The following is a 72,089-nucleotide window of genomic DNA, read 5'->3' as shown; positions in this document are numbered from 1 at the left end:
GATCGCCAGGCATTCCTTTTCGGTGACGGTGTAATTGGTCTCGGCTTTAGTAAGCGTACGACTTGCATATGCCACGACATATTCAGGGAACCCTGGTTTGCGCTGCGCAAGGACAGCGCCAAGGCCAACACCGCTAGCGTCTGTGTGTACCTCTGTAGGAGCCGTAGGGTCGTAGTGGCGTAGTATGGGAGGCGACGTCAACAAACGGCGGAGCTTTTCGAAAGCGTCGTCGCACTCGGACGACCATGAATGGAGGGGCCCGTTACTTCCGAGGAGCTTCGTCAGAGGCGATATGATAGTCGCGAAATTTCGAATGAAGCGCCGAAAGTAGGAACACAGTCCTACGAAACTGCGCAGTTCTTTGACGGACGTAGGTTTCGGGAACTCGGTCACGGCGCGAAGTTTGCCTGGATCGGGGAGAATTCCGTCCTTGGACACGACGTAGCCGAGGATTGTCAGCTGCCGTGCTGCAAATCGGCACTTCTTTAGATTCAGTTGCAGACCGGCGTCGCTCAAACGCGTCAAAACATGCCGTAGGCGTTGAAGATGGGTGGAAAAGTCCGGAGCAAAAACGACGACGTCGTCGAGGTAGCACAAGCACGTGTGCCATTTCAGGTTGCGCAGAACGGTATCCATCATGCGCTCAAAGGTGGCGGGCGCATTACACAGCCCAAACGGCATGACGTTGAATTTGTACAGGCCGTCGGGCGTGACAAAGGCGGTCTTCGGTCGAGCGTCGTCAGCCATAGGTACTTGCCAGTACCCTGAGCGCAAATCGAGGGATGAAAAGAATTCGGCGCCTTGCAGGCTGTCAATCGCATCGTCTATTCGCGGCAGTGGATACACGTCCTTACGAGTGATCTTGTTGAGTCGTCTGTAGTCGACACAGAAACGCACAGAACCGTCCTTCTTCGCAACAAGAACGACAGGAGACGCCCAGGGGCTGTTAGAAGGTCGAATAACATCGCGGCGAAGCATCTCGTCGACTTGCTCGGTGATTACACGGCGTTCTGTGGGAGATACGCGATATGGACGTTGCCGCAGTGGCAGGTGGGCGCCAGTATCGATGCCGTGCGTAACGGCCGACGTGCGACCGAGAGCCGTTTGAGCGACATCGAAAGAAGAGCGAAATTTTTCCAACAGGTCCAGAAGTTGGGAACGCTGGACCTGCGTAAGGTTGTCAGCTATGGTGGAACCAAACACGTCAGCGGGTGATGAACCAGACATCGAAACAGCACTGAGCGTACTGGAACTGCGGCCGTGCGTGTCATCGGGTTCGTCCATAACTTGTGCGTCTTCGAGGGGTTCCACGCTGCCGAGACATTCCCCTCGCACCAACGTAACACTGTACGGGGAGGGGTTGATTACAAAAATAGAGGTGCTTCCCTGAGTGATTTGAACGGTCGCGAAAGGCACCAGCAAGCCTTTCCTCGTGCAAATACGGTCATATGGCGAGAGGAGTGCAACGCTGTCGGATAGACTGGCGCAGTAGACGGACACCGCCGTGGACGAGTTTGCAGGCAATTTGATGTCTTCTTTAACGAGTACCTTGCTCGCAGCCAATGGACTGTCTTCCGGCGTCAAATTACAGAATGGTGACAGCTCTATTTCGGCTGGTGCGCAATGAATGACGGCGTCGTGGCGGGAGAGAAAATCCCATCCGAGAATGACGTCGTGAGAGCAGGCAGGAATTATGATCAGTTCGATGGCGTACATAGCGTCCTTAATCATGAAGCGGGCTGTGCACACCGCTGTAGGGTGAATACGTTGGGCGCTGGCTGTACGGAGGGAGAGCCCGGAAAGTGGCGTCGTCACTTTGCGCAGTATTCGGCTAAGCTTTGCGTCCATAACGGATACAGCGGCTCCAGTGTCGATAAGGGCAGATGCACGAACACCGTCTACAAACACGTCTATCACGTTCGATGGGCTTCGCTGAGGGCTTTCGCAGTTCGATCGCGTCGCAGCCCTTGCCTCGTGGACTGCGACGACTAGTTTTCCTGGTCGCGTGGGACCAGACGTGGCCGCATCGGGGACAGTGAGCGGCGTCGTGGTGACGGTGAACGGCGGGTAGAGGGCGCTGGGCGAGACGGCGGTGACATAGGCTGCGGTGAATCGTAATACGGGCGGCTCGACTGGCTTGGCATGGTTGAGGCGACTGGGGGCGACTGCACGCGATTGCAATAGCGGGCGACGTGACCGGCGCAACCGCACGCAAAGCAGATGGGGCGGTTGTCGGAAGTGCGCCATCGGGTCGCCGGGGTGGGTCCCATCCATGGCCCAAGACGCGGTGGACGGGGCGGCGGCTGATAGGACTGCATGGTGGGCTGCAGTCGTGGCCTAGGAATGACGTCGGCGTACGCAGCCGGCACACTCGCCTGGAAGGCCTGTGGTCTGGTGACGACTTCGGCGTAAGGATGTGGGGCAGACACAGGGATCGCTGGGGGTGGCCTGGCCACAACTTGCGCGTAACTGAGTGGCGCAAGCGCCGGAGGTGGCTGGTGGTATTCCGGCATGACCTCCGCGATTTCCTGTTGAATAGCGCGGCGTAAGGGAGGCAGCAGTGTGGTGGACGGCTGTTCAACATGCTGCGACTGAGGCAAGGTCAGTAGAGAAAACTGGCGGGCAATTTCCTCGCGCACAAATGACTTGACCTCGGCGAGCAAGCCCGAGTGATCAGAAATGGCCGACAAGCCAGCGAGGTCGGCGTCGCGTGATCGAGGTCGACGGGTCAGCAACCGCTGCCGGCGCAGCTCCTCGTAGCTTTGGCAGAGGGTGATCACCTCTGTCACGGTACGAGGGTTCTTGGCGAGCAGCATGGTGAAGGCATCGTCGTCGATGCCTTTCATAACGTGTCGGATCTTGTCAGACTCAGACATGGTTACGTCGGCCTTCTTGCACAAGTCGAGGACGTCTTCGATGTAGCTGGTAAACGACTCACCGGTCTGCTGAGCTCGTTCACGTAAACGCTGTTCGGCTTGCAGTTTACGTACGGCAGGTCGGCCAAACACGTTGATGATGGCGGTCTTGAAATCGGACCACGTGAGGAAATCGGTTGCGTGGTTGTTGTACCATAGGCTTGCCACACCCGCGAGGTAGAAAACCAGGTTGCTCAGCTTTCCTGCCTCGTCCCATTTGTTGGGTGCGCTCACGCGCTCGTATATCGCGAGCCAGTCCTCCACGTCAGTGCCATCCGCGCCGGTGAATATAGGAGGGTCGCGGATGCGGGGGGAACCGGAGCATGGTGTCGGTACAGGGGGAAGCGTTTGCTGGGCGGCGTCTTGAGGCATGGTAGAGGGCACGGTACGGGATCGAAGCGCCAGGGGCATCGAACGGACCGATGCTGGTTGGACGGCGCAGCACTCTCCACCAAATTATAAAGGCGTTTATTGACAGCACTAGTCGACGAAGCACAACGGCGACAGTCAAGACAGAGCGCGGGCTCTGAGCGCGAGGAGCGGAGCCGAAGGGGACGACCCACTAGAAAGCGCTCGAGAGGGCGACCCATTACAGACTAACAACGCTTCGCTACATTACTAATTTCCATTCTCGCCGTTCCTTGGTAGATATAAGCTGTCAATCACCTGTGGCGCATACCCGTACACCACGGCCCGTGGTAAACGGGTATGTGCCACACGTGTCCGCAGGAAAGGGTTTGACGACGTACGCGACAGGATTTTCACGTTATTCATGTCATGACCACACAGTCATATTCGTCAAGTCCTCTTAACCTCCCATGCTAATTTTGGTCTGCACTAAGTTAAGGAGGCGTTCATGAGAGCACTCAGACGTAGGCGGCTAGATAGATAGATAGATAGATACGTAGATAGAAACGCTCAAAGTGCGAGAGGTTCACTAAGAAATGCTTCGCATTTAATATTTGCAGTGGCTTAGCTCGGCTATACCAGGAAATATGTAGCGTTAGCAAAGGTTCAGCTGATTATTCTTGGCTTTACAGATTGTCTAGGATTATTAGCCTTCTTCTGTTAATTCTTCGTACGCTGAACCACTAATTGCCAAGCAACTACTTTGGGATCCGATGAGATAAGCTTCTCGGCTCTTCTGCGCCGTCGAGCAGCATTTGCGCTCTCCTTCTCCATGGCGCTACCCACCGGCCAACGCCAGTCAGAGGCGCTATCAAGCGGCTCCACCGCAGTGTCAGGCGGCGACTGCACAGCGAAGGCGAACAGCTGCGCGCGCGCCGGCGCCAGTGTGTCTGCCATGGCTACGACGTCACTCCTCTCGAATGCGCAGACCAGCAGCGGCGAGTCGCACGCGGCGATGGCGCAATCTGCGCGCGCGCCGGCGCCAGTGTGTCTGCCGCGGCTACGACGCCACTCCTTCCGAACGCGCAGACAGCCGCGGTGAGTCGCGCTCGGCGGCGGCGGAGAGCGCGTGAGATGCCGGCTCCGGTGAGCCAGCTGTGTGACATCACTGATCCTCGCGCGTGCGCAGCACGGCTCATGAGGATCCACGCGAGATCGGCTCCGGCTAGGCAAGTGTAGCTAACGCTACAAAAAGAATACGAACCTTAGTTCAGGTTCACTAATAGAAGCAAAGCCTAGTCATCAGATTCTTAGTAGATATTAGCGCAAAAAAAGGGAACATAGAAGTAATCACAGGAACACAGCGCAGAATATCAACTGAGGTTTATTGAAAAACACACCCATATATACTCGTGCAAAGATTCACGTGGTCAAAATCTAACCAGGAACAAACAAGATTTGATTGAGTGGCTGGCGCTCAAAACATCTAATTCGGTGGAATGCAACAAGATAGATGGCCTCGCTACGCATGTCTCGCCAGATTTGTAAATGAAAAATGCTTCTTCAATTTCTCGTGCAACTTTCCCTTTTAATTTTTCTCTTTCTCTAAAGTGTACTAAGATGCTGAACAAACTCGCCCAACAAGCCACTCTTCTGTAGTCATCAGAGAGTCCTCGAAGTGCCAGGTGTTGGAGTAGTGCCTTCAAGATGCCTGGGGAGAAGTCTCCGAGCCACACCTCCAGGGTCAGCAATCTTTGTTTAGTAAGTATGTGGCAGGGCCTCCCGCCCACGTGGCACGGCCACCCATACAATCCCAGGAAACGTGGGCGTTATCCTGGAAGTGACCGAACGCCACGCAGGTGGGTGACCCGTCCTTTTTAGATGTGAAGCATCTTATAGCGAAGTTCAATCCGGTGGTGGTGGTGGTGGTGTGCGGCGTGACCACCCTTACTGCGCATGCGCAAACCTTCTCCACTTCCCCTCTCCACTCCATCTCTCCCCTTTCCCTCTCCACATCACATCTCCCCTTCCCTTTCCCCCTTCCCTTTCCCATCTCATTCCCCTTTCCCACCCCCTCTCCACTTCCCCTCTCCACTCCTCCTCTCCTCTACCCTCTCCCCCTCTCCCTCCCCCTCTCCTCCCACTTTCCCCTTCTCCCCTCTCCCTCGCCACATCACCTCTGCCCTTCCCCTCCCCTTTCCCTTCCCCTCCCCCTCTCCATTCCCCTCTCCACTTCCCCTCTCCCCTTTCCCCCTCACCACTCCACCTCTGAAACGCGGGCTCTACATGCCGAAACACTGCTTCGCATCGCCTCATGGTCCCCTTTAGCGGGAGATGGTGTGATTTTCTAGGATGTAATGCTGAAAGTGGGGAGTCAGTAAAGAGTGGGTTTCGGCACGCCTCTCAAGGGCTGCCTCACGTTTCGTCATGGAGTGGGGTGTATCAGGATTGCGGTTGTAGCGCATCTCGCCTAATCTCACGCTATAATGCAGCGGTGCGAAACGCACTGCGTTAAAAGATGACAGAAAATAATGCTAAACTAAACGGGTATGCGAGTTGGTTCCCGCGTCAAATCTCAGCGTTTCTTTGAGAATCCACGGCACGTGGAGTGGTACGATTCTCCGCTTCGTTAGACGGTTGAGTACATTTTTTTGTGTGTTCATTTTTTTGTATGTGAGTACATTTTTTGTACGGTGTATGCTCTGAGACAGAGCATACACCAGCAGCGTCCCTGAATGCTAGCGCCTCATACCAAATGTTTCTGGCGGAATCAGTTTCAGTTGAATAGAATACAGAGCGAAGCAGTCGCTACAAAAAGCGCGAAATGGTGTGCGTAGCCTTTCTTCAGATAAATTAAACAATATCATTGCAATGCAATCATACGTCCAATAATCGAACAACTTAATTACAAAGCAACGGAAATAACTTCATCAAATGTACTGCGTGACCTTTATAGCGCCCGCACCACGCTTTCTGTGCGGTCAAGCTTACACTACACATTCGCCTCGGTGCAGTTTCTGAATTCTGCCCAGAGAAGCCGACTTCTTGGTCTGCCAAAAATATGTTAATAACAAAAATAAACTGTACATACAGAAATAGGGGGCACTGCAGCAGTGACGAAGTCGACAAGCTATGATAAAAGTTGGAGCTATGGTCAGAACACACGGCCTACCCGTCGTCTAGCCACTTCAGAAGCGAAACTTTAGAGAAGCTTCAGGCACCTAAAGAACTTGTCTAACACCTCCGCCTCGCGGCACGCGAAGCAATCCGCCGGCTTACATTTTGCTGGTAGTTTGCTGGGGGAGGCACCACTACTTCCGGGATCTACATTAGTTGAGGCGATCCACATGGGAAACAGGATGGACGTATGGGATTATGTGTAAAGTGCGCCTTCTACTGTTGAGTCCAAAACCAAGAAAAATAGAAAAAATGTCGATTATTTGTTGGGAAGACAATGAGCATAGAATACACAACTCAGTCGAGACGTAAGCCGAAAATCGCCAAAAATTCGCCATGTCGCCATGCACAATTTTAGGTCGCCACGGGCGTCTCAAATTCGCCAATTTGGCGAAAAGTAACCACTAGGGGCAGGCCTGGTAAATACACTAGTAAATAGTCGCGCCTCGTGTCATTTTAGGTAAGAATATGTAACCGTTGCGTACATGGTTCACGCATATGGAATCATAGAGTTCTAAACAATGCGAAACCCTCATGTATTGCTTAATTTGTCAATTCGTAATGATGTTTCTTTTATGACGCGTTTTGGAATCTCGACACCGAGAATGCTTAGAAAGAAAGTTTTGCAAAGTGCAGCTCTTCGGCGCCCGTTCCCGCTTTGAGCGGCGTCGACGTAATCGGCGTAACCGATAGAGCGAACACGGAGCGCAGCGAGCCGCTGTGTTAGCGTCTACAATGCCTCGTGCCTCCTCGCTCGTGTGCCTCTCACTCACGGGCACGAGAAAGTTCGTTGACCTGCGAGGCGTGAGAGTAGAAGACGTGCACTGTTCGAAGGGACACTTTGTGCGTGGAACGCTCTAGCGCACTTTTGGATTTTGCTTCTTGTTTTCCGGGCACATGTTCGCCCACAATAAACAAGTTTTTGAGCGCAACTGTTAAACTCCCCTTCCTGCGTTGAGTGGCGTCGGTGTCGTCGTAACCACCAGAGTGTACGAGGACGAAAGAGAGGGAACGCTGGGCGCAGCGGATGATGAAAGACGGCTATAGCGAAAAGAGCGCCAGGAACAGGGAATGACAGTGGCGAGACGACAGGTTCCTCGGCGGCCATCCGCGGCGCCACAGTACTGCGCACCGACGTGCGGTCGCTGATGCCGTCATCACTAAGGTATGCGGCGAGGGCGTCCACCGGTACCACATATGGAAATGAAGCGCTTCATGAACGGAGGCCTGCCTGCGGCGGTTGTTGTGGAACGCGCCCACGCGCTGCTTTCCGCGGTCTCCCGGTTAGAGGGGCTGTCGCGCCTCAACTTATCGCAAGATCAAAACACCCAAACAGGTGCACTGAGAATTTGCATTAGGCAGTGTCATAATCGTTGGTGCATTTTACCAGCCGAGCTGTTTAGGCTCGGAGTAAGGCCGGTACGCTATGGCAAGACAAAAATTTATTCTGTACGAAGCGGTCGATCACACCGATGAGGGCCACAACCACATCGGAACAGCAAGACCGAGACTCTTTCCCACTTCACGGGCCCTCCGGATAGCCTAAAGATGATCATCTTTTGATGAGATTCGTAGCATCGGTGGCACCTTTCTTCAGTATTTCCCTCATCGCTCATCAGCTCAGAGTACCGCCAGGGCATGTCTTCAAGGTCTGTTTTGCCATTGTAGGCCTGACAGCTTGACAACAGACTACATTCAGGGTTAATTTGCTAATAGTCACCAGATTTGGGTACGTTTTGGTCTGAAGAAATGTCAGGGTCTGGACTCTATTTAATTTTGGATATGGCGGGGGCTTAAACCTTACGCCCGAGGTATAAGTCTTGTCGTAGACAGAATACTCGGGATATGCTCCACAAAAAGCACGTGTGTTTCAAGCAGCTACTAGCATAGAATAACCATGCATAGTTAAGCAAGGGGTTGGGAAAGGAAAGTTATGGTGAGGAGAAGTAACGTGAGGGTGAAGAAGAAGGAAAGGAGAATGGAAGAGGGTAAAGCATGTCATACCACGTGTCTGCGAAAAATTACGGTATCTGTCTTGAATAAGGAAGCAAGCACCGTAGTCGGTTAAATAATGGCTATTTGTTAGTGCGCACTATCGGCAGTTAACGACCCCACGACGTGGCGGTGAGGCTGGGCCTATCTGTGCTGACGTGGGAGTGGCCCGCTACTGCTAGTTCACGCCTCCATAGACCGGAATAAAGCTTTTTTAACACGACAGTGTTTTATGCCGGGGTCCACCGAGACTTTCATGACGTATTTCCGTCACGGAAATACGTAAGCAAAATGAAGGCCATCAGATGGCAAAAAAATTATAAGACGAAGTTTCGTTGACGGGAGTCGAACCCATGTCTTCTCGGTCCGTGGCGGTGGCTGGCGGGCATTCAGCCCACTGAGCTACCGCCAAAGACATTACGGAGACTACATGAACACGCCTTTTATGTTTCACACTTTCCTATCCGAGTGCTATTGGATGGATGGATGGATGGATGGATGGATGGATGGAGGGATGGATGGATGGATGGATGGATGCTATGAGCGTCCCCTTTATAACGGAGTGGTGACATGTGTGCCACCTGGCTCGGGGGAAGAAACGCGCCATTGCTACGACCGTCCTATTGGCGTGTTTCCAATGGAAGTGTAATTCTGTCAAAGCTTTAAAGGGACACTAAAGAGCAAAACGATTTTTCTCGCATTAGTAAAGTAGTCTTCCACGATACCAAAAACACCACGCTTGCTGCGAGAAGACGCTTAATAGGCGAGAAAACGCGCAAGAAGAAAATACAGGTGGCGACGCCACATATTTTTGACGGCGCCTGCTTGGGCCTACATAGTTCCTAATCAGTTAAATCGAAGTACATTGACCTATGAAGGGGCCAGAGACTTGATATAACGAGTTTGTGGAACTTTCTTCGAGCCAGTGGCGCTAAAATACGTTAAATGCTCTTTGAAATCTTTACGTCACGAATTACAAAGTTCGGTGCGAAATTTAAAAATGAAACTTTGAACTTGGTTTCCTCCTCTAATAATAAACCTATGGTGGTGAGATAAACTACACAAGAGTTCTCCGAGCACACTTTATTAATCTAAACCAATTCATTGTTTCTCTTTAGTGTCCCTTTACACCGCGAGGTGGTGGCTTTAGCCGAAACCTCGCTCATAGCATCCATCCATAGCGAAAAATAGCTCTCCGACGCTCGCCTGGCTGTCGCGCCGCGTTCCCCGCTCACCCTGTGGGAATTAAAGGGGCCCTGCAACACTTTTCGACCATGCTCAAAAAGCACTGCCGATCGGTAGTCGAGGCTCCCGAGAACACGCGAGCCAAATATTATAGCGATGCGCACGGCCTGGAATTTACAATAAATTCTCAAAGTCAGCTGAAAATCGCTCCCTCTTCTCTCGACAAATGATGTATTAGTCCGCAAAATATGACGCGATTGTCGGCAGTTCCACCATTGGCTGATGTTATAATCACGATAACACCCTCATTATTACTTTCGTTGTTAATTTTGAGTTCAATAAGTAGATAATATGTATGTTTATATTCTGTTATCGCGTTAAAAACACCGAACAGACATTAATATTAGCACTTCCGGTCTCACCGACAGCTCGTCTGCTCGTAGTTGCGTGGTTCCGTTTTCTTCGCCATGCGCAGTGCCGAAAACGTGAATATTTCTGTGCTTTTGACCATCGCCGGTTGCCGTTGAGAGTGGCAGCCGTTCGAGTGTTGCCTCGTCAGCTGAGAACTGCATCGTCGGCACGTTCTCACGACCGACCGAGGCAGGGGTGCAGCGTGTCTCCGATAACAATGCTGGCGTCCGGTAATGGCGGCGCTTCGGGGTCGTCTGCCAGCATGTCTGCCAGTGCCGTCTTACGAGGCGGTGTATCGGAGTATGGGCCGAAACCGATCTCAGCTGTCATTTGTTCCAAACGAGCGCGCAGGTTTGCTTCCATGGTTGGCAGAGCGATGAAAACACTACGGCCACTACGGCGTTCGAGGTGCACACCCAACATTACCAAACCGACGCGCAGTTTTCAAGCACGCGCGATACACAGTGCGATCGGCTCCGCTCGACGAGAACGACGCAAGCCGACCGGAAGTGGCGGCACAGACCACGTGGTTGCGCCCAGACGTCAGAGAGAAAAAAAAATGAAGAAAAAAACTCCGCCGGCGCTCTTGGGCGGAGCCTCGCTCCTCTGCGCTCCCTCCCTTCACGCCTTGCGCAGCTTTCCGCGCGCTCGCGGCGTTGAGTTGAGGGAGAAAGCTGCGGAACGTGATCTCTATAAATTGGTAACACCACTTAGACTTGACGGATTCGAAAAATTTTGGCGGCATATGACTCGTGAAGAGTCATACGTCAATAATGAGACTATTCCAATATAACTAAGAAAGGTGTTGCAGGGCCCCTTTAACGGCCAGGCTAGAAGGAAGACACGACGCGCGTAGCGTTACTCCTGGCGTTCCGCGATGCTTTGAAAGAATGCACATCGAATATCAGTGTTTATTATGTGCTTGTTGATGCCATATTTGCTCGGTATTCACCATATGCGGTGTCCACGTATATGTTAACAACTTCAGCTACCGCAAGGGCTAAATCATGATTATGGGTGTTAGTCGTCGGTATACGGAGATCTTCCACTAGGTGTCAACGTAGTTGCGTCCACTTCAAGCGGTGCTATGTCTGCCAAACAGCAATAGACATTGCACAAGCTCTCATATACCAATGCACTATAAAGAATCAACTACTTCTGTGACGACACGTTTCATTTTCGTGTTATACCGATTCCTATGACGGAGGGATCAGCCGTCTTTTTTTTTTTCATTCCATTCCAGCTCTTAGGCGCCCCTCCTGCGTTGAGCGGCGTCGCCCTCACCGTCGGTGGCGCAACCGATGGACAAGAAAAAATAAAATGAGAAAAAAACCAGCATCGAGTGGTATTTGAACCCGCGCCGTCTGCGTGGCAGTCCAGTATTCGACCACAGAGCCACGCCGGTACTGATATAATGTTTGCAAAAAGCCCCTATACAGGTATCATGTCGGGCAAGGAATCGTGTTAACCTATGTATTATAGCGGTGCAGAATAGTAAAATAACAACCAGTCATCACAAAATGCTAAATGTGCAACGAGTGTGTGGTTTATTGCTTCCCACCCATTGCGAAGTGCTCAGCCATAACTTTTCATCGTCATCAGCGAGATGCAGCATTAACAAAGTGCACATAATACCTAAGAGATACGCAGAAAGATGAAAAATGGCGTAGTGGGTGCTGCCCTCCTTGACAGAAATTATGCTTTATGGTGAAGTCGATACCTTGCATACGTACTTGTATTAGTTGCCCGAAGAGAGTTCACCACGGGCTCTTGAAAGGCCGCTGTTCCAGCTTTCGATTGGACTGTGCTGCGCGTTCCGCGCAGGCCTGTAGTTTTAGAGCGCAGCTCTTAGGCGCCCGTTCCTGCGTTGAGCGGCGTCGTCATCAGCGTCGGCGTAATCGACAGAGTGAACGAGGATGAAAGAGAGCAAACGCATAATCCTTGATCGCGGACAGTTTCTGTGGCAATATGTAACGAATGTTACATTGCTACGGCAGCGGAAAGCCAAAACTTCAAGCACTGTAGGCGGTGCCCCAAAAGGAAGCTGCGCTCAGAATTCGCATTAGGCAGTATCGTAATCGTGGGTGATTTTGTTTTATAGACGGCTTTGTTTCTTTAAAAAAAGAAGCACTCATCGCCGGAAGCCGACTGGTTCCTGCCGACGTCTAAGGAGGCGGTGTTGGGGGTAGACGGTGAAAGGGGGAGCTGCGTGTCACCCCGATCAGCTATACTCTGTGACGAGGGCAAATAAAGTGCCTTCTCTCACTCTATCTCGTATTAGAGTGCTCCCACGAAGTAGTTGAACGTCGCAAATATTTGGTGCACCCAAGCTAGTATTCAAGGTTACTTTAGAGTGATTGTGGCTGCTTTACCTACACCGCGCATGTTGTCTGCAGCAAGAAATAAAGAATCTAATATAAAATGAACGCTCGCAGAAAAAGTGTTGAAACTTGCCCGAACTCGCGCAAGGCTTGAAGCAGCGAAGCTGGACGATTCTGAAGTGTAATCTGGTTGCTTCTCGGTTGTTGCTAGCCTTTAGCTAGGTGATGCCAGGTTGTTTCTAGTGGTTGCTTCAAGGTTGTTCCTAGACTTTAGCTAGGTGATGCTAGGTTGTTGCTATTTAGCTTTTGAGATGTGCGGTTTAAACCGCAGACAGTCATATACACGACACGGATGCCGAAGCTCCAGAGACAGAAACTCGCGCTGAAGCCGAGCGTTCACATCTGCCATGGATCTACGGGCACTGCGTCGTTCGCGTAGGGCTTCCATCCCTTCGTGTCTTTTCACAGCCGCAGTTGCTTTTCCCGTTCCCTGATATTCTCTGGTAGGACGCCGTGCAGACGCTTCAGCAAAGCTGAAACGCGCGGCCACGGTGTTTATCTCTGGGTTATCAAACCCCGACGGTTTATCAATTTTTTCTCAATTACTGGTTACGTCTGTCTAGAAATATTGATTGGTGTTTGCCGCCCACCTGTTGACTTCTTCAATATTAGTGCACCAGTGATGAGTAATGGGATGTGTCCAATTTCTGTGGCGCATAACCTTTCATGATGACGATAGTTTTTAAAGACGATAGTCTTTCTTGGGGAACTTAAACGCAGAAATTTTGGTCTGTCTTTCTGTCTGTCTGTCTTTCTGTTTGTCGGCACGTCCCTCGATTCAGCCACTCGGCCAAAGTTGAACCACTTGCCCAAGGGCCAGCCGTCTTGAACTGGTACGGCTGTTCATACTTGTGAACGTTGTCGATCAAAAAGTAAATATCATGCATATCTGAAGTGCAACATCACTAGCTAAGTATTAGGTGGCGTGTTCCTTTAATAGAAAATGCATACATACGTAATTTTAAGGACCCTAGTTTCTTAAGCTGCGCTGAAAATGCATAAGAATAGAAGCTTGAGCGAGTTGGTATGCGTTCATCTTTGTTGAAACAGCGCTCACTAGACGACGACGAAGTAAAAGAAGGCACAGGACAGGCGCTGCCTGTCCTGTGCCTTCTTTTACTTCGTCGTCGTCTAGTGAGCGCTGTTTCAACAAAGCTGAGAATGCGACTGCACTGAAATTTGCCTTCCTCCGTGCCCTTCGCACGAGCTCATTGTTGTGTTTCAAGTTCGGTTCTGTATTGCACTGTACGAATGCCATGGGTTGGTGTTGAAAAACTTTAGTTTTGAGAAGGCCAAGAAGGTGAAAAAAATATTTAAAAAATGAAAAAGCAGCGTTGTGGGCGGCCTTCAGGCTGCCGGTTGTGGGCGCCGCTCTGGCGTTCCTGTTTTACCCAGGCGACGTGTAAATAAAAGAGTGTGTGGAGAGTACTCGTTGAGTGCGGACGTTTCTCTGCTTCAGCGCTTCGCGCCAAACCGCGTTTTCGGGCTGGCTGGCGTCCCCGCCGGTCGCGTTGGTCACCGCCGGTCTTCGCCTGCTGCTGCGCCGGGACTACCAGCACGCAACAGAGCACTCATGTTTCCCGACGTATTGCCAGATGGCGTCCATATCTCACACAGCGCCTCTTCTATCGTCTTTACACGACATTTGCAGCGAACCACGCAGATACGCGGCCAATTTTTGTACACGCTTTCTCGTATGCAACAATGTTTTTACGGCCGGCTTAAGCAACTTCGCAGTTAAAACCACTCAAAGCCTGTTTCAGACATTACATGGTGCTATGTCATCTCAGAGCGGAATCGTTCTGCGAGGCCACTGAATAATTGTTTCTGTTTGATTACATGAGCTTTGTTCAATGTGAAAAAGTTAAGCGATCTTCATGAGTGTATCACACTATGTCCGCAAGGGAAAGACGTCGCACTTCATTGATCTGTTTAAACTTTCCTATATTATCGTACCAACGTGTTCTCTGACCAATTTTTCTAGCACAGTAAAAATATCGAAATTCGGAGCGGGGTTTCTGGTGTTTTAATTCCGACGTCAAAGTGGCCCCACTACATGACGTCACATGATGAAGTGACCACTTGACATCGTGGATCGGTCAACTAGACATTGTGGATCGAACACCAATCCCGGAAGCAGCTCAGCACCACGTGAAGGGAAGGAAGCCTCCGTGGAGCCATACTCTATACGGACGTGTTACCTCCGCTAACTTGAGTCTAAGCACTGTATTGGTGCGGTCGTGGTGGGAAAGCATGGGTCGACCGCTCATTGTGAGAACGGCCGAGGAGAAACACGCTTATGAGGAACGCTGACGAATGCAGAGGCGGGAGTGCGCACGTTAGCTTTGCTGGGCCAGTACTTTCAGAGTGGAATGGCTCCAACTTTTCTCCGCCAAAGCTGCATGAATGAGTGTGCCTTTCCACGTGTTTGGGGGCTCAGGATTGATAGCTAACTGGACTGGCATTATCCGTTTGATCGTTCCGCTGACTTCCTCTTCTTGCTTTTAAGAGGCCTGTCTGAACCCACCAATTTCTGGGTATAATCACTGATAGAGGCCTTCGTGCGAGACCGCATGTGATTTACTTGAAACAGCGCCTGACAGCTATCTCCCTGCTGTTCAACCTCCTGGGTGACAAAACTGCACAGACCACTATTTTTTGGCTTTTTTAGAAATAGTCTTCCCGTACTGACCAATATCTGCACGACAAATATTTACACTTTGCAGGCTGTACAAGCTCAGGCTCTCAGAGTTTGCATTGGCTTCCGAAAATGTACGTAAAGCGAAGCGATTGCAGTAAAACCTCGGTGATACGATTCTCGCGGGGTTGCCAAAAATATTCGTATCATCCGAAATTCGTATCACCAGAAAACATGGAAAGTTAGTATGCGACAAAAGAAAGTTGGCATACGTTTTGATTTAGTGTTTCTCAGGGCCGCACCGACGTTTTGAACAGCTCTAAATGATTGCCAGTAAAGTTTTTAGGCGTCAACGATCGTACTTGTACTCGTAATTACACGGTGCGTACGCGCGTGTGTAATTCATGAACCAGATGTGTTGTGACCCGTGACCGTTAGTAGCTCCTTCCTAATCTTACTACGGTTTCCTGCATAATACCAAAGTACAGCGGCGAAAGTCACTTTAGGAAGCACTTTGCACGAGATTGATGAAGAAAATTTTATAATCGCTGTCCTTTGTTGCTGTTACTTTCTTATCGCGGTGGTGTTGGGGATGTTTTTCGGGAGATTTGCGGCCGCTCCCGCACAATCGAGAGGTTTGCTCAAAATTCGGGAGTCTGCCGTGCAAATCGGAGTGTTGGCAGGTGTGTGCGTACGTTGCGAGGCCTAACTCCTTCTCCAAGACCGTCCGCTTCGTCTAGGGGTCTTCGTCCACCTTTCATGGGACTTCATGATGGACCCGCAGCCCAAGTTTCAGTCTTGTTTCATAGAACGTCTGATTGCAAGGACATGGATTGCATCGACATGGCAGGCACGTGTTAATAATACAGTACAAAGACGCTGCTGCCTCGAGCACAGCAACACGCGTCAACGCATTGGAAAAAAAAGAAAGAAACGCCACCTCAACGCCATCTGTAATCTAAACGCGAAAGTGCATAGACGCCTCTAAGATCCGCGCGCACAATCTCGGAGGCAACGACACACCTTTGACGGTCGCGCAGCGCGCATGCCCGCACCAGCCGCGACGGCCGCGTCTTCCGCGACAGCGCGGGCAGCACCTATTCGTACACTGTGCGCTAGCGTACGTTCGTATCAAACGTCGCGAGGTGAAAATCGGTTCGCAACAAGGAAGGAGGAAGGAAAACGGGAGAGAGGAAAGACAGGGATGTTAACCAGTTTGGCATAACCGGTATGCTACCCTGTACAGGGTTCGCAACGACCGTACTCCACACTGCAGGCTAATGGGCCTTGGCCGGGACCACAGGAAAATTCGTATCACCCCGAAATTCGTACGAGCCGTGATCGTATCACCGAGGTATTACTGTATTTCCGTCGCGCGGGGCCAACCTAAGCAAGCGCACATTGCGGTGAAAGACTTGAGAGCTCATATCAGGCTTTTTTCTCGGGCTAATTGCCACCACCTTGTCACACTACCTTCAGAAAGACCACAGCGTCGTACTGCGCAGCGATGTCAAGCTATTCCGCCCACCTTCCATCAGGGTTCAGCCCCGCATTTAAGTCAATGATACCTCCTTGGTGCTTCATTCGACCTGAAGTTCACCTCCGCGTAGCGGTAATCCGAACAAAATTTGAGCTCTATAAAATAAAGATGTTTATTCTCTCTCTCTCTCATCACCAACGGTGAAGCGGCTATATCTGCTTCTTTTGCTCGAGAGGTACTAGTACGTCTATCACGTGCATGTTTATACTGATGGACCAACAACTCTCCAGTGTTCGTCCGGTGAAGTGGTTGTCCCAGCGAAGGCTACTACACTCAGTTTCAAGATAGACCATCCAACGACATCGGTGGCTGTGGAACTTGTCACTCTTCGCATTGCACCTTAAGTAGTCAATCGCGAACAGCCTCAACAATGGTCAATGCAGAGATCTGAAGGCACCCCGGCAGTCTTTGCTATTAGCCCTGCGGCACGGACCATACGATGAGGCGGTCTTCGAGATTCGGTATCTCCTGCCTGCTTCAGTCTAGAATAGAAAGGACACAGAGTGACATTGCAATGGCTGCCAAGTCACTCCCGTTTGGTAAGCAATGAACACACCAACAATTCTGCTCGATCAGCTATTCAAGGCGATAGGCTCGAGACAGTACCCCTGTGAAGGACTGATGCTGCTATCCGACTTTGGTTGGCAGCAAAAGAAATCACTCTCTCCTCGTGGCACACACCAAGTGGACTAAACAACCAGCACCACCACTACCCAAGAGCTTTACGTATTTAGACAACCACCGGACACCGCCGAAAAGATGCCGCTCTGCTTTGCCGATTATGTGCAAGAGTGACTTTCACGAAGTCATTCTCCTTGCGCATAGAAATGGCTGAAAACCCTATTTGTAACATCTGTGTTAGCGAAGAGAGATTACAGCACATCGTCTGCGGCTGTCCTCGCTACAATGTGCAGGGACAATCACTGACGCTCGCTCTAGCTCGCATAGATCACAGACCGATGATGGCAGAAACCATTTTGGAATGTTGTTCTAAAAGGTCACCGCGGATGAAGATGGCGAAAGCAGTGTTCAAATTCTTGAAGACATCAGACTAGCACCGGTGGTTATAGACCGATGGCGATAACGCGATTGTAAGGTGTGTGACTTTGTGCCTGCGTGCTCCCATCTCGCTCTTTTCTTCTACCTCTATCTTTAAACTCCCCAATCCCTTTCCTCAATGTAGAGTAGCATACCAGTTTTTACTAGACTGGCTAACATTCCAGCCTTTCCTCTCTCTCCTGTTCTTGTAGGAGGCCTGTAGTTTCCCGCTCGCTGAAGAAAATAAAGGCTTTAAAGGCGAGCTTGTTGGTGCGCAATACTTGGCATACCGAAATGTTCCAGATTAAACCGGATCAAAGTCCTAAAAAGACGAGCAGTTTTACGCATGTGTCACATCATCTTGTTTTGTAAAAATAATATTAGAGATAGCATTTCACTTATCCGGCAAAAATTTCCAAATTTTCTTCTTGTGGTCGCGTCTTGAGGAGCGTTTTGCTTTACTGTATGAGTTCGTTAATTCAGATTTTACGAGACGAAAAAAGTGTCCGAATTAACAGAATCAAGAATTATCGATAGCATCAAGAATACAATAAAACAAATATGTACTACATCAACACACTTTCATTTCTTGCTGATTACGTAAATGATGTGCTTATTTTGCATAAGGGCATCGTAAAGGTCGCAAGTTTTGTCATCCTGCGCCTTCTTTCACAATGATACCGTGGCGCAAGACCCCCATGTCTTAATTAGCCTGGAACATTGTCTACACTTCTACCTCAATACGCATCGCCACTACCACCGCCACCGTGCGTACGTGACGATAACCGTTTTTTTTTTTGCTTGTAAAAGAAAGAAATTCGCCGCAGCCGCTAAAGACTTGGTCGCCAAGAACGCAATTGTAGATGGCGACTACACCTTCGTGAACGCCCGTGGCCAACGAGGTGTCATAAGTGATGGTAAACGGAAATAGGCGTGAAGCGTTCTGGCTTTCCTGTCGCTACCACACGGTTCGCAATGATGACGACGGCAATGCGGACTGCGCGGCCTCATTTCGGTTCGCCATGAACGCCGTTTTTGCTCTTTTGCGTCACGCATAAGCGGCGATCCTCGCTTGGCGTACTCCCAGGATCGTCCGAATGAACCGGGTTGCGGTCAAATATGACCGAATTAAGGGGAGTCTGGTGCCATTAAAAAAGTATATGCTGGCTGGGATCGGAGAACACGTCGAAATTACCCGATTGTCCGAATTGAAGATGGTCGAATTAAGGAACTTTTACTGAAGCACATCCTCAATATGGGTTATATAGTATGTAATGATGTCATAAACATTAAAAAGTAGTATTACATTCAACTCGGACGGTTTTATTTCCAAACGTCAACAGCAACCAGACAGTGCTTTCACTGCGGATGTAGAAGTAATCATGGGAAATGTTGCTTGGCTCGTTACTTTGCTACCTTCTCATCTTGGCCATTTACATAACGTCAATAGGATAACCGTATCTGTACCAGTCCGGTGCGCACTTCGGGCTTAATGCACCAGTTCCTTTTGAACAACGGATAACACTGAAGTTTTGTACATTTCGAAAATTGGAAAGATGTTTTTTTCTTAAAACGCATTCTTTCTACACGAAATACCTTTTCTTGTATCCATCGGCAGCATCTTTATTAAACTGTGTGTCGCCCGCCACATTAAATTTGCGCTAGCCTCCAGGTTTTACATCTATAAATACATACAGGTGTACAGTGCCGCTCACAATCGTAGCGTATTTTATATCCTGTGGGGCATCCTTCGTAGCACTTCTTGATGCACTTCACTGTGCATTCCCCTCCTGGTATGTAAGCTCCCTGCGTCAGAAAAATTCAATGTGTTATCTTACGGAAAACATATGGATCCAATAGTGTCACATGGTTGTGATGCAAAACACGGCCGATAACAATCAAACAGAATTCGGCGAACTTGGGCTCAACAAAGGAAGCAACACTCAGTGTGCCGCGGAAGCGGCAAGCACAGCTCGTCGGTAATCTGATCATCGGCGGAGAGCGCCGTCTTTTTACATGAGTCATCCAACCTTCCAGCGTTGAAAGGGTTTGCAGCGCAAGCGCGGTAGTGCTGAAGAAAAGGCTTAAAAGCGAGGAACGGAAAGCAAAGAGGTACGAGCAAAGAGTAACCTATTTTCATCCCAGCGTGCAACTTTTTAAAAACATATCATACGTGCAACAAGTCTTTACGAATACCGACTTCCATATTCATTTCGTTTCGGCTCCGATAATATCAAATTCTTTTTGAAACATGCGTGGCGACTTGAATACAAAAAAAAAGTTACTCGTGCACTCATAGCCAGACAGGTGGCCCGTACCATGCAGACGCACTAATTATCTCATGCAGTCACTACGACATAGCCTACCTTCGTTGTTAAATAAATTGGAAGGAGAAAGAATAATACCAAATAATACTTTAACTCGCATACAAATTAGAGAGTAATTTTGTAAGTCGGAACGAAGACATAAACGAAATTCTTCCTACAATTTCACATTGACTTTTGTAATATCTGTTTTCGGCTCAGTGTGTCAAATACAGTGTATCGTCATATTGCACATCAGGTCATGTTTATACCAGTGCTTTTCTTAGTGTTGTAAATACCACTATTTCTGATGTATGACAATGTGCTTTGAATTTCTTCTCACTAAATGCATTAAATTTCTATGTTGTTTTTAAATACCGTGTGTTCGTAGGAAAACACAAGTGTTATTCAACATGTTGCACTTTTTTAGTTACATTAAAATAGTGTATTATGTTTGGATATATGTTAAACACGGGTACATACGGTGGTTTTAGCGTTACTGCTGCCACGTTACGGCCTTCAGGCGCATTCATGCTGTATTATGCCGCTTTTCACCTGAAGGACCCTCAACAATTTCGTTGGAAAATAAAAGCATTTCTGAATTCCTGATTTCCGATATATGCGGACTATAATAAAGAGAGAGAAGAGGAAGGCAGGGAGGATAACTAGACGCTAGTATCCAGTATGCTAGCCTGCACTGGGATGGGACATAGGGGATTTCAAAGAAAGGGGACAGCGTGAGAGGCATAAAAATAAGCATATAAAAAGCACAATTACACAAACGAGAGCGTTCTAATTAGAGTGATCCAGACAGGCCTGTACAGCGCAGGAAGTCTAGTTGTCCTTGTAGGGCATTCTCCCGCGATGTTATCTCTGTACTATTGCGTAATACTCTTTCCTCCGACAGCTTAGGTTGTCGAACTTATTGATAGCGTTTTAAAGAAATTGTCGCTGTTTACTGCACTACGGGTAGTCGCACAAAACATTTCGAATCGGTCGCGTTTAAACGCGATGCCCAACCGTAATCTACACAGAACGGTTGCCTCACTTCGCTAGAGTAGTGATGGAAGTCGAAGGCTTAAAGTCGAAGGCTTCCGCAATCGGCACCAGCCGCACGCCATTGCGGACGCCGTCCCATTCGGCGCGTTTTTATGAGGAGCCATGTAATTCGTAGACCCCTTAAGACCCCGCGAGCAGGTGCCCTTAGAGCATGCCTCGCTGATACCATTTTTCCATATTCAAAACAGATCTGCGACGCTTGCCAGCCTCGCCTGGCTGTAAAACCGCGTTCCCCACTTACGTCCGCCTCGTAGGAAATCACAGCCGAGCTAGAAGGTGAGTGACGACGCGCGTCGCGTTTCCCTCTAGTCCGGGCTTGGTGTGTTCTTAACATCGAAGCTGTTCTTACTTGGAGTTTCCCCGTCCATTGCGTGGCGCTCGGCAAGAAAGAAAAGGCTTGGCAGGAAAGATAGGGCTGTGCCGCGCCAAGATAGCGAGGCTCGTTGGAAGAGGTGAACCAATACGAGGCGCACAAATGTGGGTGAGGGTGAAGCTGGCGAATGTTGGCATGAGCTCGCTGTTTCGACAGCGTTCGCGAAGTGGAGCTAGCCTTCCTTTTTTTTCTTAGCGCTTAAACACGCCGCGGGATTGTGACCTTAGCCCATAGACGAAAAGGTCAAATCCATCACTCAGCGCGCGCTGCGTTCCATTGGTTACGTTGGAACGCGGCGTTACGTCAAGGGCGGTCGACAAAGTTGGGTGGTGTCTTGAAACCAGAGCCATCTTCTTTCAATTATTTGTGTTTCCAATGAGTGCAGAAGTGCACCCATGCAAGAAATGTGGCATAAACTTTTACTAACGATAATTTTTAGAAGTACGGGTGTTTAAATTCTTTTAGAATAATCCTTTAGGATAATCAGCACCATGGCCTCTGACATAAGCTCTGGCCGAGCGCCTTACAACATCGCGGCCGGAGCTAATTAAGCGACATCTTACTCAGGCCATGCTTATGGAGCCGTGTAAATGTAAGACCGAGCAAATTAAGGTCGCGCTAATTAACACGACGCTACTTAGGAACGCGTTATTTAAAGCCAAGCAAATTAGGACGTTACTCACTGAGATAATGCTAGTTATAATAGTTCTAATCGGAATCATGCTAATTAGGTCCATACTAAATACCTTGCTCATTAATGCTGCATAATTAATGTCCCTTTGAATAATATATTACCAATTAAGACATGACGATAAAGCATCGTGTTGATTAAGAGCTATCTAATTATTGCCATCAAAATTCATACCGAACTGACGAGGTATTCACTCCGAAGCACACTCTAAGAAAAAAAAGAGTCAAAAGAGGGTCATGGAACCGTGACTCTCTTCGGACGTCCATGTGACCCCTTTTGGAAGGTACAGACAGAGAAAAAGAGTTAGCAGTTCGGAAGGAGTCACTGGACACCCATGAAGCGCGTTTCGATTGGCTTCCGTCATGAAAGAGCCGCCGTATACGCCATACATATCGTGCGCTTGCCCTTTGGCGCAATTGTGGCGCGTTGCTCGCCAACGGAGAGAGGGTTGGCGCCGTGGTGACGCGTGACGCGCCGCTTCTGCCTTCTCTCTCAGTCGTCTCAGAGTGTCTGTCTCCTCGTCTATGGTATTGGATTGCGTTGCGTTGATAGCGCGGGTTGCGTGTCTTGAAGTTTCATCAGTTCATGTTCATGCGCGTTTACCATAGTGTTGACGCCGGCTCCGCGCACTAAGTGACGCTTTCAGGGCGGAATATTCATGGAGCTGCGGATACGGACAACGGGCGCCTGTTAACGGTGAGTGTACTGCTTTCGTAGGCACTAATTATACAGCTTCAGCTGGGCGTCTGCAGCAGCTCTGCGGAAGTTATCTGCCAGCCATTTCCAGCAGAAGCCTGTGTCCGCGGGGCTGTTGCGGATGCCCAACTAAAGCTGTCAGTTAACGAGTTGCCACCGTTATGTGCGTTGTTGTACAAGCTCCCATAAAGTGAGCGATGCAAACAATTATTAAGAGACATTTCTTGCTGATCGCACGTTGTGTCTGCACTACTGAAGGTGCAAGATGTCGTTTTGAGATGCACTTTAGTCTACTTCATAATAACATTTCCATCGACCTTGAGTGTGCAGCGTGCTTCCGCGCGTGGGAACGTGAAAAAAAAAAGAAAGCCTGTGTACAGAACGCTCACACGCACTATATGTAATGGTTTTTGTTGGCTTAAAGACAGTAGTTTGAGGTGCAGATATAGTACGGTGGCTACCAGAACGTACTCGGTAGTCATTCAAGTTGGACACGCCTCGCCGGTAAGGCGAAAAAGCTAGAGACTTTCGACAGCGCCCGTTGCGCCCGCCGCCGTGCACTTGTTTCCTTAGTTTCTGTTTGCTGTTTTCATGGTTTGCCAACATCTGCGATGACGCTATAACGGAATCAAGTGAGTGTACGTGATTGTGGGAGTTATGTGTGCTAATTCTAGCATATGACATGTCTGATCTCGACGTAGACGGCGTCCGCACGCGCTGGGTGTCGTTCGGGCCCTCGTACTCGCATGTATTTATCTGAGTATGGGTTACGTTTGTAAAACATGCGGTCAGTAACCGCTCACGGCGTGCCCCTGACTGCCGGAGGAAGTGTTTGGGTGTCGGGGTAAGCCGGCGCAAAACCGTGTTTATTCTGAAACCAAATTTTGAAGCGATTTCTCAGAAAAAAAAGTGCTTTCATTCGTGTATAGCCAGTGCCTATTGCGAGACGAGGTTCCTGCTGCCTTTTACGTGAAAATTTGTTTTCGTTCCTTCATTGTGTCTATGTGAACTACGCATTTTGTAGGTTTTGCAAACCATTACTGCAATTTCATTTTCCCATCATAATATCACGTTCTGCTTTTCAGATACCGTTGTTCATGGTGCTCACGCTGAACAGGAGCGACAACCTAGCAAGCCACAAGTCTGAGACCTCCAGCCGTCACCACTTTTTGATTTATTCTTAATCATAAGGAATAAAGATTGAAACATGATGCCCATTTCTGCAGATTATTTTGCACTATATGACACTATGCACATCAGTCACACATTTTAGTTGGCTATACTCATAGAAGCATGTAAACGAGGAATACCCAAACTTCTTAATTGGAAATCAAATACCATCTTTTCGCGCTTTCTATATAACTTTGCTGGGAAATATGTGTTGTTTTGACGAGTTTTATTGAAATAATGCTAAAACTGAACTATTCCCTGTTTGCAGTCGCTGGGCAGAACGGCAAGTATTATTGGACATGCTTAAAATGAATACTCCACTGTTTTCAACAGTAGTCGCGCAAAAGTAGAGCAAGGGTCAAATGAGTAGCTTAATATACTCGTGGAGTCGCTTGACGCTTCGGTGTGGGTCACGTGACTCCCGTAGGAGTGTTACCGGCAAGGGTCGTCTGACTCCCTATAAGTGGTAACGTGATCCTTCGGATGAGAGTCCTTCAACTCTTCCTAGAGGGTCGGGCGACTCTCCTAGAGCGAGCCGACCCTGACCCACCAAGAGAGTCACCGTGACTATTTAAAGAGAGTCCTATAAGTGGCAAGTCAGAACTCTCCGAAAAGAGTCACGCATACTCTCTTTTTTCTTATAGTGCAGACCGAGCAGATTGAATAGACGAGCAACGTAAAAACTGGAAGATAAGTGATCACAAGCTCCTCCGATAGATTCAGCCGTGCACAAGTAGTGCAGACTGACCAAGTTAGATTTAAATTTCGCTTAATTAGATTTAATTAAAATTATTCTAAATTTTGCGATATTATTTTTCATTTTGCCTAATTAGATACAAAATTAGAAACGTTGTGATCAGACGTTTGCAAAACCGTGTGTATAATTGTACATACGGAATTGAACTGAAGAAATAAGTTAATTAATCTTGCCTAATAAAGCACAAAGCAGAACACAGAAATTAGTGTGATACACTCCATGCAATAGTCAGCGACATGCATTTTTCGCGTCATCATAATGTGCGTATTTTGAAGCTCTTGGTCAGAATTAACGGAAGCACCTCGTATAACTGTGGCTCTTGTCTTTTTTTTTTATTCAGAAAAAAAGGAGTATGCGCCTTGGAGTATGCGCATATGCATACTCCAAGGCGGCGTCATATGTACAGTACTCGTCAAATGAAACCCGAATAGCGGCAAGCCTTCGCGTGGCATAGTGCGCGCCGTCCTGTCATCACCATTGACAAGCGCGCGCATCCAGTTTGACCGCACTGCGCATATGCGCGCCTGTCCATGGTGATAACTGGACGGCGCGCACTATACCACTGCCAAGGCTTGCCGGTGTTCGGGTTTCGTTTGACGAGCACTGTACGCATACAAATATGCTTCGTGTAAATATGATTAGGAATATATGCGTGCATCCAAATGATACAGTGATGTCGGTGATGTAGACGTGAAGCTCACCCATCCGTACGCGTGCTCTGCTACTAGTGCAAGCAGGATCGCTGAAAAAAAATATACAAAACAACACGGATTCAGTAGCCTTTTAAATTAGGCACTATATTAACAAGCACACAATAACTTGCTCTCTTTATTTAGCAAGGGGATGTAATCGAGGGAAGCTGACCTGTAAAGTAATAGAGTGTGTTTGAACTTGCTCTTCATTGATACACTAATGGTGTATTTTAGGGATGCATAATAGAGCAGAGAGGACAGTTCCTCATAATATTAGCTGTGAGCTACTTGTGGAGTTGCATGGTAAATGGAATATCACATGGAAGGAAAACTTTGCCAATTCTGAGTATCAAGTGTTTGAACATGGCTTTCTGCGCATCTCCTCATTTGCGGAGAAAAGTCAAATTACTACACACAGAAAACGTGCATAAGCAGAAATCAACTTTGTACATACACGTTACATACATACACGTTAGGTTTTTTTTTTTTTCAGCACGAAAGTTTTGTATATATGTCATAGTCACCGCACAGTCAAGTAGTAACAATGTATATACTGTCAAAACTCGTCAGCTGTACAAACAGGGCTAAGAAGCGTTCAAGACTATCCGAAAGAGATGTGATATATGCGAAATCCTTAAGTACAGCAAAAAGCGGGATACCACAAGCAGTGAAATTGCACTTCCCTTCCCCATTGAGCTTTCCGCATTGCGATCCAAAATTCTATGCGCGCTTAAGTAAAGTAGATCTCTTAATTTTACAGAATTGCTTGCCATATCATTCCACAGAAAATCACATTTAAAACCACTCAGGCACCGCTCAAGCCTTGTAGCAGCGTTATACATTGCACACTGTAAGTTAGAAATATTGTTCTTCAATGTGCGTTTAGTGCATACCAGAGCATATGCCAAATAGCTGAATAGTTTTCGTAGTCATTGTACTTGGCGGTTCAGATGGCTAAAAATATTCAGCTGCAATTATGTACACGAACGGATGCCTTCCGCCTGCAATGTTCCAATTACGTTTACGCAAGCGTCCGTGGGATAACAACAAATTTAGCAGCCGTTTCACTTTTTCAACAAAAGTACGAACTGATTAATTGCTTGATCGGCATTACGCGGCATGCTCCTGACGTCCTCTTCTTTCTAGCTCTCGTCGAATTCTTCTGCGACCCCATAAAATTTGCGTCGCACGGCCCCAGACGAATGTTTGGCATGAAATTTTTGCAAAGCAGATATTTTCCTGAGGTCTACGCTTCTCCCCAATCGGCTCTGCAGAATGTCCTGCAGCGGACTTTAATTTTGCTACCTCGAAAACCAACAAAGCCTTCAAAGCAAGTGCTGTGTTTTTGTATTTGTTTTTGCATGCGGTACGAGAATTCGTGCGGTTTGGATATATTCAAGCACTGGCGTGTTCCCCATTGGTTTCGACAGTCGCCCTCGGAGCGTGGTGGCCTGGGTTCATCTCTAGGTCGGCCATGAAAATTCATGATGCTTTATTGATGCCTGGGAGTGTTTTCTGACGTACAAGAAAAAAAATACACGGAACCCTGGTCATACACAGCATCGCTGTAAGTTACGACATTAAAAATTGATAAATTCGAGAGAGGACGAATCTTACAAACGCGTTAATAGTGCTGACTAAATGGCTTGCCTCAATCTACAATAATATCGCCCTCTTCGTTTCAGTAGTTTTTATCCCCTAAGGTCATTGTTAGGATTCTCAAGTAGATATAGACAGTCTCCTGTTTATAGTTCCTGTGGGATATTCAGTTTGCGGTTGTATGTTTTGGGTAAAAGTTCTGCATGTTTCAAAAAAATCACTTATTTCATTTGTGTTCTAATACTTATTCTATCTCGAAAGATACTGTGACACTGATGCCTATATCCGCATTCTTTATCCGTCCTGTTGAAAAATACAGTTGTGTATTTCTCCTTGACGAGTAATTCCTCATATAGCATTTTCCCGTACAAAAGAAGAGGTTGTTCCCACAAAGGTTTTCGTTCGGAAGTGATTTTCGATACAGCACGGCAGTGTAGGACAAAGTTTTTTTTTCATTATCTATTTGTTTGTTGTTGTTGAGGTTTCTCTAACAAACAATATAGTGTGGAAACTCTCAAAGAATGAAGCAGCAGTAAATAATATGTACCATGATTTTACACGCATGCTTCTGCAAACGATTGGTTTAACAATGTAGACCGATTATATTTGTAGGCCGATAATAACACATTTCCTTCTGTGATGCGACACATGGTGGTACCAGCGCCTACGTTGTTGGAAAGAAAAGTCAGGGTCCCTTGCCCTATCGGGAAAATGGCGACAAAGAAAGCTTGGCGTGTGCATGCCCGGCGTACTTCTTTTTCTGGCGCAACGAGAAACGATAATTCACTTCAATGGAAGATCTGATTGCCATATAAAAAACAGCTGATCGCTGAGAAGCCCATGATCTAGGGATCGTCAGTTATTGGGAAGAAGTGACAGTTTTGCCGCAAGGGCGAAGCGATGAATGCGATAGCAAGAAAAGCGGCCCGTGATGGACGCGCTGCTACGCTGCAGAAACATCTGCTCCCCTGCAGCAACTACCGCACGAGCAGACAGCGGAAGGGCAAGGTTCTCCGTTCTCCCTGCGCAAATATTAAAAGAAGCGAGCGAGCTGGCCGACGACTTTTAAATACGGCTGTTGCGCTCCTCGCGCCATCTCGCTGGTAATGAAGAAATGCTTATAAGCGCCTGCCGTCTCTGAGTACTGCCACGCTGCTACGTTGCAGAAACATGTGCCCCCCGGCAGCAACTACCGCGCGAGCAGACAGCGGAAGGGCAAGGTTCTCCCTGCGCAAATATTAGAAGATGCGAGCGAGCTGGCCGACGGCTTTTAAATGCGCCCGTTGCGCTCCTCGCGCCATCTCGCTGGTAATGAAGTACTGCTTATTAGCGCCTGCCGTCTCTGAGTACTGCGGTAAAGGGTGTGTATATAGAGCTCGCGGTTAGCTACCTGAAGGACCTGCGTTTTGTGGCGTAGTGGTTAGCGCCATGCGCTGTGGACCGATAGGTCGCTGGTTCGATTCCGCGCTTCGGAAGCATTTTTGCGAATTATTTTTCTTTGGGATTTACGAGGGCGTTCAATAAAGATTTTCCCTGACCTAGTTCCTGTGGACGGAGAGCAACGAAACTTTACAGATTTATTAGTCCTTCTCTACATAGGTGCCACCCAGGGACACACATTTCTCCCTTCTTTTTATGCAACTGTAGACACCTCGCTTGTAGAAGTCGACAGGTTGCTCCAAAAGCCACGTTGTGACTTCAGAAATCAGAGTCTCATCATCTGGAAAATGCTTGCCCTTCAAATATGACTTCATTGTTGGAAAGAGGTGGAAGTCAGGTGGTGCGAGGTCAGGTGAATAAGGGGGATGCGGTAAAATTTCAAAGCGGCAGGAGCGTGCTTCCATCTGGGCAACATGTAAGTTGTGAACTGGGCCATTGTCTTGCAGAAGGCGGACATCTTTGGTGAGCATGCGACGTTTCTTGCTTTTGATGGCCTCCCGCAATTTCCGCAGCAGTCAAGCATAGTATGCCCCAGTAATCGTGGCACCCTTTCCTAGGAAATCCATCAAGACTACTCCGTGATGGTCTTAAAAGACTGTGAGCATGACGTTGCCCGCTGTGGGCTGGGTGCGTGCCTTCTTTGGAGGCGGTGACTGCAAGTGCTTTCATTGCATCGACTGGACTTTAGTCTCCGGATCACAGTGATGGACACAGCATTCATCCTGTGTTATCAGTCTGTTGAAAAAGTCCTGCTGGTTTCCATGGCACGTGGTCAAAAGAGCCTGGGAGCATTCGACTCATTTCTGCTTTTGGAAAGGTGTGAGCAGCCGGGGAACCCAGCGTGCGAATACCTTACGCATATGAAGATGGTCCTGAATGATTGTTTTCCATGGACCCCACACTAATCTTGACATTTTGGGCTAGGTCTCGAACGGTTACGCGGCGATTTTCCAAAATGGCCGCCTCCACTTGCTGGATGGTGTGTTAATCGATAGCGGAGTGGGGTAGTCCTGCAATCGGAGCCGTTTCCACCGAAGTCCTACCGTATTTGAATTCACAATGCCAGTTCTTCACTACATCATATGATGGGGAATCCTCCCCATAAACCTCTTTTATATCATCGACCGTCTCCCTTGGAGTGCGGCCTTTCAATTAGAGGAACATGACGGCTGCTCTGTGTTCCACTGCATCCATTATCACACCTCACACTACTTCAGCACCTCTAAAAGACAGACCGTTATTAGTTCAGAGTTGCACATTGGCACGTGACCTACAGTGACCTATGTCAATACACATGCGCAGTTTCAGCATCCTGCAATAAACAGAAGTGAGTCAGGGGAAATGTTTATTGAACGCCAATCGTATATGTATATATATACATACTTATACATATACGGTGCGTGACGGCGGCGGCGACTAGAGCAAAAACCAGCCGAGACTGTCCATATAATTACTATCGCAATATAATGCGCATATACAAATACGCAAGTGACCGGCGCACCTTCTGCGGCCGCATGTTTGTACGCCCATCGGCGCCGGGCTTTTCGCGTATGGCGCCGCCACTGATGTCAGTAACTTATAAAAGGTCGCATAAAATGTGCACAAAATGAGAAGCGCGCGCCGACGTAAATTATGCAGACTTACCACAAGCGACCAGCCCAACAGTCTTGTGGAACCCCATATTGACCGAATTCTCCAGCTTCGACAGCTCCCTTACACTCTTATTTAAACTTCAGGCAATCACTCAATAGACAAAGTGCGAATAAAATGGTGATAGTCTTCGCCGATGTCCCGAACGCCAATCGTCTTCATTTAGTGTGGGCTGATTTTATCTAAGGCACGCATTTTGCCGTCAAAAAATGAACTCAACCGTCTAACGAAGCAGAGAATCGTTACCACTCCAGGTGCCGTGGATTCTAAACAAAAAACTCTGAGATTTGACGCGGCAACCAACTCGCATAGCAGTTTAGTTTAGCCTCACAATCTCTCATCTTTCAACGATGTACGTTTCGCGTCGCTGCTCTTTATTGCCAGATTAGAGGAGATGTGCAACGACTGCACGATGTTATCCTGATCCACCCCACTTCGTGAGGACACGCAAGGCAGCCCTGTTGAGGCGTGGCCAAACTCATTCCATACTTACCTCCAACTTATTTCAGCCCTACATACAAGAGAAGGAGGGGTCTCACACTGTCATCGGGTGCGGTGGCTTCCAGGATAACGCCCACGCTTCGTGGGATTGTCTGGGTGGCCGTGCAGCCATGGGCGGGAGCCTGCGACACATACCTACTAAACCAAGACCTGCAACCCTGGAGGACTGGCTGCCGGGCACCTCTCCAGACACCATGAAGGCACTACTCAACACCTGAAACATCTAGGCATGTCTGATGACTAGGCCTTGTTTCTATTAGTGGGCCCATACTGAGGTTCGTTTTCTTTGAGAACAGAAAAATCTGTTCTCTCTCTCAGTAAAAAGCAAGATATGTAAGAAATCGTCCTGTGAAAACGATTGCTCAGAATAATTTAAAAAGCAATTCTTAGTCTGACAATGCCGAAACTACGGTGCACCTGTGGGTTGGTAAGACCCCGAAGCAGCGGACCATATAGAGCGAAAATATTTTTTATACTGTCGCTCCGAAAAATACGACCGCGTTGCAAATAACAATAAATAACCACAAAGCTATAAAAACGCTCAGTTTGAATGAAACGACTCCTTAGAAAAACCAGTGTATACAGCTGTTTTTAGGAAAGACACTTGGTGAGAGCGTTCAGAGGTAATGACATAATTCCACCAGTCTAAATTAATGTGACTGCGTGTTGGTAAGGGACTACGTCGATCGACAGCCTATTGTAGTCGGTGGAACAATGCCTCGAACGATGTCGGCGGCCCAAATTTGGGTTTTTAAACGTAGCTATAGTTTAAATAACTGAGATGCCTATAGTTATCGATGATTGCAGAAAAGCTTTAAGGCGACCTCCTTAGTCGCTAATACTTGGCATTTGGAAGGTTCTGAGGTTAAAGCGGATAAAAATCATACTGACATGAACGCTGTCGTGTTTAAGCCCAGTTTCTCATATGTTAACCTTTAATTTGTCCGGCAAAGCTCAAATTTTCTCCTTTGTCAAATTATTACAAAATATTATTATTGGAAATATTTGAAAAATTCACCGACAATTACGATACTGTCTATTGCGAATTCTGAGCGCAGCTTCGTGTTGGGGCAACGCCAACTGTGTTGTAGTTTTGGCTATTCGCAGTTGTAGCAATGAAAGATTCGATGCATATTGCCACAGAAACTGCCAGCGCTCGAGGGCTGGCAGTCGCAGGCTTCGCAAACTAAACGAAACGCCAACAGCGCTCGAGTGCTACGCACACCACTATGTGCATTCCAGGTGTCGCGAATCAAGCGAAACGCCGACAGCCCCCGTTACGACAAGCGAAGCCAGCCGTAGTGTATGTGCCAGGCCTGTATGCGCACGAACTCCAACCGAGGGGGCAGCGCACGTGACCGAGGAAGAAGGCGAAGTTAGATAGGCCAGTGGCTCGTGATATCGACATACTCCGCGTTCACTCTGTCGGTTACGCCGCCAACGCCAACGGCGACGCCGCTCAACTTAGGAACGGGCGCCTAAAATCTGCGCGTTAAAACACTATTACGCCGGACTTAGGCGCTTTTATTTTGGAGATGCCAACAGTAAACACATCGCGCTTCGGCTGCAGGAATTGAAGCGGTGACGGCAAAGTTGCATGGCTGGCAACTTTGTTACCTTTCTGTCTTAAACGCTTAAACAGCGTCTGTTTAGAGACTACATGTGCAACCGTTTGGTACGCGGATCGCACATATGGAAGGGGAGAGTTGAATACAACGCAAGACATCACGTCTTGCGCAATTTGGAAATTGGTAATATCTTTTCTTAGTATGAGTTCTCTATGTTCGCAAAATGTTGAAAAAAAATTAGTTTCTTTTTTTTCGTCTCCATCAACAGCACTTTCACTACACAACCTGCTGCTGACCGAAATAATTTTTTTCAGATGCCTTTAACGGCCAGCACATTCCTTAAAACACTGAGGTGAACATTCAGCTGCGCATTCGCCGGGTGTTTTCGTTTTGTTGAGGCACGTTTTGTAGCACCTCTGCGTGCACTCTAGCATGCATTGTCCTCCTTGTTTAGTCAACGTCGTGGACTCTGTAGTGGCTCTCGCCTGTGTTGCAGCTGGCTAGGTGATTAGGGTAGGGGGGGGGGGCTGCTTCTGGCCCCTCATGCGCACGCCTATGTTGCTGCTTGAGTTATGTTCTCCTTTTTCTTTGAAGGCGCTTCAACGACTGCTGCCACCACGGTGCGCTGAGGGCCTTGGTAGGGGCTCTCGTCGCAAGTGCGTCTGCCCAACGAGGCTTAACACATGTGCCAGATGTGGCGCATGGGTTAAGCCTCGTTGGGCAGACGCACTTGCGACGAGAGCGCCTACCAAGGCCCTCAGCGCACCGTGGTGGCAGCAGTCGTTGAAGCGCGTTCAAAGAAAAAGGAGAACATAACTCAAGCAGCAACGTAGGCGTGCGAATTAGAGCGGCAGATGCAGCCGCCTCCCAACATTATTCACCTAGCCAAGGACCAAAGTAAGGTCACTGTGAGAACCACATGTTCCTTTCATTTTCTTTTTTTATATTCATTTCCTTGTGAGGCATATGTTGTACGACTCGACCAATCGCTAGTGGCAACATCAATGGGTTTCAATGAAGGGCAGATATACTTGTAGCTTTCAAGGTATTGCTACGTAGCTAACCCATCAAGAGCCAGATATTCTGCATACAGAAGACGACAAAGAGGACTGGCCTGTCGGTCTGCTGTGGGTGCTGTCCTCCATCTTGACCGATGCTGTGCACATCAGTGCAAATAAACTTGTAAATAGTCACGCCTCGTGTCATTTTACGTAACATCTTTGTGGTGGAGGCGCTGGTTGTTCCCTGTACTCATCACGAAGCTCCGCAACGGCCGTATCATCGCGGGTCCGACCATGTCACAAGTTGACGGAACATCGTCGTCACCGCCTGCCCCTCCCGTGGCTTCGACCTACCTAGTCCTACCTCCTGCTCGTGATCCTGGCGTATTCTCCGGACAGGATGGCGTTGACATTGACAAATGGATCAACCTGTATGAACGCATCAGCGCCAGCTATAGGTGGGACCCGACCCTTATGCTCGCCAACGTACTTTTCTACCTTGATGGCCCACCGCGGGTGTGGTTCGAGACGCACGAATCTGACATTACGAGCTGGGAATCCTTCAAAGAGAAGATCCGCGACCTTTTTGGCAACACCGCTGGACGGCAGATGGCTGCGCGGAATCAACTGGCAACTCGAGCACAGACCTCTACGGAATCGTACCTCGCGTACATTCACGACGTCATCGCCCTTTGTCGCCAGGTTGATGAGCACATGCCTGAGTCGGAGAAGGTATCGCATGTGCTGAAAGGTATCGCAGACGATGCCTTCAACCTGCTTGTTTATACCAACGTTGCCACCGTCGACTCAATCATCAAAGAGTGCCGACGCTTTGAACAAGCCAAGAGCCGCCGTATAACTCAGCGATTTACGCGGCTTCCCAACACGGCCGCAACGTCATCTTGTGAAGCCGCTCCCCAGCCGCCCACCTATGACAATGTCACACGCATTGTTCGTCGGGAGATTGAAGCTGCCTGTCCTGCTCCCATTCAACCACCCGTTTTTACGGCACACACCACTGACCCTTCACAGCCATCGGTGGCCCTCATTCAAGCTGTGGTCAGGCAGGAGTTTGCAAACCTCGGCCTTCCTTCAGCATGTCCCCTGACTCGCCCAGTAGTACCGCCTTACTCCCCAGGGAACGCTCGCCGATCCTCTCCTACAGTGCCCTTCCGCAACCCTACGGAATGGCGAACACCCGATGACCAGCCTATCTGCTTTTCCTGTCACCAGCCAGGGCACGTTTCTCGCTATTGCCGTCGCCGCTGGTCAAACCCACCACGCCAGACCTACCCTACCTACATGCGCCCTACCACTTCTACACGTTCAGCCGCTGCACCCTCCAATTTCTACTCGTCCTCTCACGTACCTCTCACCAATGACGCTACTTCGCCCGTTCGCCGCTACTCCCGCTCGCCGTCGCCGCAACGCCGCCAATCCCGCTCTCCGCAGCCTCGACGCTTTCCCTCGCCGACCTTCTCTGGACGCTCGCAGCAGGAAAACTAGATGTTGCAGCTTATGGAGGTGAAGCTGCAATACCGTCGACGCCTACAAATCCTCTACTGACGCTGCCCACACACCACAGCCTGCTTGAAGTAAAAGTCGACAATGTTCCTGTGACCGCCCTCGTTGACACAGGCGCGCACCTGTCTATTATGAGCGCCCCTCTACGCCGCCGTTTGCAGAAGATTATGACGCCGTCCACGACACAGGCAATACGTGTTGCCGATGGCGGTACTGTAGAAGTAATCGGAATGTGCACTGCTCGTGTCAGCATTGCCGGTCGTCACACCGTCGTCCTTTTCGCCGTTCTAGCTCGTTGCCCTCATGACCTCATACTTGGCCTTGATTTCCTTTCGGCACACTCGGCCTTAATTGACTGTTCTTCTGGTACACTCAGCCTCGATCTTCCTCTTCTCGCCGATAACTGTGAAGAGCCCGTCAACCGCTTGAGCCCAACCACTTTTGTTCGCCTGCCACCTCGAGCAGTGACGTACGTCTGTTTGTCATCGACCCCTCCAGCTCCCGACGGCGACTACATCGTTACACCTATAACAGACGCACGGCTTACGCGCAATATTACTGTGCCGCATACCATCGCCACCATAGTGGATAACTCCGTCTTCCTTCCGCTCCTCAATTTCGGCCTCATCCCCCAAGTGTTGCCCTACCAGATGTCGCTCGCCCAACTCACAGCTATAACCGACGATGACATCAACGTTGTCGCCGTAACTGCTCCGGACCAAGCTGAAGTCTCACGGTTGCCCGGTTCTGACGCCACCATTTTTCGAAACATGATTGGATCAGACCATTCTCCTGATCAGGCCGACGCTCTATCCCAGGTCTTAGCCTCGTATAGTGACATTTTCGACATCCATGATCGTCCCTTGGGCCAGACTAAGATTGTCACTCACCGAATTAACACCGGTGACTCTGCACCCATCCACCGTCGGCCTTACCGCGTGTCTGCATCAGAGCGAGCAGTGATTCAAAAAGAAGTGGCCAAAATGCTAGCGAAAGATATCATCGAGCCATCGTCTAGCCCTTGGGCCTCCCCCGTGGTATTAGTAAAGAAGAAAGACGGCTCCTGGCGTTTCTGCATTGATTATCGGCACCTCAACAAAATTACCAAGAAAGACGTGTATCCTCTTCCACGTATCGACGACGCACTCGACTGTCTCCATGGCGCCACCTTCTTTTCATCTCTCGACCTCCGATCTGGCTACTGGCAAATTGCTGTAGACGACATGGATCGTGAGAAGACCGCATTCGTTACCCCTGACGGCCTTTACCAATTCAAGGTCATGCCCTTCGGTCTTTGCAACGCTCCAGCAACCTTCGAGAGAATGATGGACACGCTGCTTCAAGGATTTAAGTGGTCGACGTGCTTGTGTTACTTGGACGACGTGATCATCTTCTCACCCACCTTCGCAACACACCTTGAACGCCTTTCGACCATTCTATCAATATTCCGACAAGCTGGCCTCCAGCTCAATTCCTCGAAGTGCCACTTCGGTCTTCGTCAAATTACTGTGTTGGGCCACCTCGTTGACGCTTCCGGTGTACGACCAGACCCGGCCAAAGTCCGCGCTGTAACGAACTTCCCCGTTCCTCGCTCTGTCCATGATGTTCGCAGTTTCGTGGGCCTGTGCTCGTACTTTCGCCGTTTCGTGAGAAACTTCGCGGCACTCGCACGCCCACTCACTGACCTTCTCAAACAAGACGTCCCGTTTTGTTGGGGTCCTCTCCAAGCTGACGCCTTTTCTCAGCTAATCACCGCTCTAACGACACCACCCATTCTTGCACATTTTGACCCCGATGCTCCTACAGAAGTGCGCACAGACGCTAGCGGTCACGGCATCGGCGCAGTATTGGCCCAAACGAAGCAGGGCACTGATCGTGTTATTGCGTACGCAAGTCGGCTCCTCTCGAAGTCTGAACGCAACTACTCTATAACAGAACGAGAATGCCTTGCCCTTGTCTGGGCGGTTTCAAAATTCCGCCCTTACTTGTATGGCCGCCCATTCCGTGTCGTGACAGATCATCACGCGCTCTGTTGGCTTTCTTCACTGAAGGACCCTACTGGACGACTTGGTCGGTGGGCGCTGCGTCTTCAGGAGTACTCCTACTCAGTTGCCTACAAGTCTGGACGTATCCATCTGGACGCCGATTGCTTGTCCCGTTACCCTGTTGAACAGCCAGACGGATCAGTCATCGAGCCTAGCGCCAGCGTCATGTCCATGTCTCAGTTTCTTCATATTGGTGACGAACAACGTCGCGATGCTTCCTTGCGATCACTCATTGGCCGTCTCGAATCTGCCCCTAACGACGCGTCACTCCGCATGTTCATCCTCTTGAATGGCACGCTGTACCGTCGTAGCGTTCTGCCCGATGGCCCTGAGTTACTTCTCGTCGTGCCTAAACATCTGCGTTCAACGGTCCTGCATGAGCTTCACGACGAGCCCACTGCCGGCCACCTGGGCATATCTCGCACGTACGACCGTGTCCGGCGCCGCTTCTTTTGGCGCGGTCTCGCCCGGTCCGTTCGACGTTACGTGGCCTCCTGCGATAAATGCCAACGTCGGAAGCGACCTGCCGCACCCCCTGCTGGACTCCTCCACCCGATCTCCATCCCTACCGAACCTTTCTTCCGTGTTGGTGTAGACCTTCTCGGCCCTTTTCCTGAGTCCAACTCTGGCAACAAGTGGGTCGCCGTTGCTATAGACCATGCGACCAGGTACGCCATCACTCGAGCGCTCCCCACCAGCACTGCTACTGACGTTGCCGACTTTTTGCTCCACGACGTCATTCTACACCATGGCGCTCCTCGTCAACTGCTCACCGATCGTGGCCGCGCATTTTTGTCACGAGTAATTGACGATCTTTTACGCTCATCCTCAACGCAGCACAAGTTGACTACATCCTACCATCCCCAAACAAATGGCCTCACTGAGCGCCTAAATCGCACTCTCACGGACATGCTCTCCATGTATGTCTCATCTGACCACCATGAGTGGGACCTGGCGCTACCTCACGTGACCTTCGCTTACAATTCATCGCGTCATGATACCGCCGGTTACTCACCTTTTTATATGCTCTATGGCCGTGATCCGACGTTACCACTGGACATCCTACTTCCGGATACTTCATCTCCGCCGAGCGAATACGCACGGGATGCTATCGCTCGTGCAGATTACGCGCGTCAGATCGCCCGCTCTAGGCTGTCGGCTTCACAAGCAACCCAGAAGACCCTCTACGACAGCAGGCATGTCGACGTTCATTTCTCGCCTGGTTCCCTCGTTCTCCTGTGGTGCCCAGTTCGTCGTGTTGGCCTGTCCGAGAAGTTGTTATCCCGCTACATGGGTCCATACCGTATCGTCCGCCAGGTAACGGACGTCACCTACAAGATCGTTCCCGTCTCGGAGACTAATCCGCCTGCAAACACGCCCAGTGACGTAGTGCACGTCAGTCGGCTCAAACAATACCGCCCTCCTTCTGAAGAACATGTTTAAAGTGCACCGAGACGGCGCTTTTACCGTCGGGGGTTATGCTACGTAGCTAACCCATCAAGAGCCAGATATTCTGCATACAGAAGACGACAAAGAGGACTGGCCTGTCGGTCTGCTGTGGGTGCTGTCCTCCATCTTGACCGATGCTGTGCACATCAGTGCAAATACACTTGTAAATAGTCACGCCTCGTGTCATTTTACGTAACAATATAAAACGTTACTTGAACGGCACTGTATAAATGTACAAGTAATCAGATGTATAAATCATGATTTTGTGTTGCCTTTATTCACTGTTCTGGAGACAAAGGGAGAGGGGGAACTGAGGAAAGGAAGAAAGCTCAGTGCACTTTGTCCCCTTTATAACATACACTTTCGGAGGTGACTGCAGACAAGGCTATGCGTAAGGATTTGTTATATTCCTATACACTGTACAGTATCCACATGGTGTCGCAGCTAAGACAGACCAAGACCTTCAAAAAATCGAAGAGATCTACAATAGTTATACCGAATGCATATCAGCGGTAGGTGCGTATACTTGCAACCAGTATTTCTTCCATCACTAACCATAAATAGTTTGTTATTTTATTAGGTGAACTTCTGAGCTAGTGCTGGAATTTCTCACGCGTCAATATTAGAGTATAGGCCGCGCGAGATAACCCCGGAATCAGGCATTCATTTTTGCTCAAATTTGATGGCTTATTTTCTGATGTAACATATTGGATCAGCTGCGGAGAGGCTCAGCTGCGCCTCCTCTTCGGAGCGCAACATGTGGCGAGACGTTGCGCTACGGTGCGTCAAGGTCACTTCGACGTCATGAATGACCTCGAGGCACCGTTTCATAGGGTCATATCGACCCGATGAAAGCTCTACGGTGCTAGGTGAGGCATAGCACGGTACAGCTTGCGCTCTCAAAAAAGTCAGGAGCCCTTTCCCTATCGGGCAAAAGAGGGGCAAGCGAAGCTTGCGATGCACGTGCCTGACATACTGGTTTTCTTTCTTTCTTTCTTTCTTTCTTTGTTTGTTTCTTTCTTTCTTTCTTTCTTTCTTAATAATAATTTTTGGGGTTTAACGCCCCAAAACTACGATGTCATTATGAGAGGCTCCTTTATTTATTTTTATAGCGTTGCGTAAAACTCCCTCCTAACGTAAGTGATGCAAGTGATCAGCTTTATTGCACGTAGCGCCAGTCCCTGTTTTCGGCCTGAATCGACTTGAAGTCTTTCATGTTATTTCCAGCGTTCGCCAGCCTTTATAACGGAATAACGTCGAGGTCTGGGTCAGTTGCTACATGACGCTGAGGCAAAAACCAGTCAAAAAGACGCCGGACAAGGGGAAGAAGTGACACACACATCGACTGTCACAGTGTCGCGTGAGCAGCAACTTTGAACTATGAACCTAAGGGCGCGGTGGCGATCGCTGGCGCGCGCGCTATCTCGACAGCCTTCACAGCGGGCGGCTCGTATACCCTTCTACGTGCTGCGCTATCAACGCGATGTGACTATGCGGAGAGCGTCTATTCCTGGAGCTGCCGTATTCTCTCACACCAGCGTTTTGTAGTTGCGCGAGATAGGATACAAAAGAGTTAGCTGCCAGCCTCACTTCGTATAGCACTACAATTTGTTGCTATTGCATTTTGCATTCATTGGTTCGCCCTTGCGGTGAAACTGTGACATTTTTGCATCGTCGGTAGCACCAATGCGTATGCTTCAGTGCAGTTCACATTTAACAAGCACGGCGTGTGGCCTAGAGGCCAAAGCACTCGCTTTCGGACATGGGACACCCAGGTTCAGACCCCGGAGAGAATTATCTCGCTTTACGTACTATTTCTTTGGTACGCAGCAGCTGTGGGTGAGGGGCGTTTATGGCTGAGCCTGTTACATTATTTTTTCCGCAGCGTTAGCATTTTTGGAAAACCACTATCACCACCATCGCAGGTCTGTCTATACAAGCATCGTTTGAAGAATAAAAATAAGTATTAGCGGTGTCAGACTCTGATGGTTTTAAAGCATTTGCCGGTGATTTTGACAGAACCTGAAACCGCTCGCAAGCGAGAGTATTCCTTTTTGGTTTTCTCATATTTACTGTTTCATGGTTCGCCTCAATAAACCTGCTGCAGCTGTGCATCTAGGTTGATTGTGTGCTGCCATGGAAAGTGCATGTGCGAGTCGGGGCCCCAACCATTGCACCAGCAGTGAAAGGTAAGTGGGCCGAGAAATAGCCAATCTAAAAAGGGGCGTCATTTGGAGGCGGACTCACATCACTACTTGCAGTCGTGCTCCGAGAAGGTGTTGCACGATAACTGCAAGAGACACATGGCTGATCCCCCGTCATAGCAATCGGCATAACACGAAAATGAAGCTTGTCTTCACAGAAGTAGTACTTATTGTGTAGCGATATATGAGAGCTTGTACAATGTCTGTTGGTGTTTGGCAGCTCTTGCACCGTTTTACGTGGATGCACCCACGTTGACGCCTAGTGGCATGTCTTCAGCGCGACGACTAACGCCCATGATTATGATTTAACCGTTGTGGCAGCTTAAGTTTTTAACTCGTGTCATTTTACGTAACAATATAACTAGACACAGGGTATCGTGAATCCCGCGCAAAGATGACATAAACAAGCACATGATAACGAAGAAACGAAAAAAAACAGCTTACAGACGCGTACACAACAAGAGAGGACGACTGACGCTCGCTGTAACTAGCAACAGGTTTAATGAAACCATCACACGTAACGTTCCCAGGAAAGTCAAGCGCGCATGCTTCGTACATAAAACACGTGGGAATGACATTTTTCTAAATAATCTATCTCTTTCTTTGACAGTCATAGCGAAAGTAGACTAATGCATTTTTTCGAACTATATTTGCAGATTTAAAGTGCTTCACTCACTTCACGTTCGTATTGCGTGGTTCCCTTACCAATTAAACCTGTTGCTAGTTCCAGCGAGAGTTTGTCGTCCTCTGTTTTTCTGTACGCGTCCGTCAGCTGGTTTTTTCGCTTCTTCAAGTATGTACCAACAGGCCCAGCAACAGATTCTCCTGCCACATAATAAACACCGGTACTCGATATGCACTTCGTAAAGCGTCGTCAGTTAAGGGAAGAAACGGCACGGTGTGCGCTCCCGAGTAATAGGGTACTTTGTCTGTGCTCATTAACACACTACCACACCGCGCTTCAGCAACACGGGAGGCAGAGGTTCGAAGCTTGAGCAGCGAACGCGCGCAGGCGCTGCACGTCCGGCTGGCTTCTGTCTCGCTCAACCAAGTTGTGCTCGAAGGTCGCAGGTTCGGTCCCTGCCGGAGGCAAGTTATCTTTTCGTCCACTTCACTTTCTTCACACTTCATCCTAATTACATCAAATAACATCCCCTATACTTTATTTGGCATTATTGTCTGTCAGTTGTCATTAATATAACGATAAAGAAAAATAATTCAGAAATATTTTCCGAGACGGGGATTCGAACGTGCGAGCCTTCGCTCCACAGAACGCGCGGCGTTAGACAACTCGGCCATGGAGAGCACGTCTTTCAGCATAGTAACGGCAAGCTATTTATATACACCATTTACCGCTGTCGGAGCGCAGAGCTCAGAAGCGCTTCAGCGTGCTTTCTTGATCACCAGCGAGTTAGCGCTAAGGGCGCGCTTTAAAGGTCCTCACCCCGCTCTTTGGGATGCGCGCGTGCCTCCTACCTCAACCAGCGGTTGGTTTGGCCTGCAGAGCGGGGTCGCCCGTGCGCGCACGCTTATCTCGTAATCTTGTGCTTTCACCGCGTGTGCGCTAGGCCCGAGCTACAGCAAGCCCAGATGGGAAGCCATGCTGCACAGCCCGAAGTCGCAAGACCAAATCCTGGCCGTCTGATACGCCCGCGACAGGGCCCACAGGCTAGACCTGTCGGTCCCCACGTGGGAATAGCCGGGTGGGCGCGGAGGACGCTCTTCCCCACGTCTGTAACGGACCACAATAAAGTTGTTCTCTCTCTCTATCTTTCACCGCAAAGTTGAAGTTACAGAACGCACGAAGGTTACTTTGTTCGCTTCAGCGGCCGCGTTTGCAAAAGGAGCACGCTTCTCAAACACAAAGGAATAAGAACTGTGGCGGCTGTTCGCGCTCGTGTTGTATGCGTTCTTGTCATGCGTCCTTTGCGCCAGAGCATCGTACTGGAAGTTTTGAGCTGGTTGCCGTTCTTCGCGTTACCTTCCAGTTTGTTGCGATCGCATTCACTGCTTCGCCATTGTAGCGAAACTATAACTTGTGTCTTCTGGTTTTTCATTGCCTTCTGTTGGTGTAGATTGTATAGACATCACGTCCGTGACGGAAATGATATCAGTGATGTCTTGCTGGACAACGGCATAAAACACTTTCGTGCAACAAAAATGACAGGCGAGCGTGGTTGGGCCCTATATCAAGGGCTCCACTTGCGCGAGCGGCTCGCTGGGCCTGGTCCCAGCTTCTCGCCCCCTTGTCATAGCCTCCTCATAGCTTTTAGTGCGGCTCGCTGGCACGAGAGGAGAGAGAGAGCTTACAGCGTGCGTCAAATCCTTGCGACTTTGTCCACACTTGACCAACTCTAAACATTTTGCGGCAGTCGATATATGCTGTAATAAGCTCATGTAATGAAGCCATTCGATTATTTCTTCAAAACGTGCTGCAGGGTGATGATAATGAGGGCGTTGTCGGTTGCCAGCGGATCTAGCAATGCGACATTTGCAAGCGACTGCCTCGCCCGGTTCTCTTTTCAGATGCTCGTTTAACGAGGCCATCAAATTCCAAATTGCGCCTCTGGCGTTGGCATGCTTGCTTGTAAACGTTCACTTGATCATTGAGCATGACTCCCGCTAAAAGAAGGCGGTGGGATCATCCGTTTCAAATATCGGCCGTTTCCTCATCCCACGTGTGTTTCGTAACTCGCTGGCACCATCCGCACCGCGGGATCTGAGCGCCAAGCTTCTTCCTCTGCAATGCATATATCTGGTGTCAAGCTTTTTAGACGTGTGCCTTGATAGACAAACTCTGTCTATTTTAGAGCGCTGCTTCTAGGCGCGCTTTCCTGTGCTGAGCGGTGTCGCCGTCGGCGTAACTGATAGAGCGAACCAGGATGAAAGAGAGACTGCCCCAAGAAGTTTCCTACCATGACAGCCAGCGAGCCGCTGTGTTACCGTCTCCAATGCCTCATGCCTGTCCGCGCTTCTTGTGACAGCACGACGCATGCCTCTCGCGAACGGGCACGAGAAAGTGGGTTGATCTGCGGGGCTTGGGAGAAGAAGAATACGTGTGTTGGTCGAAGGGACACTTTGTGCGGAATGCTCTTGCGGACGTTTCGATTTTGCATATAGTTTTCTGGGCACAAGTTCGCCCATAATAAACTAATTTTCTAGTGCAGTTCTATGGTGCCCGTTCCTGAGTTGAGTGGCGTCAGCGCCGTCGTCGTCGTAACCGGCGGAGCGAAAGAGGACGAAAGAGAGCGAACGCCCAGCGCAGCGGAGGATGAAAGGCGGCGATAGCGAGGAGAGTGCAAGGAGGAGGGAACGACAGTGGCGAAACCACTTGCGGCGCCACAGTTGACCACCCGCGACGCCACAGTTGTGCGCGCCCTCGTACGGTCGCGATTACGTCGTTAGTAAGGTATCCAGCGAGGGCGTACACCAATAGCATATATGGAAATAACGCGCTTCATAAACGGAGGCCTGTTTGCGGCGACTGTTGTGGAGGAGGCGCCCGCGCGCCACCTTCCGCGGTCGCCGGTTAGCGAGGCAGTCGCGCTACGCTCAGTCTGCGGCGGTTGATGTCAAATGGGCTGCAAGAAATTGTCCGCGCCAGTCACGCTAATCACGGCGTTCTCTTCTGAATGTGAACCATGTACCTATACACAAAATAAAATAATCTCATCCAGCTCTTTCTGAACAATGAGCGACGCAAGTGGTGGAAGTGCGTCGTCTTCCGCTGGTGCTAAGTCAGCTGCCCGAGCAGAGGATCAACGCCGCCAACACCAGAATCAAGAGGTGCGCGCCGCCGAAGCAGAAGCACTTGCTTTGACCTATCGCAAAATCAAAATACTAAACAGCTGCACTCATGATTCGCATTAGGCAGCATAGTAATCATGGGTAAATTTTTTTACAGCGAAGCTCTATACCTCTCGTTGGTGGGAAAATTTCATGGCCTAAACGCGAACCGCCAGCTTAAAGGGCCCCTAAACCACCAGAGGACGCTCGCGTGCTCCTCTGCTAGCAGATTCACACGCTCGTTGTGTTTTCACATCGGACACTGAGAAAGGGCATCCGGACAGGTGGACATACGGGCCGACGAACGCGTTCGCTGTAGGGTCGTGCACAACTGCAACGACACAGGTAAATTATGATGCCTAAGTGGTTTAGGGGCCCTTTTACAATTGAAGGCAAATGGCATATCTTTCTTTGGAATCAGGCATACAGCATCAAGCTCAGTACTCTTTTCAAAAAAGAAAACCACTAAAAAGTAGTAAAACCACATGACGAATGATAAAGTGCCTCTGAACAATGGGAACACACTCCCACACATTCCCGCTAAAGATTATCTTGCAGCTGTTCTGCACTTCAAACGAGGTATTCGAATGCCGTCAAACGGCCCTTCCTTCTCACCGAGTGTGTTACCGCTTACATATGTAAAAGGGAAATCCGTCTAGCAACTCATTCAGTTCATTCTAAGACTACTATGGGTAGACCGCGGAAATTAAAGACACCAGGAGAACAGCGTAAAACAATGCTTTACGCAAGGAACAAATTGGTCTCGGTCAAAACGGACGCGGAACCAATGCCGGTTTACCGCAGCGACCACAAAGCGATATAGGTGTTATCACTTCCATTACTCTGCAGTAATTTTGGGAATCACATTTCATTTATCCGGCAGAAATTTCTAAATTTTCTGTTTATGGCAGCGTATTCAGGACTATTATATATTAGTGCTTGGCAATATGCGCTATTTAATAAATAATAAGCTCATAAATAATAAAAATTATAATTACATTACAATCATTCGCTTTCATTTGTAAAAGTCAACACCAACCACGCAGCGCATGTACTGCAGGAATCTAAGTAATCATGGCAATACATAGCGCGACTCGTTACTACGTTACCTTCTGATCTTAAGCGCTTTCAGAGCGCCAATAGAGCAACCATACCCAGTTCTGGCACCATTTCGGGTTTGTGGCACCAGTTAGTTTTAAACTTAAGCAACGTGCATTCGTGGGCTAGTTGGCACGAGATTGAAACTGCATCGTGTCTGCAGTTTTTAGACATCACACTGTTCTTCAAGGATGTTGACTTCTCATGTTGGGCGTGCCAGCCATTGTCTAAGACGTCGCCAAGTCTTCTTTAACGACCTCTTTTGCTAAGTTCTGCCACCACACAGTCAAAGACCTCCCAGGTGGACTGACTCTGAGAAGCAGGTTTTTCGGAGGCTCTATTAAAAGCCGTACCCGAGTCATTTTTGAAGACCGTTTGTAGGTGTACTGCAGCTTCTCGTGCTCACATTACAGTAAGAATAAAAGTGAGAAGACTTGTGGTTTTGCCCCACGTTCATGAATTTTCGCATGGTAATAAGAAAGTGACCAGGAAATTTGGCGTTGATGTATTTTGCTCAGCGCTGCCAAGATGTCTCGCGTGTGCGCCGTTGCGAGTGTTAGGAAGAATGGCAACTGGGGCACAAACCACAAACGCAAGTTTGCAGGTTGGAGAACGGAGGTAGTCTATGAGGTCCCGGTGAGCTGTGGCAGGGTCTATGTTGGCCAAACTGGAAGATGCTTGTAGTTGAAAAAACTCGGCGGCACATTGTAGGTCCTGCGCTAATTACAAGCCACTCATTGAGAGAAAAAAAAATTACATCATATCCACGGGTGAATGATGAAGAGCTTGCGTGAAGCTCCTGAAGCAATCATGGTTACACCGTGAAATGTACAGTGGTTTCGCCCAGCAGTAATCAAAGCGATAGACCGCTTTGATTACTGCTGCGCTAGCTTGGCGGCACCCTCTCGAGCTCGCACCTCGGTATCCTGCCGACGAACACGAGACGCAGCGGCGTTCCGCACCTGGCGCGCCTCGTCGTCCATGGTCCGCCAAGCAGCACGATCCGGCAAGCGCACTCCTCCACGTACGGCGACGATCAAGGAGAATGAGAGATAACGGGCGCAGCAGCCACTCTGAGAGGATGGATGGATGGATGCTATGAGCGTCCCCTTTATAACGGGGCGGTGACATGTCTGCCAACAGGCTCGAAAAAAAAACTTCCTTGTTTCAAGTTGGCCTAATACCTTATCTACACTGATTAAATCTATGTTATTATACCAAAAAAAATATAAATTCACGGTCCATCTCTTTGCCTCTTAAGGCAGAATGACCTTATTTTTCCCCATTGTTCATTTTTGTGCTTTATCTCTACTTTTCTGCCACCAATACTCTAACCGTCCCTTACTTATTTCTATCGCGGACGTGTTCAGCTTTCCATTGTTGTCCCTAAAACCCAAGGCTTCCTGTAGACTCCTGCCCACAAGTATACCTGGGTGAATATCGTCACATTCAATCAGTACATGTTCCATCGTTTCCCCAGTTCCCCCGCAGCATGTACATTGTTCTTCTTCGTTACTGAATCTCGCTTTATAACTACGCGTTCTAAGGCAGCCCGACCTTGCTTCAAACAGCAAATCGCTTCCCCTTGAATTATCATAAAACCTTTCCCTCCTTATTTCGTTTTTTCCCTTTCCGTAGTTACTCAGAGCCGGCTTCTTTTCCATCGCTGCCATCCAATAAGTCCTCTCCGCCTCTCTGACCTTCCGCTTAATGCTCCTTGTTGCCATATCGCCCGCACTGCTAGCCGTATATTTACTGGTGAGCCTCCTAGTTCTTTTTCTCCACTGCGCGTCAACGCTTTTTCTATACAAATACCTAAAAACATTCTCTGCCCATCTACTCTTCTTCAGTTTCCTCAGCCTCTCTTCGAATCTCATTTTGCTCTGAGCTTCCCTCACTTCAAAGCCTGTCCATCCCATATCCCCCTTTACAGCCTCACTTGTCGTCTCCCCGTGAGCGCCCAACGCGAGGCCGCCCACCGTCCTTTGATTTCAGGGGCGTAGCCAAGGGGGGGGGGGGGTTCAGACCCCCCCCCCGAAAATTTTCAATTTTGCTTGCATATATATATATATATACACGCACACATACAAACGCACGCAAGAACATACATAAAGTATGGTTGAACCCCCCCCCCCCCCCCCTCGAAAAATTTTCTGGCTATGCCCCTGTTTGATTTACATCCATTCCTGATTGTACCTCTGACTTCATGCACACCACTGAGTTCCCAAATGTAAGCCCCGGGACCATCACACCCTTCCACAGGCCTCGAAGCACCTCGTACCTATTGTATCCCCATAAAGCTCTGTGCTTCATAATTGTAGCATTCCTCTTTCCCTTTGCTACCGATGCTTTCTCTTGTACCTTCATATATCTGTCCCCCTCATTTACCCATACTCCGAGGTACTTGTACTCGCTTACCCTGGGTATTTTTTGGCCCTGTATTATGACCGCATATGAGAGCAGCGGCACCTATAACGCCATCTAGCGTGCATTCACCCAACCGCGATATTGCAGGCATCTCTATGGGACAGCGCCATCTAGTATATCGTCACCTAACTGCAGTTTGCATGCATCTCTATGGGACAGCGCCATCTATTGAATGATACGGGAGACGCGATGGCGGGGGAACGCCGGATGGAGCGACGACCGACCAGGTGATGCTATAAGGAGCTTCGCCCCGAAAAATTCTGGGGCATGCCACCGGAAAAAGGGAGCGTGAAACTATGCATGCGTCTGCGATATTGAGGCTTGGCCCAGTTAAATGCATTGAACCCTCCGCTTGTCTACATAAAAACGATCTTCAATTTTTGGGGTAGATAGAGAGCCTTGAGAGGGTTGTGATACCGTCACAAGTGCTTTTGCGCATGTGCGATGTCAGAAGTGGAAGATAGTTGTTCTCAATAAATCCATTTGTTAGTCTGCGCTCTTCCTGTCTACTTCGACTTGTGTGCTGTCCCCCGCCCCGTTTTATTTCAGTAATAATATTAATAATAGATTTTAGAGTTTAACGTCCCAAAACCACGATATCATTATGAGAGACGCTGTAGTGGAGGGCTCCGGAAATTTTGACCATCTGGTGTTCTTTAACGTCCACCTAAATCTAGATACATGGGCCTTAAGCATTTTCGCCCCCATCAAAAAAGCGGCCGCCGCTGCAGCTACAGTTTTATTTCAGTTTCAGTTAGTTTTGAATAACGCATCACACTGAGCTTTTGCGTAATTCGGCAATTGCGAAGGATTCTATTCATAAAACACACTCTTTCTACAAGAAATATTTTGCATCTCTCCGAATCCAGCATCTTTATTAAATGACATGCGGACCGCCGCATTAAATTTTCTTACGCCTCAAGATGAAACATCTCATTATACATGCACGTGAACAATCCCGATCACAATCGTTCGGTGTTTCTTTTTCTGTGGGGCATGTTCCGAAGCAATGCTTGAGGCACCTCAGAGTGCAGTCCCCTCCTGGCATTTGCGCCCCCGGGAAATCTTCCTGCGTCAGAAAATGTTTTTTTTGTTATCTTACGGAAAACATACCGATTCCATATTGTCACATAGTTGTGATGGTGAAAAATGCAAAACGCAGACAGTAAAGATGAAACGCTTTATTGGGCGAAATAGTGCTTAGTATTATTAGCAACCAAGTTAACAAGTACTATACAAGTTAAGAGTTCACTAGAGATAAAATCGGCTCTACTAACCTTAGGTAATTGTAAACTGGTTCTTGGAGCATGCTACAGATCACCTTCCTCGCCATCCACGTTTGTTAACGAATTACATGACTCTATCAACATAGTTAGCTCTCGTTTTCCTTCTTTACCTATGTTTTTTCTAGGAGATTTCAACTTTCGAAACATAACGTGGAACACTACGCAGGTACGTCTTTCCCGTTTTTCACAGCAGAGTGAAGATTTCGTTAATATATGCTCTGTTTTTTGCTTCACTCAGTTAGTAACTCAAGCCACCAGAATAACAAGTAATGTAGCTAGCACTCTAGACTTAGTACTTACAACGCATCCTGACCTCGCCTCCCACATTACATACTTAGCAGCAATCAGCAACCACCTCTCGCTAAACTTTGCAATCAATATTAGCCCTACTAAAAAAACTAAACAGCGGAAAACCATACGAGACTACCGGAAAGCTAACTTCGAAGCAATAAATAATGAACTAACTCACTTCTACGGTGATTTTATTAGAAATTTCGAATCTCGCTCAGTTCAGTCCAACTGGGACCTGTTCGCATGCACAGTCCATAATTTAACCGAGAAATACATCCCTAATCGCACATTCGTTTCCAATCCCCGAGCGCCATGGTACTACAGTCATCTAAAACGCCTATCTAATCGCAAAAAGCGTTTCTTTCGTTTAGCTAAATACTCACCTTTACCTTCGCGCTGGGCAACCTACAAATCTGCTGCAAATGCCTACTTAAGAGCTCTAAAAAGTGCTAAAGACAACTACTTAACTAGAACGTTACCTGAAACACTAAGAACTAATCCTAGAAAGTTTTGGCAAATAATCAACCCAACCACTAACAACACTATATAACTAGAAGATTCATCTGGTAATAGTGTTCCCGATAACATGTGCGCGTCAGTTATCAATGATTCTTTTACTAGCCAGTTCTCTAAATCCGGTAACATCAAACTTCATCATGCGTACCAATACAATTTCATGCCAATGGATGCCCTGACCGTCGAGGTACCTGGAATTATAAAGCTAATAGTAAATTTACCATTCCACTCCGCTCCTGGCTATAACTGTATTAATAGCAAATTCCTTAAAAGCGCTAACGTCGTTAGTTTTATGATACTAACTAACATCATTGAACAATCATCGAGTTCTTGTCAACTTCCAAAAGAATGGAAAATAGGGAAGGTGGTTCCAATCTATAAATCCGGCTCCAGAAATTCACCTCTTAATTACCGACCCATATCACTTACAAGTAATTGCTGCACATTATTAGAACATGTAATTTTCACGAATCTCGCTAACTTTCTAGAGTCTAACTCATACTTTGCTAATGCGCAACATGGTTTTAAAAAATCGTACTCATGCGAAACTCAGCTGGCTTCTTTCACTCATCATCTGCTTCAAATCCTCGATCGCTCATCCTGCGCTGACAGTATTTTTTTAGATTTTAGCAAAGCATTTGACAAGGTTGGCCATAAATTACTGCTCTTTAAACTTAGCTTGCTAAATATCGACACTAACCTTCATAGATGGATAGAACATTTTCTCTCTAATCGCTTCCAATTCGTAACTGCTAATGATCATCATTCGTCATTCACTGAAGTACAGTCAGGCGTGCCTCAAGGATCAGTTTTGGGACCTTTACTATTTCTTATATATATTAATCATCTAACTACTTCAATAACCTCCAACATACATATGTTCGCAGATGACTGTGTTATATACCATGAAATCACTAATGCTGATGATACTAAAACACTTCAAGCTGACCTTAACACTATAGCTAACTGGTGCAACAACTGGTTAATGAAACTGAATACCAGTAAATGTAAAAGAATGCACGTATCCAGAACTAACTCTAATCCTAACACCTATCATCTAAACAACATTCCCTTAGACTCCGTCATTTCTTACAAATATCTTGGTGTGCACATCACAAATAACTTCAGTTGGACAACTCATGTATATTACGTCATAAACAATGCTAATCGCATGCTCGGCTACTTACGACGTAACTTTTCCAAAGCACCCTCTTCCTTAAAACTAATACTTTATAAGTCTCTCATACGCTCCAAACTTGAGTAGGCATCATCCATATGGGATCCCAGTCATGCTAACCTTATCACCTCTCTTGGACTAGTACAAAATAACTCTGCTAGATTCATCCTCTCTAACTACAACCGCACTGCCAGTATAACCTCAATGAAAAATACCTTATCACTCATTCTATTGGCTCACCGACGCAAAGTCGCCCGTCTTTCGTTATTTCATAAAATTTTCCACCATCCAACGCTTAATAATGACCTCATACTCCGGCCTCTGTACAATTCAAACCGCGTTGATCATCGTAATAAGGTAGGAATTGCATCATGCAACACAAAGTCATTCTTTCAGTCGTTCATTCCCCGTACATCTCAAGATTAGAACCACCTTCCCACAAGTGTCGCTACCATCAGTGACTGCAAACTTTTCCACGAAACGTTAGATAACATTGTATAACCACGAGAATCTGTTACCTGTACTTACTGCTCCTGTTTGTTTTCTGTGTTTTTTGTTTTTTTTAAATAACTACTATTGTTTGTATAACCTGGAGAAATGTTTCCATTTCTCCAATGCCATTCTTCAATGCCATTCTCTTCAATGCCATTTGGCCCTGAGGGTATTATAAATAAATAAATAAAAAATAAATAAATAAATAAATAAATAATAAAACACTCAACGTTCAGCGAAAGCGGCATGCACAGGCGTCCGTAATCTGATCAGTGGTGGAAGGCGTCGTCTTTTGTACATCAGTCATAGAACCCTCCAGCGTTATTGCTGGTGTTCCTGTAAGCTGTCGAATAAACTTGACAGGTCACGTTCTGCGCGTAATCTTAACGGAACCATCTGAAGCAATCGCGAAGCTTCCAAAGCATTGCTGCGCTGTGCTAACAGTTTCTGCGGGCGAAACTCAATCACATCGAAATAAAGAAATAGAAGTACGCTGCAATGCTCCCCTCTGAAAAAGAACCGTACCGATGCTGCAAAAGAACATGAATTATGAAAAAAATATGGCTGATCCTTCTGTCATAGGAATCGGTATAACACAAAAGAGAAACGTAAAACTGCAGGGAGTGGAAGATGGAAGCTTACGACGAGAAAATCCGTAAACAGGGGGTGGGTGCTCGAGCCGACGTTTCGACAAGTGGACTTTTCTTCAAGGCTAGAACTCATTTCCTTAGCTCTCGTGTGTATATGCTCCGTGCCCTCTCCACCACAAAGGAGAAGGGGAGGAGGGTAATTGCCAGAGTTGCGGTGGGGGAGGGGGGATAGAGGCCGCCATGACGAATTGGGTGAGTCAGAAGGAAGGGGGGAAAAGAAGAAAAGGAAAAAAAAAGAAAAGAAAGGAAAACCGGTGGGGAGGAGGGGGGGTATACATTTCGCTGAATAATGATTGTCAGAGGAAGGACGTGGCACTTTACAATAGCAGGCACGAAATTCCTAGAAGAAGGTCTTAACTCTCGGTGGTTTTCGTTGTATATGTACCGTACCGAATGAATTCAAGAGCCCCCTTAGAAACGTTAATACCTGCTGGCTGGAGTGTATCGTCGTTTCTTCCACGGCCATGTGTACGCGTATGGAAGATCGCGTATGGAACGATGTCATCCCACGTCTTGAATTCAACGTCGGATTACATGGCCAGCATGTCGGCGATTGTCCTAATTAGACTCTCGGAGGGGCCAATGATCAGTGTGGTGGTGGGTGGTGGTCCGGCGGCAGCCTGTGCGGCTGTTTATGAAGAATGCGCGAGTTAGGTTCAGCTGTAAAGGCCTTACCTCTGCCGGTGATGAAGACCATGAGGAGCCATGACGCAGGACGACGTTCTCAGTGAAGAACTTGGCTACCCCGGCAGCGCTACCTTTAGCCAGGGCCCTTGTTTCAGCTTAGCGGGTGGGGTAATCGTTAGCTACCACGATCGATTTTTTCCGGTAGTTGACGTCGGGAGCAGCCCCAATAAGTCCACCCCGATTTGCTGGAACAGTCGGCGATGCGATCGAATGGGGTGCAGAAATTCAACTGGCCCAGTCAGTGGTGTTTTCCAACGCTAATATTTTCGACAAGTCCTTACGTAATGGGCGACGTCGGCACTGATGCGAGGTCTGTAGTAATTTTGTGGTGTAATCGTGAGCATGCGGAAAAATCAGAAGTGCATATGTTCAGCGTCGGGTCTTCATGCAAAGCGTCTAGAACCTCTGAACTCAATGCTGAAGGTATAACTAGGAGGAAGTTGACGCGAAGAAGCCAGAAGTTCGTCTTTACGAGATTTTCGTTGTGCAAGAAAAGCGAAGCCAGTTTTCGCTGGAATATCTTTGGGACAACGACAGTGTTGCTCTCGAGGTATTCTACAAGGCCCCTAAGTGCCGAGTCGGATCGCTGTCTTTCAGCAAAGTCATCGGTGCTTATGGTTCCCAAGAAGCAATCATCGTCCTGGTCATTCGGCGGTGGTGGGTTGACAGGGGTACGAGACAGGCAGTCCGCATCAGAGTGCTTTCCTTCAGACTATACCGTGCGAGGCCACCTGAATAGTCCTTCATGTTAGTTAGCCAACAAAAGGCGTTGTGGTCGATAACAACTTTGAACAGCCTGCCGGAGAGGTTCATTGACGAGAATCATTGACGTAGCCAAGATGATAGCAAGACACTCTTTTTCTGTTTTGGAATAGCTGGTTTCCGCCTTAGATAGAGACCGGCTAGCAAAACTGATAACCCTTTCTAGTCCATCAGTCCTCTTCACAAGGACTGCGTCGAGTTAAGCTGCTTGCGTCCGTGCGTATTTCTTTATCGGCGTGTTCGTCGAAATGCGCTAGTATCTGAGGCGTCTGTAGGCATCGTTTCATTGCTTGAAATGCTTCTATTTGTGCGTGTCCCGCTTCAATTTCACGTCCCTCTTCGTGAGGTGCATTAGTGGCCTGGCGATCCTTGAGAAGTCCCATGCGCCTGCAATAGGCGCATGGGCAAAGAAATTAGCCTACAGCCTACTTGTCGGTTGGTGGCGGGAAGGTAGCAATGGCAGCTGTTTTCTGCGGGTCTGCGTAAAATCCAGATTTGCTAATGACATGGACAATAAACAAGACGCCCTCTTGCGCGAAGCGATACATTTCTTGCTTCAAGGTCAGCCCGGAGGTCTTGATCCTTGAAGTACAGCTTCGAAACACCGGAGCTGCTCGTCGAAATTTGAGGCAAACACAACGAAGTAGTGCAAGTACACTAGCTGCCACATCAAGCCAGCCAGTGCTGTAGCCATAACGCCTTTGAAAGTCATAGGTACCGGTCAAAGACCAAAAACATGACCTATTACACGAACAGGCCGTCTGGTGTTAGAGGGCTCTCGGTCTCCCGATCTCTCTCTTCGATTTCAATTTTCCAGTAGCCAGTCTTGAGATCCGTCAGCGAAAACTATTTTGCGCTGTGGAGTCGATCCACGGCGTTGTGACATTTTCCTCCAGCAGCGAAGTTTCGTTTACGGGGCTTCGTTGCCTGACGGAGTGTTCTGAAGATTTCGTAGCAGCAGCGTCGTCGGCGGCGGTGAATTTTCGATTTTACAACGAACAGCAAGCGCACCTCCACTCGTTGTAACTTTTAGTTTTCTCGATACGGGCCAACCGACCGGCCCCGGGCTTGGCCAGTGTATGATCGACGATCGGGAAATAAGTAACGTCCTGGCGACGGTGAACACGAGGGTTGTCGAGGTCTCCACTCTGTAGATACCAAGTAGTCTGCTATGTCGGGTACCCGTTCACCGCATTTTGGACGAGGGGCGTTGACGGCGAAAACTAGTAGCCCCATCTCGTCGTATCTGGAGCGCCGATAAGTGTGACCGGCTTCCCAGCCATGGAAGCAGACGAGGCGACTTAGTATCGAAGCTTGGGCGTGTTGGGCGTGTCCCAACAAGCTTGGGCGTTGGGCGAAGCTTGGGCGTGTCCCCTCCGATCCCAGACTAGGCGATGGTCAGAAATGCGGTTTCTGTCGGTCTTCCTCGGAGCGTAGCGCTCACTGACAAGCGGGTGGTGTGAACTCGGCGGTGCTGGCTGGCAAAAGAACTGCGGCGGCGCAGCGTCCTGACCATAGGCGTGCGCACAGGTGGGGGCAGGGGGGGCGCCCCCCCTAATCACCTATAAGGGGGGGGCGCAAAATCTGCCCCATACATTGACAGTAGGGTGGGGGGGCGCTGCGATGAAACTTTGCCCCCCCTGATGGGGAACCCTGCGTACGCCTATGGTCCTGACGCTGGCGTGAGGAGGGAGCGTTGCGGCAGTCTGCAGCAGCGTAGCTCGATGCTTGTGGCTTGCGCTACACTGCTATAAGTGCCCCACTGATTGCTAAATTTCCTGGCGTACTACGTCAGCAATAGAGACCACTTGAGGCTTCGGGGATGGCAACAATTTCTGCAGCTCATCACACACGATCGCTGTGCTATTATCGCGCAGGTCGTCGGAGTTCAGCGCTCGAACCTCCCCGTAGGTAACCGTGGGAAGTCGGCGCTTGTACTACTACCTGGTACGCATTTCAAGTTCCTTTTCGATTGTCGATGCTTCTGAAACGAATTCCATGACCGTATTCAGCAGGTTGCGTACAAGTCCGGCAAACAGTTCTTGCTTAACTACCAGCATCAGAAAGCGAATCCTCTTCTCTTCGGATATAGCGGGGTCAGCATGAGGGAGAAGATGGATCATTTCTTCATTGCACATTCCGATGTTCTCGTTCGGGAGCTGCACACAGGTCTCGAGAAGGATTTCAGGCCTTTCTTTCTGGATGATGCTCATTAAGCAGTTCATGAATCCAGTGCGGAAGAGATCGCACGTTGTTAGCCTGGGCTGTGTTCTCTAACAAGTTCCTTGCGCGATCTTCAAGGGTGATATTGACGTGGCGAAGATTATCGTCACAGTCTCAGTTGTCGAACGTTGGACACGGTAGTATGCTTCCAACCAGCTTTCCAGAGACAGTGAAAATTCATGCTAGGTCCAGAAAGCTTTCGGAGGTAGGCGGGGTAGAATCAATAAATTTACTGAGGGGAAAAAGAAGGAGACGGCTTTCGCCTCTGAGTCACCTTAGGCGAATTCATAAGGGACTTTGTCAGTTTCTTTTGAAACTAGGCGAGCAACGACACTAAGTGCCACTTCGAGAGGTCAATACCTTTCGGGGGACTATCTACAATAATATTATACAGGTCTCTCAAGCAATGTTCTCAACCACGGTCTTCTGCCTACGTGGCTTATTCGATCCGCCTCGCCAATGCGCAAACGTGAAAATGACCGTCGGCGCCCGTCTACGTGATGCAAAAAAGCATCATGTGACCTTGCCATCCTATCAGACCACAGGTCGCGAAATTGTGTGACGTTATCGTGACGCCACAGTGACGTAACACTGCCGTAACATAGCCGAACGTCGCATGATGCCTTCATCACATCACATCGTGGCTTTATCAAAGGGGGGTCCCTGCCGCAGGCTCTGCAAAACGACTGAGGTGCAGAAAGCTTCCATTGCTAGGCTCTGATCCTAGATGCAGGGCAAAACCGCGGTGGGTGCAGAATGCTTTCGAGGTGAGGGATCAGTAGAATGGATTGAGAAGAAAAAAATCCAGCACACGTACCCGTGAGGGAACCATGAGTAGCATGCGAAGCAGTCGTGGGGCCACATGGAGTTCTGTAAGAGTTTCCGCTTGCGGATTCGAATCGTTTGTCATTGCGTTTCCGCCATTAGCTTCTTGCAGGCCTTTACGGCGCGCTTCCTCTTCTCTAGCCCGGAGTTCGGGATCGGCTTGCCGCTGCTGCCGTTTTGCGGCAGTGTCTCGAGCCCTCTTCTCGTCCTTCGCAGCCTTTGCATTCGCATTTGCATTTGCATTGGCGTTGGCGTTGTTGTTCATCATGTCACTGGAGAGAATGAACGGAGTGGAGCGGGCGCAGGCCATTTTATACCGTTGAGCTACCGTAGCGCCCAAAGCAGCGAGAGTGGAGCATCAGACAAACCTCGAGCGAAACCGGCGCTGCCAGGCACCCTACCTCCCTCCCTCACTCCGCCGTCGCTTGCGCCACAGCTGCGCCTGGCGCATGCGAAAGAGGTGGTACTAGCGTTGACGTCGGAGTGAGGGAGGAATGAAGGGTCGACCATAAGCAGCTTCGCATCAAAAAGATGGCCTTTCACTGCGTGTGGCCTAGGCAAATGCATATGGCTTGATATATACTGGGTATGTGCAGCGCATTGAAACGGAGACAAGAGAAGACACATGAACGGCAAAGACTGGCGTTTATGTGTCTTCTCTTGTCTCCGTTTCATTGCGCGGCATATACCCAGTATATATCAAGACATGGGCCAACGCGCGTACCAACGAATCCTTCTAGAAATGAAAATGAGACAGCGGGACTTATTTGTGTTTTTTTATTGATTAAATATGCGAGCTTAATTAACGAACACCTAAAGTGAGGAAGCTAGCCAAGATATCCGAATTAGACAGCTCGATATCGATGTGCAAAACGTCTGATTAGTCAGTTGCCAACTTTCTGTCTATTCATGGATTAGTATTTTTCAGCTTACTAAGGGTTCCCGCGAAGTGCAAGAAAAAAATAAAAAAATACGTGACATGCCCGCTTACTTGCCGTCATTCGAGTGCTCCTTGAGCTTCCGCGTACAGACGAAATGCGTTGCTCGCGGAGGCTCCTGACTGTAATAAGCAGACTCAGCGGTTGTCGCTTCTGCTGCCGCAAGCAACAAGCGCGTGATCGCACAATCACCACCATCATCGTTGTCCTGTCCATTTTTAAGCTTCAGCACACGCGGCCGACGTCAACTGTCGTTCTGCAGGCGGAACGTTAGGGAGCACTGCAATTACGGCGCGCAGGCAGCCATGTCACCTGGTATTTTTTCCTTTTATTTCGAGATCATGTGCTCGACGCAGAAGCCTTATAGATACCAAATACAGAGAAAAACCCGAATAGTTAGTAGATACAAATTTGAAACTTTCTAATCGCCCTTTTTGCCAAACGTTCCATATATTTATTGTCGGGATTTTTCGCGCAGCTTCTTTAGTATAAAAGGTAATTTATTATTATTGACTAACTAAGCAATTAAGCAGGACACATAAAAAAGTAGGACGTAAGTTTATTATGCTTAACTAATTAAGCAATTAAGCAGGACACAAAAAATAGTAGGACATACTCTGTGCAATAGTCAGAAACACGCATTTGGTCCCGTTATGTTAATGTGCGTCGGTATATTTTACAACTTTCGGCGAGAAAAAGCTGGGTTGCCTTGTGTATATGTGGCCCTTCTTTTTTTACTATTTGGAAAGACTGCGCATAGGCATAGTTCAAGGCGGTGTCATATATAGGATTATCTACTAAGGGCGGTTCGATGTTGAAATGGGATAAAACAAGCTGTGCGCAAGATACAAACGAAACTCTTCTTTTTTAAAGACATGTATAGCAGTATATATGAAATATAACATCGTTCAAATATCATCCGGGGCTTGTCACAGTGGCACGGTTCAGAGTGATACAATTTTGAACGACTCTGCCACATCATCATCAGGTGAAGTCAGACTACGACCACCCCAGTGCAATGGCCTCTCCCACGTTCCGCCAATCAACCCGGACATGTGCTTGCTGCTGCCACGTTACACCCGTAGACTTCTTATATCTGCAGCACCTAACACTCAGTCTCCCCCTCGTGCGTTTGCCTTCTCTTGGAAACCAGTCAGTTACTTTTAATGACAAGCGGTTATCTTGCCTACGCGCTACGTGCCCTGCCCATGCCCACGTCTTGATTTCGACTAATACCCTTGTTACACAGGCAAGTTAACCGCAGTTACGACCAACCACGGTTAGCGTCAACCACGGTTCGCCGATGTTACACGGCGCACACGCATCCTCGGTTAAAGCGGACTTGCTTTGGCGTCAATGGCTCTGCGTCTGGCGACAGTCCGGCGTTCAACTCGGCTGTTATTGCCGCGTCCACTTTCGCATTCCTTGAGGTGCTCCGTAGATGACGCAAATTGTTTTCCAAAGCTTAATCAGGCTATCTGTGGTTTGTGCAGTTTTTCACGAACGCTCGCCGGCGTGCACACGTCCTACATGGAGGCCGCCATTTTCTCGGTTAACTGCCAAACCGAGGTCGCCAAGCTCGGTTCAGTACAACCGCAGTTAGTGGCATAACCTCGGTTTCGCATACCGTGTAACATAAGCGAACCGCGGTTACGCGTAACCACAGTTACACTAACCGAGGTTTAGGCTGTCTGTGTAACAAGGGTATAAGATGTCCTTAACACGCATTCGTTCCCTGACCCACTCTGCTCTCTTCTTGTCCCTTAAGGTTGCACCGATCATTTTCATTTCCATTGCTCGCTGCGTCGTCCTCAGTTTAACTCTGTCACATAGATACGGCTGAATTTGAGCGATGACCTGTGTTATGCTGACTTCAATTGCATTGGTCGATTGCGGTTTATCGGCACAGACCTGCTGCTTTAGTAAACCCCACAAGAAAAAGTTTGGAGGGGTCGAATCGCACAATCTTGGTGGGTAATTCAGGTCACCTCAGCGAGAGATAACGACACCGTCAATTGTTCATGAAAAATATCCGTCCTGACGTCCGCTGTGTGGCACGTAGCGCCGTCCTGCCTGAACTACATGCCGTCTACATCATATCGTTCAATTTCGGCCAAAGGAAATTTGTTACCGTTCTCTAGCACCCGTCATGGGCGGTAATGGCCTCACCAACGTATTTTTCGAAAAAGTAAGGACCAATGACCCCGTCGGCCAAATTCCGCACGAAACAGTAACTTTTTGAGAATATATTGCCACTTGGGGAACGTCGTGTGGGCTGGCATCATCCCATATACGGCAGTTGTGCTTGTGTCATTCATCCAGAAATGCGCCTCGTCATTAAAGATGACTTTTCGGCCAAAATTGGGGTTCTCTTCCAAACTCTCCGATGCACAGTGAGCGAACAAACGGCATTGTCTATGGTAATTAACTTTGAGCTCCTGGGTCTGTTGGATCTTTTACGGTGCAGGCTCAAGTCCCGACTCCAAATTCCTCAAGTTGAAGTCTGCGGAAGGCCGAGTTCTTGTGCACGGCGAGGGTTCTCGGGTTCTCGCGCTGTCTCGGGTTCTCGCGCGCACTTTCACAAACCGTGGCGATGTTCTCGGCCTATCTGGAGTTCCTTTGGCGCACTTGTGTTGTCTGATTGTTTACCGAATCGGTCCTCTCGAATTTGGGCACCAAACGTCGCACAGCAGACTTTGAAGGCCCACCACGTCTGCATTAAAATGAACGCAGCTCGGGAACACATTTGCCCTAACTAACAGCCATAACTTCGACCCGCCCTTAATAGCACCCTCTATACATATACAAACAAGCTTTGTGTAGGAATGGTTACGATAGTGTGTGCTAGCAAATGCTACAGCGACGTTGGGGATGTAGAGTTGAAACTCACCCATCCGTACGCTTGATCTGCTACTATTACAAACAGGATCGCTGAAAAAAAAGAACACAGAACAACAGGGATTTAGTGGCCAATTACATCCACAACTATCCTAACAGGGACACAATGTCTTGCTTTGTTTATTTAGCAAGTGGATATAATGGAGGGAAGGCTGACCTTTAAAATAATAGGTGTATGAACCGGTAGCATTTCATTGATGAACAAACTGTCTTGAGGGATACAATGGAAAACAGGGAGCATGGTTCCTAATAATATTAGATGTCAGCTAGGTACGGGAGCGCATGGTATTTGGAATACCTATCATTGGTATTCACATAAAACTTCCAAAGAAAATTTGTCAGTTTTTAAGGTCAAGTGTTTGAACGCCATTTTTTGCGCATCTCCCAATCACGGGGAGAACAATCAAGTTAATGTGCACAGAAATGCGTACATAAGTACAATTTATCTTACTTAGGAACACGTACATGAAATTAAGATTATTTTCCAGGAACCAGTTTTTTACATGTGCAATTCGCACCACAGAGTCGTAAAGTACAAATGCATTTATGAAACTTCGACAGCTATAGAAACAGTGCAAGATGAGTTCAATACTAACCGAAAGGAATACTGTGTATGTGAAGCTCTTAACATGTACAACAAATAGGGGCATACCACAAACCGCGAAATGGACCTCTTCCATTCAGCGCCGAGCTTTCCGCAGTGCCTTGTAAATATCTATGCGCCCTCCCAATAAAGTTAGTCTCTAACTATTGCAGCAATGTTTGCCGTATTATTCCACAGAAAATCGCACGTTAAGCCCATTATGAGGGGCAACGTTCAAGCCTTGTTGTAATGTCTTCGATTGTACACTATAATCAATCAATATTGCTATTCTATGTGCGTTACGCGCGTACCGTACCGCGCGTGCAAGAGCAGAATATTTTTCATGGCCGCTGTTCATGGCCGCTGTTTTCATGGCCGCTGTTCTTTTTTCATGGCCGTTTTCATGGCCGCTGTCCACATGGTTAAAAAAACAAAACTACAATTCTCGCACTAACTGATGCCAGCCGACTGCAATGTTCGAATCGGTATTTACGAAGGCGTCTGTGGGAAAACAAAAAAAGAAATTGAGGAGCAGTTACACTTGGTGAATGTGGATTACCAGACAAGCTGTTTACCACAAGGCAGAGAGGCTACAAAGAATTTTCAACAAAAGTACGAACTCATTTATGGATTGATCGATATTAGGGGGACTTCGCATGGCCTCTTCTTCTTTCTGGCTCCTTTCAGCTTCCTGAGCGGCCCTTTAAAGTGCGCGTCACACGGTCCCGAAACTGATGTTTGGCATCAGATTTTCGCAAAGCCGAAGTTCACCTGAGGTCTAGAATTCTCCATGCCTATTCTGCACCTTGTTTCGCAGCGGTCTTTTATTTTGCTAGCACGAAAGTCAATGAAGACTTCAGAGAAAATGTTGTCTATCTGCAAGCATTCCTGTGTACTGCGGTGGTCAAGACAGTCGCTCTCGGAGCGGGGTAGCCTGGGTTCAGCTCCAGCCGGCCCAGAGAATTCATGTAGATTTATTCATATCTGGGAGTTTTCGCTAACGCACAAGAAAAATACACGGAACCCTAGCCATAAGCATCACCGCTGTCAGAAAGCTGTTACGAACGTAACAATTGATAAATTCGAAAGCGGACGGATCTTACGAATGCATCGCTTCTACTAAATAAGTATCTTGACTTTATTTTCAATGATGTCAACCTATTAGTTTATGTAATTTTTATCCCCAAAGTCATGGTTACAATTTTTCCTGTTGCATATTCACTTTGCAGTTGTATGTTCTGGTTAATAGTTTGGCATGTTTTATAAATATCACTGATATCACTTCGGTTAAAATATTTACCCTATCCCGAAGTCTATTGTGTGACATAGATGTCCATACCAGCGTTCTTCATCTGTCTTGCTGAAAACTCCAGTTATGAATTTCTAATAAACGAGTCATTGCTCATCAAGCACGTTCCCGAACAGAACAGGCGGTCATGCCCACCAAAAAGCTTTCCGTTCTGAAGTGCTTTTTGGTATTGCTCCGCGGCACAGGATAATTTTTTTTTCGTGGCCTAAATTTTTTTAGGTTGCTCTTGCACAAAAAAATATAGGGTCAAAGCTCTGAAGTAATGACGCAGCATTAAATAAAATATGCCATGATTTTACACGCATGTTTCCGAAAACGATTGGCTTAACTATGTAGGCCAATAACATTCTGAGACATTTCGTTCTGTGATACCCGCGCCTGAGTTATCGGAAAGGAAATTCAGGGGCCCTTGCCCTATCGGGAAAATGGCGGCAAATGAAGCTTGGCGTGTGCGTGCAGGACGTACTACTTCTCTATTTTTTTTTAAATGCGAAGCATTTCTTAGCCAACCTTTGGCACTTTGAGCGTTTCTATCTATCTATCTATCTAGCCGTCTACGTCTGGGTGCTCTCATTGTCGCCTCCTTAATTTGGTGTAGACCAAAATTGGCATGAGAGGGTAAGAGGACATAATGGATATGACTCTCGGGTCATGACATGAACAACGTGAAAATCCTGTCACGTACGTCGTCAAACCCTTTCCTACAAATACGTGTGGCACATACCGTTTACCGCGGGCCACGGTGTACGGTTATCTGCCACAGGTGACTGAGAGTTTATATCTACCCAGGAACAGCGAGGACAACAGTAATTTAAGTGCGAAGGCGTTAAGAAAAACCGACATCGGCAGCGTTCACCCGACGAATGGAAAGAATAAAAATTAGGATCCGAACAGGAATCGAATCCAAGCATTCTGCGTGGCAGAGTGGTATTCTACCACAGAGCCATGCCAGGTCTGTAAACTGGTTTGGAAAACAACCTATGCAGGCGTAGTGTCTGTGCAACGTCAAGTGTGATTGCTGGCTATCTAATTTTACAAGAAAGCAATAAACACTACATATCTGCTCCTACAGTACAGGCGTCATATCAGATTAACGTCTGTGGTTTCAGTGTTGGCTCCGCTTTTATAGTAGTATAATAAACTATACATTTGTATTTCTTTGATTCAACAAGCTATATTGAACCATTGCTCGACCCTGGAGGAATACATCAACGAAACTTACGCTGATATTCGCATGATTACACAATAAAATGCACTTTGTTTCTATAATACTGACGTATGTACTCTAACGTGAGGGCCGACGCTGCCTCGCACCATAAGTTACCCTTTACACGCCAGTGTAGTTGACGTGCCTCGTAAGGCCACGATGTGCACACAGCTACTAGCTTACAAAAGCACGTCTATCCACCTCGTAACGCTTGACTCGAAGCCAAAAAATTCAGCATAGGCCATGACTCGCAGATTGCTTCGCATGAAATCGATTCCCACAAGATGTGGGATCTGCCGATTTTTTTTTTCATTTTTTCTTTCTTTCTATCCCATGGCACAATGCTCCTCTACCATTTTGGCTCCTCCTTGCCAGTAATTGCATCTCCACCCACCTGCTTTGCAGTGCAACACTTCAGCTGCTACAGGCAACAACGACTGTCATGCGTTGAAATCCAGGCAATAATGAAATGCGGCAACGTGAAATGACAAGTCACTTCGATAAAACATGGCAGTGCCATATCAGAAACGGCTGATCGCCGACAAGTCCACGGTAGAGAGAGCATCAATTATTGAAAAACGGCCCATACAAACACGCTTGTGACCGGCGCATCTTCGAGGGCCGCATTTATGTGTGCCAGTCGGCGCCCTGTTTCTGGCGTAGAACGCCGTCAGTGAAATGAGTGACTTATAAAAGATCCGCTTAAAGAGAGCACAGTATGTGAAACGCGGGCCCAAGCACAGTATGCAGACTTACCACAGGCGACCAGCGCAACAGTTCGATGGAACCTCATATCGACCGACCTCTCCAGTTCGACCAATGCTTCACACGCTTATATAAGGTTTCAATCAAGGAACCGATACGCAACGTACGAACAAAATGCTCACAATCTTCGGCGATGTCATTTTCGTTTAGGGTGGGTGCTTCTATATAATGCATGTATTTTGCCATGAAAAAATGAACGCGACCTTCTAATGAAGGAGGCAGTGATTTATCTTTACCGCTTGAGGAGTCATAAATTCTCAAAAAAAAAAAAACGCTGAGATGTGACACGGGAACGAAATAGCATACGTGTTTTGTTTAGCTTTCTTTTTCTCATCTTTTAATGAAGTTCGTTTCATGCCGCTCTTATATCGCAAGATTAGACGAGATGCGCAAAAATCACACGGTCTGTCCTAGTTCATACCCCTTCATGACGAGGCGCGAAATAGCCCTGGTGAGGCGTGCGCAATCTTACTCTTTACTGACTCGCTGCATTCAATACTGCATACAAGGCAAGGACGGGTATGTCAACTGCGTGGCTTGCGGTTGATTCCAGGAAAACACCCACTTTTTGTGAGATTGTCCGGGGGGCCATAGAGCCGTGGGCGGGAGCCTCGGACACTTATTTACTAAACTAAATCCCGCGACCCTGAAGGAGTGGCTACCTGGCTCCTCCCCAAACATCATAAATGCACTTCTCAAGAACCGCAAACGTCTAGGCCTTTCGATGACCAGGCCTAGAAGATTCCGGTTCGTTTTTTTTTTTTCCTAGAAGATTGCGGTTCGTTTCTTGTTCGTTATCTTTTTTTTTCTAATTGTTGTTCTCTCTCTCTCTCTCGGTAGTAAGAACTAAAATATGTAATAAATTATCGCGTGGAAATGATCTCTAAGAACAAAAAACGAACCGCAAAGAAAAAAGCAATCTTATAGTCTGACAATGAAATATTTACGGCGCACCTGTGGGTTGGCCGTAAGTTCCGCACCTGTGGGTCGGAACGAGACTCGGGGAGAGCGTAGACAGGTAACGGCATTTTTCCCTTCACTATAAAGGAATGTGCTATTCTAAATGCGTTTTGGTAAGTTGCATACGTCTACTGAGAGCCTATAGAAGTAGGTGGGAGGATGCTTCAAAAGATGTCGACAGCGTAAATTTCGGTTTATAAATGGAGCTATAGTTAAATAGGTGCGTCACATTACCCCAAGATACTCTAATAGGATTCGCTGTTGGGCTTGTTGGTTCATGTCTGGAATCAATAGTCGCCCAATCACGACCACAGGGTAACGACGGAACACACAGACAGGATGGGCGCCCCTCCCGTCCTTCTATCTAAAGACGATGTCTCTCTCCCAGTCAGCGCAGCCTACCGGTCAATCTGAAACACTTGTTAAATAGTTGCACTACTAAATCATGCATCTGTGCCACAAGAGCTTTATCTAGTGAGTGAGAATAAAGAATTTACGTCATTTGAGATGCAGCGCTCATTCTGAGGACCGATAGCCTACCGTGTTTGTCTAATCAGTGCGTTCTGTTGCCTTACCTCTTTCATACCTGAGCGGCCTATAGTTACCGCTACTTGAGGAGAGGTTTAAAGCGTCCCTCTTGGGGAATATTATCCGCATTTCGAAAGTTGAGAAGTTAAGGCAGAACAAAGTTTCAGTGACAGGTGTGCTTTCGTGCGTAAGCGCGGTTTCACAGATGTTAAGATTTAGTTAGTCCGACAGACATACAATTTTCACCTTCTTCAAAATATTAATAAATATTGTTATTGGAAATATAAAAACAATATTACTCTGGAATCAGACTTTTTTATACAATGCAGCGAACAGCCAGAACATCGCGCTTTAGTTGCAGGCATTGAAGTACTCTTGGCAAAGTTGCGTGATTGGAAACATTGTAATCGTCCTGTCTTAAACGCTTAAATAGCGTCTACTCAGAGACCACACATACAACGGTTCTGTATGAGGTTCGCACATATGGAATCAGAGAGTTCTAAACAGCGCCAATTACTGGCGTTTTTAATGATTTCGATATTTGTTTTCTCAGTACGCGTTCTCGAATCTCGCAAAAAGATAAAAAAGACAAACTTTTTTCATTTCTATCAATGGCATCTTTATTACACGACATGCTGATAGGCGGAAAATATTTCAACTGCCTTTATCGGCCAGCACATTCCTTAAAACGTTCAGGGGAACATTCATATAAATATTCGTCGGGGTTTTGGTTCCTTTGATGCGCGTTTTGTAGCACCGCTGTATTCGTTCCAGCATGCACGGCCCTCCTTGTATAGTTGTACTGCGCGCTGTGGTGGTTCTCACCTGTGGCGAGGCGCACGAGTAAAGCCTGGTTGGACAGACGCACTCGCCACGACAGCATCTGCCACCATCTTCAGCGCGCCGCGGTGGCAGCTGTCGCTGGCATGCGTTTAAACATACAGAACACAGATAAGTGGGCAAGTCAGTTTAGGTTCATAATAATGGAAGGGCAGTGCTAGAACGAATGAAAAAGAAAGAGCAGAAGACAGGACAGCGTCCTGTTTTCTTCTGCTTATTTTTGTATTTATTCTCGCGCTGCCTTTGTGCCTTTCCACCTTTAGAAACAGCCATAGATCAAGCAGCAATATACATGGCTTTCATTGAAGGGCAGATATATCTGAAAGGCACATAGCTGTTTTTTTCCGGCCACCTTTTTTCACCGTAAATGCATTCGCTTTTGCTGAAAATAACGTTAATGATTGATTGATTGATTGATTGATTGATTGATTGATTGATTGATTGATTGATTGATTGATTGATTGATTGATTGATTGATTGATTGATTGATTGATTGATTGATTGTCCACCATGGTGTTGTAGTGGTTACGGTGCTCGGCTGCTGACCCGAATGTCGCGTGTTCGATTCCGGCTGCGACAGTCGTATTTCCATGGAGGTGAAGTGCTAGAGGCCCTTGTACTGTGCGTTGTCAGTGCACGTTAAAGAACATCAGATGGTTTACATTTCCGGAATCCTTCACTATGTCGTGCCGCATATTCACGTGGTGGTTTTGGCACATAAAATCCCAGATATTGTAAATATAAGGGCAGATATATATGTTGCTTGCGAGATGTACAACGTCACTTTCTACAATGCGGAATAACGGTACTACATAAATGCACAAACAATATTATATGCAAAATTGATGTTGTATTACCTGTGTTCACTATTCTACAAAGAAACAGAAGGAGGGAATACAGAAAAGGCATTGACGCTCAGCACACTTTGTCAACTTTATAACATACACTTTCTGCGGCTACTGCACAAAAGCCTAGGCTTCAAGGAATATTAGATATACGCTATACAATGTACGCATGGTGTCTCAACTGAGTAGGACCAAGACATTAAGAAAAATTGAAGAGCTCTACAAAAATTGTACCGACTGCATACCAAAGTTAGTCGCATATACGGGGGTTATTCAAAAAGTAAGGCCATTTAGTCCGCCAAAAAATAAATATTCGTTAGTGAAAGCTTTTATTGGCTGGTTTAGTTAAGCACAAAACTACTCCACTTTTCTACATAATCACCGTTAAATTCTGAGCACTTTTCGTGCCACTGCACCAGTTTCTTTAGTCCCTCTGCACAGAAGTTCGCTGCCTGGGAATTCTTTGCTATTTGAGTTGGTCGGTAAGCATCTTTAGTACCCACCTTGCACACACTCTGTGATATCTCAGCTTTTCAGTTACAATCATGAAAATTATACTGCGGCTGACAAGAGTGAGGAGGACTGGAGTCGGCGTGCCGACTCCTGGCCGTCCGGAGAGCTCACGCCATCGGGAAAGCCTTTGGCCTACCGGTGCCTAGGTGGGCGGAGCCACCGACTTAGCCTGGGGGCTTTGCCATCGGGCCGTAGTTTCTCTGGACAGCAATAAAGTCCTTGCCATGCCATGTCATCCGACAGACCACTAACGCTCAGTCGTGGATCTAATCATAATTCTCGGTCCACTTGTTCAACAGTTTCATTGGTCAGGATTCTGTCCTTTTCACTGCGCTGTTCGTCGTGCTCATTTGTGTGGCCATTTGTGAAATCTCGGCACCTTTTTCTGACATTTACTTCACTCATCACTTCAGGTACATAAATTAGGCTCAACTCGCCAGAAATTTGAGAAGCTGATGATCCTTTTCCATGCAAAAATCGAAATAATGCTCGCACTTCACAACAGGCGCGAGCAACGATCTTGCTGAATCATAAGAATATAAATGCAATGCTTATTTGACTGCTATAAAAGCTGAGCCAACACTGGAACCACAGACATTAATCTAACGTGGCGCCTGCATCGTAGGAGTACATCTCCATTGTTTATTGCTTTCTTATAAAATTAGATAGCCAGCACCGCAACTGCAGTTGACATTGCACCGTCGTTACGCCTGCATGGGGTGCTCTTGCATGGCAGTTTCCAGGCCTGCCGTGGCCTTGTGGTCGAATACCTGACTGCCACGCAGAATGCTTTAGTTGGATTTCTGCTGGGATCTTAATATTTATTGTTTGCATTCATAGGGTCAGCGCTGCCGATGTCGGTTGTTCTTAATGCTCTCGCATCTAGGTAACGCTCTCGCGCCTCGCGCCCTATTCGCTTTTGAGCGTGCCCGAAAATTTACTGACTTTCGTGATTTTTTTACTAGTGGAACGTTTCGTGCAAATTGGAAATCGTGCATATCACTCTTACCTTGCATGGTCGTTGTATTTGAGGTAAGACCCGCATAAAGCGTAAGCCAGGCCCGCAGAAAGAAATACCATGATTAATGCAGCTGCTTGCGTTTGAAAATTGGCTCAAAGAATGTGCAACATCGTGGTAAGTGTATATTGCTATGAGGTCCTACCCTGAAAAAAAATTCGGCAGATCCCACGTACAGTGGGAATCGATGTTATGCGAAGCATGCGGCTGGAAGGTGACTGTGGCGTAATGTTTTTACTGAGCGAAACGTTACAAAATGGCGCTAAAGATCTGTATAAATTTTATACCCACACACATATGTTGAAGAGCCGCATATGTGTTATATAATCAGTTGTTTACAGTTGGGTAACGCTGCCAACGGCAACGTTGGTATTACCAGCACCAGAAGTTGTAAGTTTATATGTAGTGCTTATACTTGCCCCTAAAGATGGAGAGCGCACGCACGTTTCACGAACCCGTGTGCATGTGTGGAAGTTCTTGACAGTTCTTGAATGAGGTCAGGATCACCATGGTCAGTGAGCACCAGCAGTTGCTCATGACGTGTTATTGGATCCGGTCGGGATCGTGGTGACGAAGGGTCCATGTGTAGTGAAGTATGAGGTATAGTACAGCTGTTGGAAATCGTGGATGCCTCGTTCATTTCGTCGACAAACTGTATGTCGATAGAGCCGGGAAGATGTTGGAACCCGAAGTCACCCTTCGCGTTGGTGAGGTATAGGCCGTCGAGGCTCGTAGGCCTGGATAGTGCTACGTAGACCAACATCAGTAGATGGCGCTTGTCGCAATCGTAGACTACTTGGGCGTATGTGGCCTACGTAGCCTAGTCTACAAAGCGACTGTCAATCAATCTGGCATCATCCTCGGTCAGCGTGAGGCCATCCCCCAGCCTCGTAAGAAATGAAGGTACGGCGTCGTTCTGGCGGACTAAGTGCACTTTACGGTGCGATGATGTGAATATCATACGTTTAACTTTCGTTAAGCTATTCCTCCGGGGTCGAGCAATGCTTCAATATAGCTTGCTAAATCATATGAATACAAACGTAATGTTTATTAGACTTCTGTAAAAGCGGAGCGAACACTGGAACCAGAGACGTTAATCTGATATGACGCCTGTATCGTAGGAGTAGACATCGTAGGAGTGTCATATAGTATTTATTGCTTTCTTGCAATATTAGATAGCCAGCACCATAACCACAACTGACGTTGCACCGACATTACGCTTGCATAGGCTGTTTTTCCAAACCAGTTTATAAGCCTGGCGTGGCTCTGTGGTAGAATACACGATTGCCGCGCAGAATGTTTGGGTTCGATTCCTGCTGGGAGCCTAATTTTCATTCTTTCCATTCGTCGTGTAAACGCTGCCGATGTCGGTTTTTCTTAATGCTCTCGCACTTAAGTTACCAATTCCTGTTCTCACTGTTCCTGGGTAGATATAAACTGTCAATAACCTGTTGCGCATACCCGTACACCACGGCCCGTGATAAACGGGTATGTGCAACACGCGTCAGGAGGAAAGGGTTTGACGACGTACGCGAGAGAATTTTCACGTTATTCACGTTATGACCCGACAGTCATATTCGGCAAATCCCCTTACCCTCCCATGCCAATTTTGGTCGACACCAAGTTGATGAGGCGATCATGACAGCACCCAGACGTAGGCGGCTAGATAGATAGATAGATAGATAGATACGTAGATAGAAACGCTCAAAGTGCCAGAGGTTCGCTAAGAAATGCTTCGCATTTAAAAAAAAACACCAGGCCTGCGCGGAAAGCGCAGCAAAGTCACAGCGAAAGCTGGAACAGCGGTATTTCTAGAGCCCGTTATTAACTCTATTGTGGCTACTGATACAAGTAAACTGGCAACGTACCCACTACGCCACAAATCATAATTTTTGTGAAGTTGGGAAGCACCCACCACGACATTACTCGCCATTCTGCGGATAAGCGAGGTACCATCTTTAAGGCATTATGTGCAGTTTCTTGATGCGACGGTTGATGACGATGAAGAATTATGGCTGAGCCCTTTGTAATGGGTTAGAAGCTTTAAACGACCCACTAGTTATGTCATTCTTATTTTGTGACGCCCGGTCGTTATTTAACTACCCCACCACGCCTTATAACATACGTTAACGTGATAAAAAGGAAAAGAGAGAGGGAGTTAACTTTATCGAGACACTGAGAAAATGAATCATGGGAGCCTTATGGGCTTTCTTGGCAACCAATAGAGGTGCACTTGCGAGGAAGCCACTACGCTATAAATCATCATAATTTTTGTGAAGTAGGGAAGCAGCCGCTATGAAATTCTTCGTCAATCTGCTGAGAACCGTGGTACCCGCTAAACACTTGTAAGGCATTATGTGCAATTTGTTGATGCAGTGGCTGATGACGATGAAGAATTATGGCAGAGCTCTTTGTAATGGGTTAGAAGCATTCAACAACCCACTCGTTGCGCAATTCGCATTGTGTGACGCCTGGTTGCAGAACTCGCGTTGTATGATGCCTGGTTGTTATTTTACTCTTCTACCACACTACACTACTTATATTAATGTGGTTCCTTACCTATATGAAGCCTGTATAGGGTCTTTTAGCAAAGCCGTTTCAAGCACCGGCATGGCTCTGAGGTAGAATACTGGGCTCCCACGCAGAGGGCGCAGGTTCGAGCCTCGTTCCATCCTGAATATTTTTTCCTATTTCGTTTTTTTTTTCTTATTTCGCGCGGTATAGGTGTTACGGACACCGGCGGTGGTGGCGGCGGCGGACAACTACGGTGCCAAAAACGGCCTTTATTGTCATCTCATAACAGCTTTCGCTGTAAAACAGTATGGATCAGGATGGAAACCAGGAACAGACTAATTCACACCTCATAGTGTGATGAAAGTATCCCGAAAACAAATTGCTTTTTAGGCGTCTTCAACAACCCGGTAAGCTTTTCTACTTGTACAAGTTGCCGCGTGTAGGCTCAAAATTTCGGTACGTGTCTACAGAATAACACAGCACGCATTGCGGTCGATTATATGCGCGAATTTTCTTTTGCCATGTATACGGGTTTGGTTGTTAGGAAAAAAAAGTTTTCTTATGGAGTGCTTGGAATAAATAGTTGAGTCAATAATAATTTAGG

Source organism: Rhipicephalus sanguineus, chromosome 11 (assembly GCF_013339695.2).
Source record: "Rhipicephalus sanguineus isolate Rsan-2018 chromosome 11, BIME_Rsan_1.4, whole genome shotgun sequence".
NCBI classification, from domain to species: domain Eukaryota; kingdom Metazoa; phylum Arthropoda; class Arachnida; order Ixodida; family Ixodidae; genus Rhipicephalus; species Rhipicephalus sanguineus.
The sequence above is the reverse complement of the archived record's forward strand: the minus strand, read 5'-3'. Positions refer to the sequence as shown.